Source organism: Danio rerio, chromosome 15 (assembly GCF_052040795.2).
Source record: "Danio rerio strain M-AB ecotype USA chromosome 15, GRCz13ab, whole genome shotgun sequence".
In the NCBI taxonomy this organism is placed as follows: domain Eukaryota; kingdom Metazoa; phylum Chordata; class Actinopteri; order Cypriniformes; family Danionidae; genus Danio; species Danio rerio.
Genome location: NC_141035.1, coordinates 30832319 through 30904407, shown reverse-complemented (window position 1 = coordinate 30904407; position 72089 = coordinate 30832319). Strand labels below are relative to the sequence as shown.

At 34.6% G+C, this 72089-nt stretch overlaps 3 protein-coding genes and 1 long non-coding RNA gene across 10 annotated transcripts in view; 2 read left to right on the top strand and 2 right to left on the bottom strand.

Annotated features, from left to right (window-relative positions):
* The first annotated feature begins 13213 nt into the window (after nt 1-13213).
* On the top strand, nt 13214-44886 carry foxn1 (forkhead box N1). 3 transcript variants are annotated; one of them, XM_087282377.1, is made up of 9 exons: nt 13214-13346; nt 26054-26203; nt 27521-27838; nt 29765-29872; nt 31212-31330; nt 34193-34289; nt 37298-37505; nt 39224-39679; nt 43570-44886. In XM_087282377.1, exons 2-9 carry the CDS (start codon nt 26072-26074, stop codon nt 43827-43829), a joined length of 1698 nt encoding a protein of 565 aa, XP_087138503.1. In that variant the 5' UTR covers nt 13214-13346; nt 26054-26071; the 3' UTR covers nt 43830-44886.
* Nucleotides 44887-46031: 1145 nt separating this feature from the next.
* Nucleotides 46032-67852, bottom strand: unc119a1 (unc-119 lipid binding chaperone a1). 2 transcript variants are annotated; one of them, XM_087284253.1, is made up of 6 exons: nt 67394-67852; nt 53840-53953; nt 53559-53658; nt 49582-49754; nt 48278-49496; nt 46032-47848 (listed from the first exon to the last, which is right to left on the bottom strand). In XM_087284253.1, exons 1-5 carry the CDS (start codon nt 67506-67508, stop codon nt 49384-49386), a joined length of 615 nt encoding a protein of 204 aa, XP_087140379.1. In that variant the 5' UTR covers nt 67509-67852; the 3' UTR covers nt 46032-47848; nt 48278-49383. The 2 variants fall into 2 exon arrangements, with proteins under 2 accessions (XP_087140379.1, XP_087140380.1); XM_087284254.1 differs by lacking the exons at nt 46032-47848; nt 48278-49496; nt 49582-49754 and adding an exon at nt 50593-51549 and having other exon boundaries at nt 52060-53658.
* Nucleotides 66828-72089, top strand: part of LOC147833697 (uncharacterized) — a 9147-nt gene continuing 3885 nt past the window's right edge. Inside the window, exons 1-4 of one of the 3 annotated variants that reach the window (XR_015509585.1) lie at nt 66839-66950; nt 70177-70295; nt 70527-70687; nt 71061-71294. This is a non-coding gene — a long non-coding RNA (uncharacterized LOC147833697). Of the gene's footprint in view, nt 66951-70176; nt 70296-70526; nt 70688-71060; nt 71295-72089 lie in introns of those variants that run through there. The other 2 variants (XR_015509586.1, XR_015509587.1) reach the window with 2 other exon arrangements.
* The window catches only part of crybb1l3 (crystallin, beta B1, like 3), an 8252-nt gene continuing 6145 nt past the window's right edge, over nt 69983-72089 (bottom strand). For both annotated transcript variants that reach the window (NM_001102390.1, XM_087283180.1), the window contains 1 exon segment: nt 69983-70730. In NM_001102390.1, the coding sequence (NP_001095860.1) occupies nt 70565-70730 (166 nt within the window). In that variant the 3' untranslated portion in view covers nt 69983-70564.

The window sequence follows — 72089 nt, the reverse complement described above, 5'->3', positions numbered from 1 at the left end:
ACTTGTGGGTTTAAGCCATTAAAACGTTAGCAGTAAAATTTATGTCACATTGTCCAAACATGGGAGTAGCATGAGAAAAAGCTTTGTTTTTTTTTCCGTGGGACCTTTAGCTCTTTTGATAATATCTATGAGATCATGTTGCAGTGACAGGTAGACAGGGAGAGAAAAATGACTTTTCCTCCTTTAAGTGCACTTTGGCATTTGATGAAACCAAGGTAATGACAGCTATTCAGTTTAGCTCCTCATTAAATTGTATGCACACATAGATACATACAGAAACGATTCTCTGCAAAGTATTTTCATAAATAGATAAATGACAAAAAAAAAGCTAAATATAGTAGGATAGACAAATAAACAGCAAAAATATAATTAACTTCCCCAAATTAGTAATTACTTTATTAAATATATAATGTGACAATTTGCATAACAATTTAGCTCAAACATCTGAAAATTTGATGAAGTCAGGTCTAAATTTCTTGTTTAATTATTTGTGATTTTATAGTAATTCTTGATTTTTGGTATCTCTTTTTATCAATAATTTGGAAAATGCTGCAAACAGCCAGAACTAATTTCTTCTTCTTTTTTCCCTGTAAAATACATGTAAAAACATACAGATATGAATAAAATGGTGAAGGTTTATGCAAGTGCTCCTGCTCAAGGAGATTTTTTTTTTCAATTCCATCAAACCCAAAATCTCAAAGGTTTTCACAGAAGTTTTCACCTTAATTATGAGCACTGGTGTGAAGTAACAAATTACAAATACTCAAATGACTGTAACTGAGTATTTTTCTCAGAAATTGTAATTTACCAAGTTACCAATTGTACTTTTACTTTCCATTAAGTACATTTTAATGCAGTATTGGTACTTTTACTCCACTATTTTCCTTCAACCTGCAGTCAATACTTTATTTTTTCAAGTCTATGGGGATTGGCTGGGTAAAAAAATCAGTTCTATGATTAATGTCCAATTAAACTCCACATAAAAATTAAAATGCAGCATACTGAACTATACCTGAAGACAAATACATGCAGAAAACTGTTTGGAAGGATTTTAAAGTGTCCAAGAAGATGTTCAAAATGGTTATACACAATGAGCCAGAGACTGGATGTCACTGATGAGAAGATGACGGATGTTTAATCGCCAAATGTCCTTTAACAGTCCCTAAATGCACTACAGAATATTACGTTTTCAAACACATGCACAAATAGCATGTAAACACATTGGCTTTTCACAGTGTAATACTTACTACTCTTGGGTACTCCTAAAATGGCTGCTTTTTACTCATACTTTGAGTAATATTTACAATAGATACTTTTAATTACTGTAAAACCCAAAAGTTAACTATATCAAATGAAATGAGTGTAGTTAACTCCAAATTGACTGAAAGTTGAATCTATTCATTTGTAAAAAATGTTTGAACTCAGAGTTTAAAGTAATGAGTTAATTAAATAGCTCATTAATTAAACTTAAATGAAGCAAGTTCACAGTACTCAGATTATTATTATTTATTTTTTTTACTCAAATGGTTTGTAGCAATCGGTTTCCTCAAATGATTTGAGTTGTCTTAACTTCTGGGTTTTACAGTACTCAGTTGGTTTGAGTTTTCTTCATTTATTGAGTTTAACTGTGCTCAAAATGCTTCTTTTACTCAAATGAATTTAAGTTCACAGTACTCATTAGGATTAGTTTTTAAACTTAAATAGTTTGTTGCAATCAGTTTCCTCGAATGATTTCAGTTACTTTAATTTATTGGGTTTTACAGTGTACTTTTTGGGTAATGGTACTTGAGCATGATTTTACAGGACTCTTTCCACTACTGATTATCATTAATTAACTATTTTAACTAGAATAACCATAACATAATACCCTGCCCTACAAGCTAAACCAGGTTTGTTTTGCAGCATTTGGGTGAATTAGGCAAATCATTAAAAGATTTGCCAATCATATTATGTCCTAATCCACCATTACCATAAAAAGCACTCACATGTTTTTTTAATAACAGTCCACTTACTAACTGAAAACATGAAAAAAACAACTCTTGATCTAATAATAAACACAAATCATTTTCAATAGTTCTATGCTTTCTCCATATTACTTCTGTCCTTCTGCCAGGTTGTGTTGTCAATAATATTTCTCCCCTTAGTTTACAGCTTTGCTCCACCCATGTGCTGTCAGTTTGTCACACAGTGGGAAAAGAGCACTGTCAGATTGCCAGAGGCGTTTGCATTTTAGCTGCTGTCTTTCATCTTTCTACATCCATAAATGTAAGCATTGTTTTAACCAAAAATCTGTCATTTCCTTATCGTTCACAGGACTAGGAGTTGCCAGTTATTTGGATGTAAGCCCAAAGCAGAGCAGCGGAAAATAATGATCAACAGATATATTATTACATTCTTTTTGCAATTTAAACAAACAAACAAACAAACAAACAAACAAACAAACAAACAAACAAACAAACAAACAAACAGACAGACAGACAGACAGACAGACAGACAGACAGACAGACAGACAGACAGACAGACAAAAAACAAACAAACAATTAAGAGTGGACGCAATTCATGAAATCGTTGGCTTTGTTTTACTTCCATTCATAACCTTTAATAACAGGTGGTTTTGGGTTAACTAATGAAATGGTGCAGATATTTTGATGGCCAATACAATGGTAAACATATAGCAGTCAATAAACAAATAAAATCAAAAGCAAAATTATAGCAAACTTTAAACAAGGAGTTTTCAATTATTTGAATGAAAGCTCAATACAGAGAAGAAGAAAATAATAATCAACACATAATCACAGAGTTTGTTGTAAATATTTTAAATATTCTAAATCTACAAGACGCTGGCTCAGTGGTTAGAATTTTTACCTCACAGTAACATGGTTGCTGGTTCAAGTCCCGGCTGGGTCAGTTACCATTTCTGTGTGAAGTTTGCATGTTCTGTCGGTTTGCGTGAGTTTTCTCCAGGTTCTTCGGTTTCCCCCACAGTCCACAGACATGTGCTATTAGTGAATTGGAAACTAAATTGGCCATAGTGTATAAGTGTGTGTGTGAATGTGAAAACGTGTTCCCCAGTACTGAGTTGTGGCTGGAATGGCATCCGCTGCGTAAAACATATGCTAGAATAGTTAGCGGTTCATTCCGCTACGGGAACCCCTGATAAAAAAGGGACTAAGCCGAAGGAAAATTAATGAATACATTTACAAGACATCCTTTAGGATTTCTGCAGGTTTCAGACTTTTACAGACATTTTTAAGACTATTATGAAATGAAATTTCAGACTTACACTGTTAACAACTTTTGTTAGTTACACAGTATTTAACTGTAATATCAAATATATTACACTGTAGGACAGTTATGCAGTAGGTTACTGTATTTTAAAGATGGATTGTGAAAATTTACTGTAAAATGTATTTTACAGTAAAAATACAATTCTACAAATACATACTGTTTACAACAAGATACATGGTGCTATAAATGTAAATACAGTATTTTTGCTGTACATGATTTACAGTAAGTTATAGAATACAGGGAGAACATGCAAACTCCACAAAGAAATGCCAACTGACCCAGCTGGGACTTGAACCAGTGACCATGTTGCTGTGAGGTGACAGTGCTAACCACTGAGCTGCTGTGTCATCGATTACCTACGCATGTCTTTGCTTAAGAAAAAATTGACAAGTTTTAAAAACTATAAAAAACTAAATGTATGCACAACAAGCTGTACAGGTCAGTGTCCTCACTGGGTAGTTATGATAGGTTGGATCACTTTTAAAAACAAATGTTATTGTAAGGAAGACAATTCGATTATAATTGTAAATGGAATTAATGAATAAAGTCTTTGCTAAAAGTTTTTTTGAGATGGATTGTTGGTGATTGAATAAGTGTTGGCCTGATTGAGTAAAAAATAACCTTAAAATAGCAGTTTTCCGTATTTTGTAATTCAGGTTTTTATTTATTTATGTTTCCCCATTTATTCATACGTTTGAATTACAATATGGCATCTTGATTTTTCTTCCAACAACTTTTTGTCTTGAAAAGTTTGAAAAGTGACGTTTTTAATAGTTTAAAGTGATATATTGTCTGAGTTATTGTTGTACTACAAAAACTAAATGCTACAAAAAAAAAACTTTGTAATAAACTGCCTGTACTTTTTTGTTACTTTACAGACTTATTTTCTCTAGAAATCTCTATAAAAGCCACTTTTTGTTAAATTGTAGAGTTTTGTTAAATTGTTTTGTTAAATTGCTTTGTCAACAAAGCAAAGATCAACGTTCCATCATACAATTCACAACCGTAAATAAACCGAAAACAATTATGAATCACAAAAGTGTAGCTTTACATGGACATTGAAAAATGAATAAGACCTATTGAAAATGACGTCCTACAACAGAATATTTCAGTGAATTTAATTCTTTTTAAGGCCTAAAATGTAGTTTTTAAAAATATAAAACATAAAGACTTTTTAAGACCCAGTGGACACTCTTTAGTACACACAAAGTTTTTGGCTCAGCCAAAATATTTCTTTGCGTGATTGACATTCATCTTTGCACCTTTTGACAAGAAACATCACTGAATTTTCCCCCTTAAGGTTTTTTTAAGTGAGTGACTGTGGTCATTCCAGTTCGACGCCTTTTTGCACTTTTACTTCACTTTCTGGTGCAGATCATACGTGATATGAGACACATACAAAAAAAGTTCTTTCAGAGGATCCTGCGGCTGTCTATAAGGATGAGCCTGAACGTGTGTTATTCTGCCATCACTGACGGCACAACTGCCCTTACCCACACACCCACCCGAGGGCCCGACTGATGAATGAGAGTAATATTAGGAATCCAAACGTGCCTTCACATCACTAAAAAGAATATATATGTGCTATATAACAGAGTGACAGGCTGTAATTTGAACAGAGTTTATTACGTTTAATGTGTCTATATCAGTGGGCTTGGGTTAATACCATTCAGACGTTTATTTGTAATGACCTTTAGCTATTGGTTGTCAGAGTTTATTGAACTCAGAATAGTGTGGATGTTCTGAATGTCCTACAGGTTAGATAAATTGACCTTATTTTTTAATGTAACAGCAAACTCGCTACTAGTTTGCTCGAGACAAGCAGAATTGTTCAGAGTTTCACTTCCATTGATTTTTAGCAACAAAAAGAGCTTGTTATTCTGCTTAATGTTGCAAACTAGTTGTCACAGTTTAGAATGGGGTATATGCCGAAGCATGCTAATAGGACTTTTAATTTGCCTGTAACCTGGGTTAAGCACTTCCGGCGAATTGAATGCCAATGCAAAATCCGGTGCGTTTAAGGTCTGTTTTCTTTAAAAATCAGTGATCTCCACTAGCTGAGTGATATCCGAATTAAAGTGGGTCTCAGTTTGTACAAGAAGCACTGCATTAAATTACATTTCCCCGCCATGTCTTTATTATATAAGCATTTATTTTACTTTATAGTATATTCAATAGAGCTTCTGCATTAGCCTGCCGATTCTGACGGGCGCGTGTGAGTAAACAGCTTTTTGCCTCGTTTTACACTTAAGCAACTAAATAAATGCTAAAGTTTATTTAACTGCATGTATTTTAATGACATTACAACATCGATGCTGTATAAGTAACCGTATAAAATGAGAAAAAGTTCACAATAACAGGTCACCGGAAGTGTATCAGCATGGGAACAGCACTAGCTTGGCATATACCCTATTGAGAAATTACACTGTGAACGTGGCATATACATATTACACCTATACTTAAAATACATACACTTCCAAACATGGTCCGATTGCTTGCAAATAAAATGTATGCATGGAGCTTTGTAGTGTTAACAGTGTATTGTGCATGTGTGTGTTTGTGTAATGTGAATTATTGTCTAAGGTTAACATTGTGTTTATGTCGGCACCAATAGCCTAGTGGTTAGTGCGTCGACATATAGCACGCAGGTGCCTGCAGCGACCTGAGTTTGATTTCCAACTTGAGGTCCTTTGCCAGTCCTTCCCCACTCTCTGTTACTTTCCTGTCTGTAAATCTCCACTGTCCTATCATTAAAGGTGAAAACCGCTATAAAAACAAAAAACAAAAAAATGTATGTTTATGTAAACATCTCAATTCAAAACTATGTCAAACAATAGCTCATATCATCTTCCCATGCACACTGAAATAACCTCAAACAAATTGTCACCTTAGATTTATAAGGTTCTATCTGACATTTTTGTCAAAATTGAGTTATTGACATATTCTTATTAAATGACAACTTATTTACATTATGGGATTTTTTTTTATAAGTTGTTTACATTTCAAGACTTTTTATTAAAAAAACAAAACAAATGTTAGACACATACTGTTTGCTACAGAATGCAAAAACTTTGAAGCTCAATATCCCAAAATCATTCAGAACACAGACAGAACCTTATAATTCCAAGATGACGAAATGTTCTTTGAAACATCATTTATTAACAAAACATACTGTAGAAAGATTACATACACTTACTGGTTTCCTTTCCTCAACACTAAACCTGTTCAGATTTCAAACAAAGACATTTATACAGTCTTTTCCTGCCTTCACTTTAGTGCGGCCATTTTAGATCACACCATTAGGGTCACGACCCTCTTGGCAATGATAGAAAAAATCACTGTTCTGTTGTTTATATTTGTATTGGTGGTTTGTTGTGTTGTAATTTGAGTTTAGTATGCAGATTTATTTACTTGCATTAATTTAAACTTTTGTTTAATGTCTTATGTATTTTATTTTGTCTACATGTTACCCTACAAACAGTAGAATGGCATAACCCATGGGCAGGGCCAATGATATAAAAGGGCCTCAAACCTTCACTCTGTGCTGATAGTTGTTGAAGTAGGTTGCATTGTATTATTGGCAGATTTACTTTAGATTTTTTTCTTGGTTCAGCTGAACAAGCCTCCCAGACAGCATAAAATTCTGGCCCAGGTTTGACATGAAGCTGGCACAGGAGGCAATCATCCAGCACTGGCAAATAGCATAATGGCCAAACATGGCCTGGGATTGGCAGAGGCAGCACACAAGATTTGGGCCAGATGTGAAAAATTAATATGTGGCCCACATAAGTTTGGCCTGTTTTGACCCACATTTAAAACATTTAAATTATTTTTGAGTAAAAAAAAAAAAAAAAAATCAACCAATCAGGTCGCTTTGAGAAAAAGCATGCCCACAATGTGCTTAAAGTGCAATGATTTGTGGGTTTATCAATTATCAGCCTATATCTGACCCAGTTCAGGTCCAGTTATGAGTTATTAACTTGGCTGAGACTTGACCCAGATATGGTCCATTTTCAGCCCTTGTCTGGAAGCCAGACTTGGTCCAGTCATGTATTGCAATTCACTGCAGCATGAGGGCCAAGCAAAACCTGATTGTGTGGGCCAGAGCTGGGCCAAAGAAAATTTTCTGTGTGGGCTGAAAATACTTTGTAAATATTGTATAGTTTATTTTTCTTTATTGTTATTTTGTCACTTTAACCTCTTTTCTGTATTTTTAATTCACTTTGTGTCAAATAAAATCTCTGCTCTTTCATAAGCTTTACTTTCATCAAACTTGAAACAAAACAAACAAATAAAACTAAACTTATAAACAAAATCAATGAAACCTACAAATACTACAACAAATGAAATGTTTAACATTCATGGATAGAGTTTGTTGTTTAACTTTTTTTGCTTTTTAGTTAAAAAATAAACCAAATAAAGCAAAACAAAATGTACTCTTCCACCAGGATTAATATAGACAATCTAATAACTAAAACACATGAAAACAACAAACTTCACAAGTTTAAATAAAACAATAAGCAAATAAAATGTTTTATGTACAGTATTTTGTTTTTTGTAACATTTTTGTTTGTTTAGTTTTTCTTGAATATATATATTTTTGTCTAATTTAACCAAAAACAAACCAAGCAATCAAAAGCCAAAAGGAAAACAAACAAACAAACAAACAAACAAACAAACAAACACAATGTTCATAGTCTTTCTTCCTCCATCAATGATTCAGATGGACAGAAAAACAACCAAACAAATATTTAGATAGTCTAATAGAAAATTATGGATATTAGTTACTGATTTTGGGGGCGTCACTTGCTAAGTGGTTAGCATGGTTGCCTCGAATCAAGAAATGTGACTTTATGTGAAGGGTTTGCATGTTTTTGCCCTGTTGAAGTGGGTTTTAAGATGAACTAAAAAAATGAAAAAAGGTTTGTTTCTGAATTGGTTTCTCAGCATTGAGGGTTATACTCTCACTGCTAGGTTACGACTAAAGGGCATCCATGTGTAAAACAATTGCCAGAGTAATTGTTGGTTTATTCCACTGTTACGCCCCTGATAAAGCAAACTGAAAGAAAGTAAGTGAGTTTCTGATTTTCATATTCTTGTACTTTGCTGGTCATCCATTTCCAGCTCCAGAGATCTTGATTGGTTTGACCCATGCTGAGAGGACAGAAGGCAAATCCTGTCATGTTCTGAGCTGAACCGGCGGATGAGTGGATGAGTGCAGTCACTGGATGAGATTGGCAAACATGGGTCGAGGTGGACGGTATAGCCTACGGGAGTGTAACCTCTGGATGTTAACCCTCATGATGCAATTTCATCTCATCGGTTTTCATTTAAAGCAGTTTTTATTAAAAGAAGAACAATGTGAAATAATACATAGAAAGATTTGACAAGACTTCTTACTTTTTTTGTCACATTTTTCCCCATGAACCCCCCCCCCATTCAAATAAATGAATAAGTAAATAAATAAAATAACATAAACAAAAAATAAAAATAAAATAAATAAATTAAAATAATAATAAATTAAATATTTATTAAATAGTCAGAGTTTTAATAGTACAGTGAGGAAGTATTTAACATCAATGTTTGCCCATTGAGTTTGCTTGCATTATTCTTTTAAGCATAGACCTTTTAATTTCCCTATTAGTTTTAGTTTGGGGGAAGTGTTACGTCTTTTTCAAAGTATGAAATGGATTCCATACTGTAAAATAACGTTTAGTAGATCCTCTAAGAGAGCATTTAATTGGGTCTATTATATATAGAATATTCTATTCTATTCTATTCTATTCTATTCCATGCAGGCTTTTGCTTTTTTACCATGGCAGAATGGTGCATGCAATTGATTTAAATGAATACACTCAACCTTTTAAATATGTACAACTGTCTGCTTTTTGAATTTGATTGGCTGATAGTTCTGCTATATTCTGCAAATAACAGCTCTCATCCAGCCTGTTAACCTTTCACCCTTTTGTATTAATCCCCCCCCCCCATTGCTCCGCCCACATACAGCGACAACAAGCAGAGAACTCTACAAATTGACAAATATTGCTGCTGTTGGAAAATATAATGTACTTTGCGGGCGTTTTTAGTCGAACATGTTGTTTAGATTGCAACTATGCAGTTAATTTAAAAGGATAGTGCCTATTTAAAAAAATTTATAAATTCTGAGAGAAATCGCGTCGGCGGCCATGTCTTTCAGCAAAGACGGTTGACGATGTTCATCCACAAGATGGCGACAGAGACAGCATAATAAGCCCTAAGAGAAAAAACGTAATTTCAAACTACAGCTGATCATTATTAAACTGGTAAGTGACTTTTTAAGTCGATGGCTGTTTCTCAATTCCAAGAACGCAGAGAACGGACTTGTGTTCTTGTGGAGACCGGTCTTGCCAGGTGTCCTCGGAAGAACGAACTCAGGAGAACGCGAGGGCAGAGAAGGCGTCTTTTGAGAATTGAAATGCTGCGTTCTTCCTGATGGTCACATGACCTTCACGTGTTTTAAATGGTAAAGTATTTAAACATTACAGCCTTCATACAACGATTTATTGTTTTTCCTCTTTTCAAAATATATACTTTGCATAAAAACATTATAAATATATGTAGCACAATATAAATAAAATAGATTTTAATACGAATTTCAGCAAACACACACCCTTAATGTAATTATTCCTTTATTAAGATGTCCATGGTAATGTTTACTTTCACCGTTTCATTGAGGGAAACTCCTGAGGTAAATAATTAATTTCTATAACCTTAAATAATAAATCTAGATAAAATGCAGCACTTCCCACCTTTAGTCGCAATGACTTCTGGGACTTCCAGAGCAAGTTCGGTGCTCAAGTCTGCATCGGTTCGTCCTCGATATCAAGAACACATCCGGGAAGTTTCACGCGTCCTCCGTACTTGCGGTCTTGAGTATTGGAACCGAACTTAGGCAGCTGATGATGACGTTTCACGAGAACACGAGGACGCAAGACCACTGAAGAACGCATATTGAGAAACAGCCGATCTCTTTTTTGTATGGTGTCGCGCTGCATTTATACCATAGTAATATTGTGATCTTCCATATGCAACACAGAAAAACTGGGAAATCTCTAGACTGATGGCATTTCATGTAACTTATAGGCTTTATAATAGCATTTGACAGGTGGGCACTTATAAACAGAGTTTATAAAATGTATTTGAGTAAGAAATATTTGTCCTCGTCTGCACATCTCAGGCAAAACTTCAGCAGGTATGTTCGTGATTCAAACTAAATTATATGACCATCATGTTCAGCCAAATGTGAATACCTAACTTCATTACTCTATGTGCGGCATGTGTCAATTCCAAGTCTTTTAAAGAGTTCTCTTCATAGTCATAAATCATCTTGCTAACACCCTCAATAAAACCAGAATTCAAAAACAGAAATTTTGAGTTATTAAAGACAATGTTTATGCAAGTTTAATATTTACGACTATCTGTTTGCTTTTTTTGAGAACAAGCTAGTGAGAATGTAATTTCTTAAAATTGCTTTATAACAATCTCAAAAGACAGACTTTCTTCCTTAATGTCATAATTAAATGTAGCGCAGCACAGAAAGGGTTTTCTGTTTTATGTATTGATTTTGCATGAGCTGATATGCCAGGCCAGCAGGAAAAGACTAGCAGAAATACTTCTGTCAAGTGGGCTTTGTTATGCCATGTGCTGGTGCCAAACTATTCACCGTAATCGGTTACACCATCACAGGGCTTAAGGCATGTTATTTCAAAGATGTCTTTGCAGATCACACAGAAATAAGACTAATCAAAGAGGGATAACTTGAAATATAATATAGCAATGTAGTGTATTGTAAGTAGGTGCTGCTGAAACATGCCATGGAATTAGTGCTATCTATCTATCTATCTATCTATCTATCTATCTATCTATCTATCTATCTATCTATCTATCTATCTATCTATCTATCTAGAGGGAGAACAAATTATTATTATTCATTCATTCATTCATTCATTCATTCATTCATTCATTCTCAGTCTCCACAACGGATTAAACTGCCAACTTATCCAGCATATGTTTCACGCAGCAGATATCTTAGAGATGCAATGTCAGACAGTTGTGGAAAGAGTACTGAAAAAATCTTACTTACTGTAAGTAAAAGTACCATTACTTTTACAGTACCATAGCCAGTGTCTAAGGACAACATTATTTTAATGCCAAATAACATCATAAAATGACATTGATATTTGGTTGATTTTAGGTTGTGTTAGAAAGTTACTAAAGTCCAACATCGGGCCAACATCTCTAACCAACATCATATTGATGTCAAATACTAACATTTATTTGTCAGGTGTGGCAACCAAAATCCAGCATCTTATAGACGTCATAGTAGTAATGTCTATCAGATGGAAATCATTAGACGTTGACTTTAGGTTGGATGTTTTCTAATATGCAGGTTAAAGAATAGTAGTGGAGTAAAAGTATCGATCCAGCACTAAAAATGTTTTCCAGGGAAAGTAAAAGTACACATTTTTTAAAACTACTTAAAAAACTGTTCAATTACATTAATTCAAGTATTTGTAATATGTTTTTACACCACTGAACACAGTGCACTCAATGGAGCCAGTGACATCAGGATAGGGTTAGGTGTGGGCATTAAAAATCATTGCATGCAGCTCAGATTGCAACTGCACCAAGTCTGCATGCAGACCTCTCTCCAAAAAAGGTGAAAAATACAAAAGGTGTGTAATGAAAACTTTAGGTGTAGATTTGCGGTCCTTATATCTGTATTTGGTGGATACTGTAGTTCAAAATGTCTGTTTCGTTTCATAGTGGCGTTTCACATTTCCACTCGTTACAACTCCCAGTTGTCTCATTACAAATCTATAGATATGTAAATATCTATCTTACAAATCAAGCAAAATGGCTTTGTGCTGGCTTGTGGCAAAATAAACGCATACTTATCTTTCCATTCAACTTGGAATGGAACCGGGTCCGGAGTCCGGACTATCGTCACCTGATAAGGTTTATTATAAGGTTCTATCTGACATTTTTGTCAAAATTTAGTTATTGACATATTCTTATTAAATAACAACCTATTTACATTATGAAATGTTTTTTTAAGTTGTTTATATTTTAAGACTTTTTTTGTTTAAAAAAAAAAAAAAAAACAAATGTTACACACATACTGTTTGCTATGGAATGCAAAAACTTTGAAGCTCAATATCTCAAAATCATTCAGAACACAGATAGAACCTTATAATTCCAAAGTGACGCTATGAGAAGCCTTGTAATATAATATAATATAATATAATATAATATAATATAATATAATATAATATAATATAATATAATATAATATAATATAATATAATAAGAATATTATAAGTCATTTTTACTGTTAAAAAATACATATATAAAATAATATAGAATGTTTGTAATATATAATAATGTTAATGCTTTAAAACTTATCACACGATCCTGTAAATGTGCAGTTTAAAATGTCATCATAACATCAAAAACAAACCAGATAACAAAAAAATAACTCGTATAAATCCTTATACAATGGAATTAAAGTAACACACATGCAATACAGTTTTAAAGAAAAGCTGCACGACTAAAAACACACAAAACGACAAATTCTACAATCAGTCATTCAGTTTCAATCCCTTTAGTTTTGATTACCTTACACAAACAAACCCAGGGGAGCAGCGTAACATAAGCACTTCACTGAGCGATTCCCTTTCACTGTCACTGTTTCCTTCTCTCCATCCATCAACCCATCCCTCGTTCACATTAGAATATGATTTTAATATAGCAGCGGTTGTGGTTCTGCCTCCCAGGTTCACTAGGAGGGTAGGGGAAGAATTCACCTGTGCTGACATTCATTTTCCCTCCCTCTCTCTCTCTCTCTCTTTCTCTATAGATATCAGTCTCAGTTGTTTTTCTTGTCAGTCAGTCAGTCACTATAAAAGCAGACTGGCAATTCAAGACAGAGATTTTTTGTAGCAGATCTTCAACTTCATCTGGACTCTGACTGACTTGCATTTATTTACAACCTGGGCCTGGAAGAGCCACACACAGCGGTAAGTGAAATTTAATTTTACTACTTTATTTAACTTACTATGCGCTACTCTGTTCACCATCCAGTGTTCCATTGTGAAGATGAGGATCAACTGATGGTATAGAACATCCAAATAAATCCCAGAAGAAAGTGCGAGTGTAAACTTCTTCACTTGAAAAATTGTGTCCTGTTTGGCACCAATAAATCAAGAAGTGTCCCTCGGGCTTGTTGTTAGGCTTGTCTCCACCTGGGTGAAATCTGCCCAAATACATCTAGGAAAGAGAAGAGAGGGATAGAGCAAAAGAGAGAGGGCATGGCAAAGCAGGTGCAGTCAGATTAAGTCAGCGGGGTCGTTTCCCTCTGGGTGCTGAAGTTTCGGCAGAAAGCCCATTCTCTCCAGGATACGATTATGGATGTGTCTGATAGAACATCTCAAAAATGTTCTCATTACCTTAGAGAGGCTCACAGCTGCCAGTGACCTGAGAGTGTGTGTAGCTGCGCGTACACGTGTGTGTTTGTGTGTATTGGCAAACCTGTTGCGGCAGGTATGGGGCTCCTGAAGGCTGACTGGGGGCCAAAGTTGAAATCGCTAAGCTGAGATTTATTTTAAAGAGGTTAGATAAATGCAACTCATTATTTAATGGGCGGCGCGGCAAATATAGTATTGCAGATTTGGTTTCAAGCTGTGATTTGGCAATATTGTCTTACATTTATAGAGTATTTTACTTTATTTATTACTGATGGCATATCTGCTAAATAGTGCTGATGGATTTATGTACTTGTTAAACTCTTGCCAAATGATAAAGTGAATTGAATTGTGAAAATAATAAATTTAACGATATAAAGTTTATACATATTCAGAAATAAAACTTAAATCAATTCAAAAGGCAAATCACACTACAAAATAATGACCAAGGTTTAACCTAAAATTAGAATGAAAACTACTTAATGTTTTAATGTTTATAAATATTTAAAATAAAAAAATGACAAATAACTAATTAAAGTATTGATTTAAATGTAAATAAAAAAAAAAACAAAAAAATATATAAAATAGTTAAGTAATAAAAGCTAAAACATCAATTGATAATTGTTTTCTGACATTTACAATACATAGTAGCATTAAACAGCTTTCCAGAAACCTTCATTAGCATTAGTATTGCTAGATTAGTGGAGCTTTGCAAGCAAAGTGCCAGCAGCGTTGCTAGCTTGTGAGAAATATTTATTTCATATTATTGGATTTCCATATATGATACCGTACATTATAAATTAAAATTCTGTCATTATTTACACACCCTCATGTCATTCAAAAGCTGAGTTACTGTAATACTTCTGTAGTCAGAATGATTGCACTGCTCTTTTTTCTATATAATGACAGTAAACGGTGAACAGAGGCTGGCAAAATTAGAAACTGGCCTCTCAAATCTAAATCCTGCAATTTAAATTTGTTTTAATTTGATGCTTTTTTTTTTATTCAGAAGTACTGTACGACTTCAGGCTTAATATACAGTTGTAATCAGGATTATTAAATCCTCTTTGAATTGTTTTTTTCTTCTTCAAATATTTTTCAAATGATGGTTGAAATTTTCCCAGTATTTCTGATAGTGTTTTTTCTTCTGTAGAAAGTTTTATTTGTTTTATTTCGGCTAGAATAAAAGCAGCTTTTTATTTTTTAAAAATCCTTTTAAGATCAAAATGATTAGTCCTTTTAAGCTATATTTTTTGATAGTCTACAGAACAAACTATCGTTATACAATAACTTGCCTAATTACTCTATCCTGCCTAGTTAACCTAATTAACTTAGTCAAGCATTTAAATGTTACTTTAAGCTGTATAAAAGTGCCTTGAAAAATATCTAGTCAAATATTATGTACTGTCATCATGGCAAAGATAAAATAAATCAGTCATTATAAATAAGTTATTAAAAATATTTTGTTTAGAAAAGTGTTTTTAAAAAAACACATCTGTTAAACAGAAATTGGAGAAAAAAATAAAAAGGGGGGCTAATAATTCTGACTTCAACTGTATATAGCTCAAAACCATGCAATGAAAAAAGCTAAGCAATTACTAGTATAGTCAACAAATAATTGCAAATATTGGCAAGAAAAACTTTGAAGCTAATATCAAAGTTAAAAGATCAAGATACAATTTTCTTGTAAAAATTTAGTGTTTTTGGGCTACTTTATCTGTCCTTTGAGTGTTAACAAAAATATTGAAACTAGTAAAATATTTGACATTATACATTGTTAATATCAAGTCCCGAAACTGTTATCAGCTGTGCTTTTTCTCTCCCAGCGAGTTTATACACATTACAGCTCTGCAGGTCCTCGTGTTTTGTTGTGGTGTTACGGACCACCACAGTTTCACTTTCAATTTCAGTTACGCAGTGTTTTAAGTGGCTCAGTGTGGCTCACTTCAAGTTTATGCCACAATGCTCATTTTTCTGTTTTGTCTATTTAAACACTCAAAAGCAAGATGCTAACAATCAGAACTCACATGTTTCTACTATACTATAATATGTGAAAAACAGAATGTGAGGTGTATATGAATTAATAATATTCAAAAACCAGTAAGTGAAGGTAAACAGTTCATATATAGATCAGATGTGTGTCAATATGTTAGATCCATGCACTTGGATACATGCTGATGCAGTCTGGTATTGATAAACAACAACAAAAATGTAGAGAAAATCCCTGCTAGATTTACAGGTCAGGATAACCTAAAAGAACAGCTTTCAAATCTATCTTTACTTTTGCATTTATTTATAAGTGTATTTATCAGATTGTCTTGCATTTAACTTTAAAATGTACAAACATTTCTTTATTGGATACAGTTCAGACTTTGTGCCTTGAATATTGTGGTAATATTTGCCTGTGGTATTAAAAAGGACATTTAAAATCAGTATTTTACTGTAAAAATATACCAATATTTTAAAGGTTAAGCGGTAGCAAACTATTTATATGGGCTGAATTTAAACAAACAAATTAAGATGAACATAACTAAATTTAATTTGTTTGTTTAAATTCAGGGTGAGGCAGTGGCGCAGTTGGTAGTGCTGTAGCCTCACAGCAAGAAGGTCACTGGTTCGAGTCTCAGCGGAGTTAATTATCGTTTCTGTGTGGAGTTTGCATGTTCTCCCTGTGTTCATGTGGGTTTCCTCCCGGTGCTCTGGTTTCCCCCATAGTCCAAGGACATGCAAGACAGGTAAATTGGGTAGACTAAATTGTCCGTATGTGTGTGAATGAGTGTCTATGGATGTTTCCCAGAGATGGGTTGCAGCTGGAAGGGTATCCGCTGCGCAAAACATGTGCTGGATAAGTTGGCGGTTCATTCCGCTGTGGCAACCCCTGATTAATAAAGGAACTAAGCCGAAAAGAAAATGAATGAATGAATGAATGTTTAAATTCAGCCCACACTGTAAAAATACTGGATTCCACACAATTCCTTTATGTTGTCCCTACACAAATCGATTAAGTGAACCTAATCGTTTTTACATATTTAAGTGGATTAAATTAGATTAAACAAGCGACAGATGTCTTTTTTTTTAGTTCATATTAGTTGTTTTCAACAATTTTGCAAAAGCATTTTTTTAATGTAGGTCATGTGATAATGAGTTGGTCTTGTAAATTACAATAATAATAAAAAAACAGATAATGAGCTGGCAGTATTTTTTTTTCTGTTTTGAACATATGTATTTCTCTATTGCTATTTTATCCAAAATGTAAATAAAAGTAAGTTTGTTTAAATGTCCTTTAGGTAAGTGTTTGACTCTTCTAAAGCATCAAAATACCATAACATGTTTGCAGATATTTAAGAAACATGCCAGTTTTGTTTATCTGAAAAACAATGCTGTAGTCAGATATTCTGCTTTGAAAATGTCTGTTACGACTTTGTTTTTGTTCATTTAACCCACCCAATGACTGTTTAGCCAAAAATATTTCAACACCTTGTGTTGCCTTGTTAGAAAACGCATATTTCATTCTTTCGTTCATTCAGAAAGGCTCTCAAAGTTTGTGTCAGCGACCTAAATACGACCTCCGGTGGACAGTAGCAAAAACTCCCAAATGAGTGGCAGATTCAGAGTTCCACATGAGCTTATTAATAAGCAAATAATAGGTGAGCAGCCAGGTTACATTGTAATCGCGTGTCCTAACAACATTTGATACATGATGAGATCTGCAGTGATAAGCAATTTGGCTGTTGCACCAGAAGAAACAAATCATAAATTTAAATACAGCCATTCAGAGGCACAGAATACGCACTAATGCACGAATGGTAAGGTTTATAATCTAATTAAGACATATTAAACATTTTTAACATTATTAAATGTATATACTGAATTACTATGTGTTGGTTTTGAGTCAGTTCTAAAGTTCAGTTTGAAAAGGTGAATTTTATTTTCAAGATCTGATGTGAACTATCTTCTGCTGCTTTTAGTAGTGTGGCAATAAATGTCATGTAATGGCATTCAAACTCGCATTGTTAGCATTTAATACTGAATAAAACACATGAGGTGTACCTAAGGTGATCAGCGTTTGTCCTGTTGTTCTTATATATCAATTCTAGGTGTTGGTTAGAACAAAAACTCATTTTAATATGGTAAACATTCCTTCTATCATGTGCCGTTGCTTTTATTTAGAACAGTTCAAATCACCTTTTAGGCTGATGAATAATCAGACTCGCTCATGTTGGTCTTCAATCTGGCAACCTGGGCTTGCGTTTGTTTTAATCCAGGAATGCAATATGGTTCAACTACTGGGTGTCAAACTTACATACAGCACCTTTAACTGTAAAAATACATTTTTAACTAAGAGCAAATACTGGTAGAATAGAGATCAAGGTCCCATAATGCCAAATGTTTGAAATTTGTGTAAATAAGCTTGCTATACCTCTGGGGTCCGTTCTTCGTACCTCGCTTAAATGATCTAAGATGATTTGTCAGATCCTGGATCTTTTAATCTTGATAACTGATCTCTCGCTAATTTGGTTCTTCAAACAAGTTCGCGAATCAGATTAGAATGTCTGGATGAACTGATCTGAGATCGCTGCGTTTGTTGTTAAGGACAGATCTATCGATCCTCGAAATCATGATCAGCAATGCAACGATTGGCTGACGGCACAGCAGCGTAATGACATCATCTGATTAATATTCAATTATCCATGTGAGCAAAATTACATCAAATTAGCAGTAAACGGCTTGTTAAATATGACACGCAGTAACTTCACATTTGTTGTGAGCTGCAGGCTTTACACTTTCATGTGTCAAGACAAGAGTATTCATCATGTATTTCAATGCAAATCAATGTATTTATTTCTTAATTTAGAAAAGATTTTCTTTATTATAGTAGCCGTTTTTTAAATCGGTGTAAAGAATAACTGGTTGTTTCCAAAAGCATTTTGATATTGGCAAAGGCGTCTGCAACTTTTGTGAAGCATCACTGGCATATTAACTGTCAAAACATGTTTATGACTGCATAAATGTATTATTGCTTTTAAAAAAAGTCACATATAGTGCATGTCTATTATACACAATTTGTACTAAAGCGATCTAAAAAGTTCATATCAATAAGTTTTCTCTTTGCACCACCAGGTGGCAGTCTTTGTATTTCATTTCGAGGGTGCAGATTGCATACGTTTTATTAATATGTATAACTTTATTTATTTTATTTATTACTATAACTTTTATATATATAGTTAAAAAATATTTACTATTTTCCCAAGTGTATATAACTACTACTGTAAGAAAATATCAGAACTCGGTACATACTTTCTGTATTATCTTTGCTTGAACTGAGCCGATCTAATCCTGTTTATATGATTTGAACCTGCTCCCGATCAGGTTTGACCTAGCAGATCTGTTGCCATGACAACAACTCTCGGATCAGCTTTGAAGAACGAAACGATCCTGGATCGTGTCAAATCGTCAATATCCAAATCCAGCTAACTGAGTAATCCACGTACGAAGAACGGACCCCTGGTCACTATTACTTTTATTGTGGGAGCATCAATATTCTGCAAAAAAAAAACAAAACAAAAAAACAATACTGACATGAGGTTGAATGAACGATGACTGAGTTTTCCTTTCTGGTTGATCCATTAAGTGAGGACTCTGCAATTTGACCATTAGGAAGTACTGAGTAATTGTTTTTTTTTTCTTTCCATGCTCAAATGTGTTTCCCGTGAAGCACAGTGAAAGTGCTTTTGTAGTCATACGGGAAGAAATCTGCCAATTACTTGATGGATGACGGTGTAAAGGAAGATGCACAGTCCATTTGAGATGCCACTCAAGTGTGGTGAGAGCACTTCTAGTGCATGGGTGGAGCTGCATAGACTTGCAGGAGACCTGATCAAAGAGAGATACATGCGATCATATGCTGGAAACTCTTGAAATCAAGCACTTTTACAATCAGACCTGTTTCAGCACTTTTATTCTTAACTGTATCTCACTTTCACACACACACAGACACACACTTTATTTTCATTTTATCTTGTATTAGAGGATTATAAAGCATATACTGGCCTCATTTACTATTCTGACCTCTGCTTGATGCTGATGAAAAAATTTTAACTTTTTATTATGTGGATATCTTGCACACACATTCTCTAATATGATTATTTGTAATATATCATATCAAATAAGTGTCAATGTTATACAAAAATACATTGAATCATTGTATTTTTATACATCAAATGTTAATTATTGAAAAACATCTTATTAATCTTAAAGCATGTTATTATTGGGCTAAAATTATTTGTAAAGCTTCTTATGCAGAATTACCTCAGTTCATTCTCCATGAAGAAAAGATTGAATTGATCCCTTTTTTAATATATCAAATAAAATTGTAGGTCTATTGCATGCTACAATTACATTACTTATACTATTGTTCCATTTTGGCTTGTGATTTTACTTCCTCGATTAAACTGACCTCAAATCAGTGATTAACTCAACATTTTAACTGGAATCCAATCATACAATAAGTACTTCCCATTGGATGAACACGCCTAAATGAGATTTAGTTTGACCAACAAAAATGTAAGACTATTTTAGAAATCGCATTGTTGCTACACAGATTTACAGTGTATGAGTTCCATTTGCATGCTATATTTCTAATTTACATGTATTTTATTTTATTTTTTTACATTTGTGGTCAGTTTCAGCATATACTGTATGGAAAATATTAGGATTTAAACTGTTAGTTGATTTAAGACAACAAATATTTTTATAAGACTTTAGCTTATTTTAACAAGTGATTCGGGTTTCATCAAAATAAGCTATACAAAGTTTAACTTAGTGTTTTTGTGTCAGTTTAACTGATGTAAGTTTAGATGACTATAAAAGAATAAATAAATAAATTATAATAAATTTAAGGCAGCAATAATATTTTTACAGTGTCTTTTTTTCGGGTTTTTTTTTTGGTGTCTTTCCAAATAAATAGTTTAAAATGCATATTTATTTAAGTTGTCAACATTTTCTCATCTATATATTGTCTTTACAAGCTGCATGCAAAACAATCTTTCTAACAAAAATACAAACACTTCCATTTACCAAGATGGTAGTGATAATAATAATAAATTAATAATAATAATAATAATAATAAATGATTAATAATAATAATATTAATAAATGATTAATAATCATAATAATAATAATAATAAATGATTAACAATAATAATAATAATAAAGGTGACATGGTAGGTTAGCACTGTTGCCTCACAGCAAGAAGGTCGCTAGTTCGAATCCCGGCATGGCCAGTTGGCATTTCTGTGTGGAGTTTGTATGTGTTTGTATGGGTTTCCTCTGGGTGCTTCGGTTTTCCCCACAGTCCAAAGAAATGGGGAATAGGTGAATTGAATAATCTAAATTGGCCAAAGTGTATGTGTGAAAATGAGTGTGTATGGATCTTTCCCGGTAATGGGTTGCAGCTGGAAGGGCATCCGCTGCGTAAAACATTCGCTGGATAAGTTGGCGGTTCATTCTGTTGTGGCGACCCCTGATGAATAAAGGGTCTAAGCCGAATGAATGAATCTAAGGAAAATGAATGAATTTATGGGATGCCATTTATTTTGAGCGCTACAAGTAATATTCATATATGTGTGTGCATTGTTGTATTGGAGAAGCAATGTAAAAAAAAAAATCTGAAAACGTTTTCTTTTTTCAAGTTGAAATTTTAAATAGATTGTCATATTATATTAAGATTAAGAAATTAGTTCAAATGACCTGTTTCTTTCCTTGTATTTCTCTATTAGGAAAGCTTTAGCTCATATTTGGCTTAGTTTTAAGTAAAGTAAGGTGGAGCATAAACAAATTGCATCATTACCTGAGAATAAAGGATAACAGTGAGATCAATAAATAGACTAAGCTGAAAAAATAAATGAATGAATAATAATAATAATAATAATAATAATAATAATAATAATGAAAACAATAATAAAAATAAAATAACAATACAGTAAACGTAATATAAAAAAGTAATAAAACATATTTAAAAATTCTTTGCAATAAAATAAATTGTAATTATCATGCCTCATTGCTTGCCCAATTCCCTTATCTGCCCAAGCACCTTTGTCTACTCAGCTGTTTTCTCTTAGGAGTGGAAAAGTCTTGTATGTCGACTAAAACAGGCCAGAGGATCAGTTTAAAAGTCAGTGATGGACCATAAAGGCCAGATCAACTTCCTGTTCAATACTGAATTACACTCTATGTTTCAGAGGGACCAAAACTCCCCCCATCTCCGTTTCATGTCACTAACACACTTCTGCTTCTCCTTCATGCTTTGTTGGTGATTTTAATGAGTTTTTGTTTCAAATAGCACAGTCTGCTGACGGTAACTGAAAGCAGCCTGAATTGCCAGGAATACTGGATACTTATGTGTCCTTATGTTTGGTTATGGTCATATAGCAGGGCCAGGATATATACAGTTGAATTTGATCAAGACAGTAGTATTCAGCTTAAGTTACAATTAAAGGCTTAGGTTAATTAGGTTAATTGCGCATTTTAGGGTAATTAAGCAAATCATTGTATAACAAAATTGGCTTCAGAGGGTTAATAATATTGATCGTTGTCAGAATCATCAGCAATCTAATCCTTGTAGATTGCTGGTAAACACGCAGATCGATATAAAACTACAAATCCGCCATTATATGAGATGGATCTGGCTGCAGACTCGGTGCAGTGCAATCTGAGCTGCATCCAATGCTTTTTAATGCGCTCCCCTAACCCCACCCCTAACCGTACCCGTCACAGTGATGTCACTCACTCCATTGAGTGCATTGAGTCTGACATTGCATCGCTGTGTGATGCAGTCTCAGCTTGCATCATAAAAACTGCATCCAAATACTATTGCATTATATGGACTCCAGATCCAGTTATGCATTGCTCACACTGATTGCTGCTGATTGCACGCACACACAGCCAGAGGATTGTCAAGGACTGATTACAAGGACTATTTATACAACACACACGCATTAGTGCTGAGTCTTGTTTATCTGTTCTGTGAACTTTACGACACGCCTTGCCCTGCTCTGTTAGACCCTTGCCTTGTTTTATTGTTGATTCCTGTTTGCTGCCTGTCTTTTGACCATCCACCTGTTCTCCTAATAAATGCTGCATTTGAATCTGTACGTCCTTGTCAGTGTCCCATCACATTACATTTGTAAAATGTTTCTAAAAAAATTAAAAACTGCTTTTATTCTAGCTGAAATAAAACAGATAAGACTTTCTCCAGAAGAAAAAATATAATAGCAAAAACTGTGAAAAAATTCCTTGTTCTGTTGTTTGAGAGATATAGCATAATAAATAACAGATCAGACCTCTATCACTACAAAATGTATTATCGCTCTTATGTAAAATGCTTAGCAAATAGTTAGAAAGGGATTTTCTTTACCAACGGTTGAACAGATACAGGCTTCAAAACTAGGTTTGCCCAGAAGCTAAACAGCTGGGAAGACAAATTGTTTAAAGACATGAAAAATACCATTATGACATAATGTTTAAGGAAAAAAATTGAGGTTGAACATTATTACAATGCATTGTGTGTATATATACACTCCTGATGAGATGAATTTGAAAAACATGCTGAGGCCATTGGACGAGATGTGCTCAAAGTGAATGTATGTATGGAAATATACTCCTATGCAGCATTTCATGAAACATGTATATGAAACCAGGCCTATGTCTGACCCCAATTTAACAGGGGTCAAGCTTACAAGCATAACAGCATTCCTATATGACACTAGAGTGTCAACTTGTTTGAAGGTATACAGTGATGCGTTTCTACACGCATGTACTTATGTAATAGCTTACAAGATCATATTTGCATTTTACATGACTCTCTGTAGTATTCAATTCTGATTGGTTAGTCAAATTATTCCCAGATGAAATAGCCATCGTCAATGGTTCCTTTGAAACATTTGCATAAAATTACAGTGATGCGAAATTTCATATGAGAGATCATGTGTTTTAGAAAACACAGAATTTATCATTAAAGTCAATCTGGTAATTTTACACCAGTTTGCTGGTATTTCCAACCAATCTCACCATAATTTGTAACTTTTTTTGATTTAGTGGTTATACTTCATATGAATATGTACTATCTCATTTGTACAATTTAGTACGATTTGGAGTTTAGTGGTAGGTCTACTTTTAAAAATCGTACAGTTTTGTAGCCACTAAACTGACAAATTGTAAAAAATAGTAACATTTTTTTGAGAGATCAGGCTGGTATTACTGTGTGAAAGGGGCTAATAATATCTCAGAATAACCTGCTGCTTCTAATCCGGGTGTGTGTTTTCTTTGTGAGCGCTTCAGTTTATTGTGCTAATAAAGTATTTCAACATAAATTGATATTTTATTTGCAACTATTTACTTGTGTGGGAAGTAGCTATGTAATAAGCAGGATAACATCCAACCCATTCTTATGGCAAAAAAGCCTTTGAGCCATGACTGAAGCCTTTATATTCTGTTAAAGCAACCATTTATATTCTGTTAAAGCCTATTGACTTGTGTCCTCAGTAGTGGACATTGCAATTTCATGAATTTTCTTTGAATTGTTTGAGCTACTCTGTCAAGTTGGCTGGCATGCTAGGAACCAGCTCTTACATTGCATCCAAAATGGCTAACATAAAAAAAAAAAAAAACATTTTATAGGAAGGAAAGAGGTATGTAAAATTTAGCTTTTTAAATGTTTTTTTTTTTTACTATTATTATTACATATATATTTGTTTATTAAAGTGTCAGGAACAATACATTTAGCTTTCAAACCTGTTAGCTTGTTTGTGTTTCAAAATATCATCCTTTTTTTAAATGTCCACTATAGTGGACACCAGGACCATCCTAATGTAATTAATGACTACATGTTGTAGGGGGCAAAACTGAAGCAGAGAGGATTCTTTATAAAATATTTGATTGAGACTCTGGAATTAGAGTCTGACAATCAGAGAATTAGAGACAATTAGAGAATGGAAGTCAGTTTTAAATCGCTTTTATGTTAAATTTGTTTTGGATTAACATCACTTTTGTTTTTTTTGTTTTTTTGAGTTCTCATTTACACTAAACTGTTTCAGGAATTTCAATACAAAAGGAAAAAATTGCTTTTGTTTTGTTTTTGTTTCATTAACATTGGATTAATATCCCTTTCCAGCCATAACCTGTACAGTTTTGTTGTCTGAGTTTGGCGGTCATTTCGAACTAAAATGGTCCTGTGGTCCACTAGAGTGGACATGATGTAAAATAAAAAAAATTAAAAATGTAAAAACTCTAAATTGTAGATTTTTTTTTTTAACTCAAAGGATGTAGGAAATCACAGAAAAAAATTAAAATAAAAATATCTTTGGGTCTCAGGAGGATAAAAAAAATAATATGATCAATCACCAATGTAGCAAAGAATTCTGGCCCAGATTTGGCATAAAGCTGGCACAGCAGGCATTGGCTAAGTGTCAAATGTAGTTTTTGGCCAGGATGTTAAAAAAACTGGGCTATGTAAGTTTGGTCCATCTTGACCCACATTTAAAATGCATTTTAATCATTTTTGAATAAAGAAAAAAAATTCTGCAAATCAGGTTGCTTCGAGAATTCACTCGGCCGAGACCTGGCCCAGATATGATCTAATGTTTAGCCCTTGTCTGGAAGCCAGACTTGGTCTAGTAATGTAGCATAATTCACTGCAGCATCTGGGCCAAGCAAAAGCTGATTTTGTGGGCCAGAGCTGGAGCAGAAAAATGTTGCTATGTGGGAATGACAGCATGTTTTAGTTAATTGTAACTTAAATTAATCACATTAATCATACAAGCTGTTTTAGGTCAGTTTAATATAATATGAGTTTAAATTACTCATAAGGCTAAATTAATATCCCCCTAAATTTAAGGCAACAAGCATTTTTTTACAGTGTGCTTATTACACGGTATCTTGCCACAATAAAAAAAAATTAGACACACAACATTGATAATATTTATTTTTTAATATTAATATTACATTTTTTTATTTTTATAAATTAATTCATTGTAAAGCTTACAGACAAAAAAAATGTCTGAATGCAGCCTGTATTATTAGTTTCAGCAGGTGTAACATGAGAACCATACAGTATGCTGTGATTGACCAATCAGATTCTAGTATTCCAGAGAACCATGTATTAAAAAATCTCATCACCCTGTCAGGGTTTATTCTATGTAAGTTATACTTTACTTTTTTTGTCTGTCTAAAAATGAGACCTCATAAAGTGTTGTGTTGTTTTGAAGAGGCAGGTTGTAGGGACGATGTCCTCTGAGCCCCAGGGACTGTCTTTCCTATCCATAAGTAGCAGTAGCAGCTCACCATCTCCTTCTGCAGGCCAACTTCAGTCCTTTGATTCCCTAGAGTCGCCCTGCTTTCAGATGCCAGAATCACAGGTAATAATCATTTGATGTTATAATATGTTTTCAATCAGGTATTGCATATAAAGTATTCTTTTTGATTATATATTTTTATTACAACACTATCAGGCAGTCGATAAATAAGAAATAATTTGATGTTATCATTTGTTTGAATCAGTTTAGCATGTATTGCATTTTAAGATGTCCTTTTATTTTGTATTTTTTATCACTGTCAGGCAATCAACGGATTAGTAAAGTGAATGATTGATTTAATGGATGAATGTATATATGGATAGATGGATGGATGAATAGATGGATGGTGGATGCATGGGTAAATGGATAAGTGAATGAATGAATGAATGAATGAATGAATGAATGAAAGCTGCAAAAAGTGATTAGTCAGGGTAAATGCATTGTGACTCAGCTGTAAAACCATGCTGTAAAAATTACAGTATTACTGGCTATTTTGATTATGAAACTACAGCACAATTGTAATTATTAATTTACAATAAATTATTAATTTATAATTTCAGTGCACTTTAACAAAAATTGCAATACTGTAAATTTTACAGTTGCTTTTTACAGTGTATGAATGGGTAAATTGATCAATGGAAGGAGCAGTACATTGATTGATGGTTGAAGAAGATGAATGGGTGAATGAACAAATAGATCAAAGATGGATCTATAGATGAATATATAGATGGATGAATGAAAGGAAAAATGGAAGGACTAATGCATAAATGAATAAATAAATCCATTTAAACATAGATGGGTGGATTAATTGTGGGGAGGATTGATGAATGAATAAAACGATGGATTTCTTTATGTTCAGTTCTGATTTAACTCTCAGATAAGGTTCTTTGGTTCTCTAACATCAGTCTAGAGACTTTTCTGTAGTTGCCGCTTCTTAAACGTGCTGCCCGGCAGCTGCTCTTATTACGACACAGTGTCATAATTATTACATTTTGATGAGGACGTGAACCCCAGCACAAGGCACTATTCAAGGACACCAGACCCTGGAGCAGAAATAGAAGTATTTCTTCCTGACTTTTCATCAAATCCGTCTGATTTAATATTAATTAATTATGGCCCCTAGGGGAGGCTGTATGTCACATTAAATGCTTTTATGGACTCTTTAGTAGATCAAAGATCTTTACGTGCTACTGCATTTCCACTTGGAAAACTGATTTATGTTAAAGAGTGCATTAATTAATGGTGAAAATGCAGCATTGGTTGAACTGCTTTGCCTGTACTGATACTGTGAAATTTAGGTTGTATAAATTTCACTGAACTGAAAAGAATGTGTTATTGATTTTTAATCTACTTGACATTTTATTGTTGTTCAATCTATAGTGTCACCAAAGCAATGGTGGAGAAGGGTTTGTGCCGTACTCCCAGAGAAAAAGCGATCCCTACAGCCAGAAGAGTGCGGAGCGCTTTCGTAGACACAGTGTAGATGGAAGTCCTGTTGGACGAGACTGTGACCTGACGGAGAACAGTCACTACCATCCATACCGGCGTCAGTGCAGTGAAGGGGCCATCAGTGAGGGTCAGCCCTTCAGCTGTGTCAGAAGAGCTGGACTGGCTAGGGAAATCGCCAGTGCTGATGGGTTGGAGGAACAATCCTCTTGGACTACATTAGGCACTGATGTGGAGACCACAAGTATAATGGTGAGAATGGGGGAAAGTTTGTTTATTTGTTTTCTGGAGATGGATTAAAAAATGGATTTGGACAGTCCTAACAAAAATGAATTTGGACAGTATCATAAGTTTTATTTATATATAGTAAAATGTGGATAATATGGGGAATAAAAAAATTGAGGAATAGAAAGTTCAAAAGAAAAGCACTTATATATTTGTATATTCAGAATTTTTGATTCATTTGATTTGATTATATATATATATATATATATATATATATATATATATATATATATATATATATATATATATATATATATATATATATATATATATATATATATACCGTCCTGAGTATAGGATGCATAAAATATGTTTACAAATTATTCACTTCACAATATTATAGCTGAAATGGTTAAAATAACCCCCTTTTAGAATCTGAAGATCAAGGTAAGTTGCACTTAATTTGTGTTGCAAGATGAGTCCAAGTATTTTCTGTTATTTCCAAAGAGCAGTGCTAAATGAAGAATCTTCATCCTGGATCATTTACCCCAGCTCTTATTGCCTTGTGTTCTCTTTTGTAGCATCAGTGAGGGTTTAAACATTTTTTAACAGTTGTGTTTAAATGCCTCTATCATCCTCTGTGTGAAAAGATGGATCTCACACTCTAACAGTCACTGCTGGAAAGGGTTCAAATCTGCAGATGCTTGAAATCAGAAGAATCTGCTGGACATGGAGGATTTTTCTGAAGAACAGCTGTCAGTTTAACTGTTCAGAACAAACAAAAGCCTCATAAAAAAACATCACAAAGCAAAAAAACACTGGTGGATCATTAGGAAAGCACACAGTATTGAAAACCAAAAGCACATACACATTTCAGGGGGTTATTTTAATAATTTCAGCTAGATTTTTGTTTAGTGAACCATGTGTAAACATATTTTATGTAAAATATCGTATTCGGGACAGTAATAAATAAAAATTAACATGATTACTCTTATTTTGTTCAAATTATTCACAACAACAAATTCTTTAAGGGGTATGTAAACTTTTGAGTACAACTATATATATATATATATATATATATATATATATATATATATATATATATATATAGATAAAGTCGGAATTATTACTCCCCTTTTGAATTTTTAAAATCTTTTTTAAACATTTAAATAATTTAATTACATTTTCACAGTATGTCTGATAATGTTTTTTCTTCTGGAGGAAGTCTTATTTGTTTTATTTCGGCTAGAATAAAAGCAGTTTTTCATTTTTTAAAAAACATTTTAAGGACAAAATTATTAGCCCCTTTAGGCCATTTCCCCCCCATAGTCTACAGAACAAACCATCGTTATACAATAACTAGCCTAATTACCCTATCTTGCCTAGTTATCCTAATTAAACTAGTTAAGCCTTTAAATGTCACTTTAAGCTGTATAGAAGTGTCTTAAAAATATCTAGTCAAATATAATGTACTGTCATCATGGCAAAGATAAAATAAATCAGTTATTAGAAATGAGTTATTAAAACAATTATGCAATATATACTGCTCTCCGGTAAATAGAAATCGGGGAAAAATAAACAACAGAGGGGCTGATAATTCATTATGCATTCATAGTGCATTTTCATTCTTTCTTATATTTTCATACTTATTCTCCATTCATCTGATCACAATTCCCTATTTCCATCCACTTTTTTGTCTGAACTTTGAGACATACTGTATGTATGGAATTATATATAAATCATTTATAATATACCTCCATCATTTATAATAATTTTTACGGCATGAAGGCTCTTTAAATTCTTGCCAGCACATTTAGCCCAGAGGCAAAAGACATGGAAACAAGAAGACCTGACAGGCAGATGTGCAAGCAGATGTCCTTATTACACTTTCTAAAGAGGCTTGAACATATGAAATTTTAGCACTAAGTAGATGTTGCTCTATATTGTGGGCAGGGAACTCGGCGACCTTACAGTGAGCCTCAGGAGAGCTCTGAAGAACCTCCTGGCTACACAACAGTAAACCATCAGGCATACAGTGCCATCAGTCCTCTACAACACCAGGTACAAACATTGTACACAATGACAGTGGAGAGTTTTTGTCATATACTGATTATACAAGATGCAGTTTAAATATCTGAGTGAATATCTTTAATGTTTTTTGAATGTCTCTTATTCAACATTCAACATTCAACTTTCTTTAACAAGGCTGCATTTACTGGGTCAAAAATCGCACAAAACAGTAAATAGTGAAATTATAAATTATATTATATATTTCTTTTTTAATATATTTCAAAGTTACAGTTAATCTGTCGTGTTTGTAAAACTGAATTTTCATGATCATTAATAAACAAAGAATTACAATTTCTGACAAGGGCTGATATATAAATTAATTTAAGTTTTAGTTTTGGTCATTTACACATGCGCACACACACACACACACACACACACACACACACACACACACACACACACACACACGATTTTTATACTGTACGTTCTATACCCCTACATCTAAACCCATCCCTCACAGGAAACAATCTGCATTGTTACATCTTTAGAATACTTCATTAGATCTGTTCACCTCTCTGTGATCATCAATCATCATCAAATGTGTGTGTGTGTGTGTGTGTATGTGTGTGTGTGTGAACTTTGTAACGACATTGTGTGTTACTCATTGTTGCAACTACACAACAAATACATCAAATAATCATTGGGAAAGGTCTTACTGTAGTATTTCACACAAACGTCACTGTGCTGTTTATCTGACGCAGCCAAGGCGGAGACACTCTGACAGGCCCATGGGAACGGTGGGCGGGGATAACCAGCATTAAAGGCACAGGCAACAATAACAACCACGTTGTGTTCAGAGCAGTAAATCCCAATATTCTGAATAATATAATAAATAATCTGATGGGTGTTTTGAGATTAAACTTTACTGACACATTCTGGAGACACAAAAGATTTATTTTACATTTTGAAAAAAGGGTAAAATAGGTGCCCTTTAAGAATTGTGTTGATTCAACTCATTTTAAATATATAGTCTGAACAAGCAGCAGGAAAAATATATTTTTAATGAATACTGTATTGCATTTGGTCCCCACGAGGTTCACACACCCACACACACAATTTTAACTGTATGCATAAAAACACTACAACACAACTACTGAAGGAAGCAAATATGACTTTAGGTTAATCCTGGCGAAAGATAGAAGGCAGAAATATAAGAAGACAGAACTGATAACAGATTTATAGCATGTTCATAGTCAAAACATTGGCAAGTATTAAATGAAGTCTAGCTCTTGTTGAACGTGTATTGTGTAATGTCTGTAACTTTTTGAAATGATTTATTTTGGCTATTAATATATATTTTTTTCTGTGTGTGTGTGTATACTGTGTCTAGTATTACCCTTCAAGAGGAATAGATACGGTTTCTCACTATTATAACCAAAGTCTCTCAACACAAACATCTCAAGACAGTTCTCCTCAACCACTGTACCCTAAACCAGTCTACTCCTACAGGTATGTATAGCACCTTAACTGATTTATTTTCTGAAGAATTATCTCAAATTTGTTTTAAATAGTCTCAAGGCTTGAGATATAGTATTTGACAGCAGTATATACAGTTGAATTTAGAATTATTAGCCCCCTTTAAATCTTTTTTCTTTTTTTAAATATTTCCAAAATGATGTTTAACAGAGCAAGGAAATTTTCACAGCATGTCTAATAATATTTTTTTTTCTGGAGAAAGTCTTGTTTTATTTTGGCTGGAATAAAAGCAATTTGTAACTTTAAAAAAATCTATTTTAAGGTTAAAATTATTAGCCACTTTCCTGGTATGAATGGGCCTTTTGTCGATTGAACTAAAAGTAAATGCTACCGTTGTGAACAAAACTAGACAATTGTTATTGTGTAGTACTGTGGAGTCATAAATAATAATTATGATAATGTAGGTTCTCAAACTTTTTTCACTGAGTACCCAAGTAAAATGATAAGCACAATGATAACCAGTATTGAAGTAGCATAGTGGGCCTAATTAGGCAGCTACAGCATTGCACAGTTCAAAACGTGGCAGAATAATTCTTCTTATTAAAAATATTTATTATTGTTCGAAACTTTAAACATTATAAATAGTTTGAATGACACTGTTCTGAAAAAGTAAAAAGACTGCTGTACTTAAATGTAAATTATTATATCATTAGTCATTATCACCTATTCATCAAAACCTGGAAACGTTCCTTGGTTTCACTGATCATATCGGTGTTATTTAAAGAAAGCCTGGTACCACTAGTGGTACACATACCACAGTTTAAGAACCGCTTATGCATGCTTTGTATGCATTTGTAAGCAAGGACGTCTGGGAGACGTAATCTGCATGAATAAAAAACTATAGTAATCCATAGTAAATAGTGTGCTATATGTTTTTGAAACAAACTATAGTAATATGTGTATAGTAACTAAGCGTATAATGTAGTACAACTCTTTGCTAATGAATACTACAGCATACTGTAGTAAAGTAAACTGATAAACTGTAATAAAAACTCTGTACTGCAAACTGTGGTGCATAATTATAAAGTAGAAAATTGTACAATATCAAGTTGGATAATTTGTTATCATGATAGTTGTTTTGTACCACAGAAACCATTTAATTACTGCAGCAGTTTAATTCAAGTAATTAACTATAGTATGGTTCAAAATCTGTATATTTACTGTGATGTTAGTATGTTTTATGTAAGTAGCTTACAGTATTTATCACCTCAATGGCAGGCAAATATGTTTTAGTTCATTAGAAAACTCATTTCTCTTCATAATATAAGGATCATGTCCAACATATGTGGTTACTTTCTATTTATATCACTTTTGAAATATGCTATAAATTGTAAAAATACGGATTTTCCTCAATGTTTTCCATTCAGTTTTTTTTTATACTTCCTGCCCTCCAACTAAATTTTGACACAAAATCAGAATTACGTGATTGAAAACAACCTATAATAAAAGCTGACGTAGGGAAGAGCGGGGCACAAAGTAACACTATTTGGTTTTGGCCAAATATCCAACAAAGTAATACGGTTAGACGAACCATTTTTTTTACCTACAATACACAAGCCTCTCCTACACTGTAAAATATTATATGATCAATTAGTCCTGCCAGCATATGTTTTTAGGTCATTGTAACTCATTAAACTAAGTTAATCATGTTCTAACTTAATTGTATAAGTCCTGCAAGCTGTTTTAAGTCAGTTTAACATAATATAAGTTTAACAGACTTATAAGGTTTATTCGACTCAACTTCACAATTTAAGGCCACCAGGATTTTTTTGCATTGCACAAATGAGCACCGATTACTGTTAAATACTGGTAAATTGTTACTATGCACCCCACCTGCAGTGCAAGTTGTAACAGACAGAGAGTTAGTTGTAACACATGCTTAAAAAGTCAGATTTCACACAATTCATTTAATTTCAGTTCACTTTAAATAGTAAATTTCCTCAGTACTTATTTTTTTCTCAGTTGTACATACTGTAGCACAGCATGTTTATTTATTTATCTGGTGGATGAACACATTTGGATTTATTTGCATTATTATCTGGGGCAGCACGGTGGTGCAGTGGGTAGCACAATCGCCTCACAGCAAGAAGGTTGCTGGTTTGAGCCCGGCTGTGTCAGTTAGCTTTTCTGTGTGGAGTTTGCATGTTCTCCCCGTGTTCACGTGGGCTTCTTCTGGGTGCTACAGTTTCTCCCACAAGTCCAAAAACATGTAGTATAGGTCAATTGGGTAGGCTGAATGTGTGTGAGTGGGTGAGTTTTTCCCAGTGATGGGTTGCAGCTGAAAGGGCAATGAATTTATTTGCATTATAGCAATAAAATGTAATTTCTTCTATTAAAAATATATATTTTTAATTTATTTAACTGGTGTTCAACAGTGTGTGGCTTATTTGTAACAACACACTGTTATGACTAACCCTGCTGTGCCGTGTTTTCCTCAAAGTGGGCTAGCAGTCTCTTTTTTACATCTTTCAAAATGGTTCCATCCCTTAGCCTAGAAGACAGTAGTCACAACAATATAAGATTTTGCGTTCATACTTTCACAGATTTTTTTAAATAGAAAAATATTGACAGTAATAGGAAATACTTTTATGCTTGAAAAATAGTTTCTCCTGTGTTTCTCATGCAAATTTTGCCAAACTTTTTCAATAATGGGCAGGAAGACCTCTGCTGACACTGTGGGGATAACTTTGGAAGCATGCCATGGTTAACCCTGAGCAAACACCTTAAAACTCCTTGTTACATTTTACCCTGCATTACTTTGTGCCATGTGCTCCCCTACCTTTGCATATAAGAACCTGCAGCATGCATAAAATGTGAATTGAAATACTTTTGCAGTATCCTTATCTTCCTGGCTTTGAGGAACAGCAAAACAGGGAGCCTTCCAGTGAGTGAAATCTACAGCTTCATGACAGAGCATTTCCCATACTTTAAGGTAAGTTGAATACCAGTTCTCAGAAAAGATTTATCTAATGCACACTTATGTAAGGAGAACAGTTAATAACTTTGAGGAGGATCCTGGCAAAGGCCTGTGTATGCTTAAGATAACAATGCAAACAGAGTTCTTTAACAGAGCAGGAGTCCCTTAGGCATTATGGAATGTGCCTGTAATGGCATGATCTTTATATGCCCTTGTCTTGGGGCTGTTTTGGTGAAAGATTATTTTGGCTTTTCAATTGGTAAATATGCGAACATAAGGGGTGTATGAATCCTCAGATAACTGACAGATGGGCTGTAAGAAATATATTTGTTTAAAGAGCTGTTGCAATCTCGGTTTAAGTTACTGCTTTTTTTCTGTGAACACTCCAAAACAATCATACTGTATATGCCACATTGTATTTTTGGGCATTCGTTTTATTATTGAACAACAACAGTTCTCTTGGTCAGTCTAAAATGTTAATAAACCTCAAACCTAGGTATTTAAGAAAATGATAATAAATTATTGAAAGTCAAATTATGACTTAACGTAATATTTGTGTGCACAATTATTGGACAGCTAAATGGAAAATGAAAACTTTTTCTTGCTTACTAAAAATATTTAAAATATATATTTTTGCTGCTTGTTCAAACAACTTATTAAAAATAGCTGAATTAACACAATTCTTAAGTTTTTTGTGTATTTGCAAATTTGCTGCAGGAGGATTTAACATAAAACAATTGAGTTGCCCCAAAAAACTCAAATAGCTTAATCTATTTGTGTTGGGACAACATTATTTTTTACAGAGTTGTTTATTTTACTCTGTTAAAGTAAAAGATAGCTCAGAATTTGCATTAAAAATATTTAAAAACCCAATAGTGAGCAGATACTAACAATAAGCTGACTTTTTTTAGAATTGGAGATTTAAAAGGCTCAAAATTTATTATCAAATTCTCAGATTATAGGAAATAAATTCTTCAAATAAGTAAATGCTGACATATCTGTCTCCAATGTGAAAGTTTAAAACTCTATTTTATGGCATTTTAGATTCTTATTAAGCAGGGATCACGATCAGGCAATCGTTAACCTTAAAATAAGTTTTAGAATCTGTTACCTTATACTTCTAATGACTCCAATAGCGTTAGTAATTCTGGAAAAATTCTGTCACTGGAGGTTGTCTTTTCTTCTCACCCTGTTTTTCCATCATCCTGCTGAACCAGTGAACATATGATGCCCAATGAGGTTTATTGCATCATTCTTATAGACATTTAATATTTTGCAACCTTTCAGTAAAAATCTCATGTTTGGGCTGTTTTACATGTAAAAGGAGTCCTTTTTGAATTCTGTGCTAAATTAATTGTAATTATTAAGATTTATGCAGTTAGGAATTGGAATATGCTTGTGAAAAATTTTTTAAAGTCTGCGTGAATTTATTTTGCTAGCGCACAATTTGTTTAGGTGAATAAATCATCCATGCAAGTTAATCCACTAAAAAAAATGTTTGTTTTGGTAATCTTAAATCAAAGTCTGACCATTTGCTTCCATGTTTGGAGTGGTATTTTCTGTTAATGTCAGTTAACGACTGTATTAACGACTTCAGCCTTATTCTAATGCTGAGCATAGCATTCAAATTACAGTATGTGCAAAAAGAAAACCCCACCCCCAAATCAATATTCCGTTTCAGTTGGAAGTACATTAAAATACTGACATAAATGTCTCAGCAACTTCCAGTTCACATGGACTTTGACGGGCCTTGAACCGTGCCCCCCTGTCTCAGCAGGGTGTTTTCACACATCTAGTTTGAAAAAAGTCAGGAAAGTGGGTGAGTCCAGCATTATTTAAGTGGGAGTGTCGAATGGCAAAAGAGGGAAGGGTTTGCATGAAAACGGGAATTTCAGTATGTGCATGCGCTGATTTTCACAGCGGCAACACAAATGCAGACACAGCGGAGATAGACAGGGATTCGAAGACTAGCATTTACAGCGGATCTGAGCGCTGTGTGGAAGTGGAGGATTTTCGTTCCATAATATTGTAGGGATATTACTGTAAACTTAGTAAGTAAATCATTTTGACTAAGGTATGTCTTTAAAAACTAAAATAGTACTGCTGACGATACTAACTTAGAAATCTGAATAAACATTAACAAAGAACACTGATCACACAGTTACCAATTTGTGAAGACAGCACAATCAACACTAACTGGAACTGCGTCTTTTTTTAAAAGAAAATACGCAGCAAATTCGGATTTCACCATTTTCAGATTTGAAAATATTCCTTACAAACGTATTTTTATCGCATGTTAGCAGACCACTGTAATCCAGCTGCTTGGATCCACACACGAGCTGTGCTCTCATTCCCTGGTAAATGAAAACCCATTGACAGTGACAAATGGAAACAAAACCTTCCTTGCGGCACATTTATAAATGCAACACTGACGACCCATGTCTCCGAACAATACTTCCTCTTCCACTTGTTTTAATTACGATTGGCGACACAACGTGGTATTTCTTTGATCACTGTAACAAGTAAAAAAAAAAAGAGTCTACAAAGCTATAACATGTTTATTAATGAAGTTGCATCTCATTCACAATAAAGTGCGCTGATTGGTTCAATCCAAGTCTTTCTCATGAATTAATGAACAGATGTGCTGAAAAGTCAATGACGTCACTTTGTATTGGCCAATACAGACAGCCAATCTGCACACTGGAATTTACACAAGGATCTCATGGCCGTGACGTTGAATTTACTGTAAAAAAATGATACTTTCCACACAATTACTTCATGTTGTCCTAACACAAATTATTTAAGTTCGAATTGTTTTTTATTAACTGAACATAAAACAATTAAGTTTCCCCCCAAAAAAACTCAAGAACTGTGTTGATTCAGCTCATTTTAAACAAGTAGTTCAACAAGAACAAGAAGCAAAAAAACATTTTTTTTGAGTGTTGGCTTGTGTAGTACCCTTGCACGCACTGTCCATTGTATGACTGTGAATGAGCCTCATACTTCATTTTTAATTTACTTAGACAGCACCTGACGGCTGGAAGAATTCGGTCCGACACAACCTCTCTCTGAACAAATGCTTTGAGAAGGTGGAGAACAAGAATGGCAACTCCTCTCGGAAGGGCTGCCTGTGGGCCCTGAACCCAGCGAAGGTGGAGAAGATGCAGGAGGAGCTTCATAAGTGGAGACGCAAAGATCCTCTGACTGTACGGAGGAGCATGGCCCGACCAGGTGCACTGCTGTTTCAACATATATTCTGTCATTTTAGGACTGTGTTCATTAACACTTTGAGCACATAAACAGACCAGTTTTTTAGTGCTAGGCCAGAGAACTTGTAGTAGATCACATATCAACCTTGGATTCGGATTCAGGGATTTAAATAAATATAAGTACTGTAGCGAAACATAAAATTAGGATTGCACAGGATAGGACATTGGATGCACTGTTAGGTTACTAGAAATCAAAATACCCATCAGATTATTTTTTTTAGTCATCAGAATCTGCCATTTTTTTTCTTTAAATGCAAATGAGTTGCTTTTCCCCGCCCATCATTGCAATGTGCATGTCTGCTTCTCATGCATTATGTCAGATAAACAGCCATCAGTGATAGAGACAGATACAGATGAAGCTGAAATAAGGTTGCGAGTCAAAAATATATAAAAATAAGTATGTTTATTTGATGTATTTGTCGTATAGAATATTCAAGCCTTTTTGGAATGATTCGAACTCTCGATTCAGATGCCCTGACGTGCTACTGCACCATATGCCTGCGCGCAAACCAATAGGCTATTGCGTTGACTTAATGGTGTAATTTAAAGTACTTATTTTTATGTTTTATTTATACATTGTAAAATAAAAAAAAAATACCTTACAAAAGTATAAAAAGGACAACATGAAAATGTAACAAAAAGCAAATACACTGAAGAGTACTTTGAGCAAAAAATAAATAAATATAAAAATAAAAAACTAATAAAAAACAAACAAACAAATAAATAAAAACACTAGTGCTATCTTACATACTGAAAAAACAAGTCTACAATGTGCTGACCAGAACTAGTATCCAGTACCAAGCTGGGAGTTGGGGGATGGGGACTCAATCAGAAGGAGCAGGGTCAAGCTAATTTAATTTAATGAAACTAGTGCTAGGTCGGTGAAGAGAGTACCGAATTTTCTGTAATTTCTTAAAATAAAAAACATTTTTTATTCAACAAGTGTGAGAAAAAGGAAGAACTCATCCCGGTTAAATTGAACTTATTTTAAATTTATACTGCACAACTATCCTTCTTAAGGTAAATAAATCATGGTAAATAAATGGAAAATAAATCGTAAAACATGGTAAATAAAATCCTGATCATAAATCTAAATAAATCAACATTTTATATGACTATCAGTCAATCTAGGTAATAAATCCATTTCAAATAATGATTCATTCATGGGTTCAATAAAATAAAATAAATACTACCAAGATGGTTCATGCTCAACAACGCTGCATTAAAAAATACATTCATTCATTTATTTTCTTGTCGGCTTAGTCCCTTTATTATTCCGGGATCCGGGTTCGCCACAGCAGAATGAACCGCCAACTTATCCAGCACGTTTTTACGCAGCGGATGCCCTTCCAGCCGCAACCCATTTCTGGGAAACATCCACACACACATTCACACACACACACTCATACACTACGGACAGTTTAGCCCACCCAATTCACCTGTACCACGTGTCTTTGGACTGTGGGGGAAAACAGAGCACTCGGAGAAAACCCAGGCGAACGCAAGGAGAACATGTACACTCCACACAGAAACACCAACTGAGCCAAGGTTCGAACCAGCGACCTTCTTGCTTTGAGGCGACAGCACTACCTGCTGCGCCACTGCGTTGCCTTAAAAAAAAATACAATCAAAAGTAATATATTTATTTGTTCATACTCTCCATTATGCTGATTGTTTTAGAGGAGCTGGAACGTCTTCTTGGTGAGAGACCTGAAAAATTGAAGAGTCACTTCAGTCTGCCCAGCAGCCACACACATTCCCAGCCCTTCAGAGTTAACATGCATCCTGCCTACGGACACCAGCCTGTCCACGAGAATAGGATCCTGAATCAGAAGGCTCTCTACAACCCTTTAACATCTCAAAATGCTGTCCTGCCTCCTCCTTACATTTCTCCAGACCCTTTAGCCTTCCAATACTACTCTCCAGCCACTCATCAGCCCAGCGTCGGCCATCCCTCCAGTCCCAGGACAGGCAGTTTGGATTCACCTCTACCAGCACACACTCCACCAAGCTACAGCACCGCCCTGCAGGCTGGTCACAGCGGGACAGCGAGCATGCAGGAGCTTCTGCTGGATGGAGAAATCAACAATGATGTTGATGCTTTAAATCCCAGCCTTACAGATCTGCAACTACATGGTAAGACATTATTATTTAATTATATTATCATATAGTTATTATATTAATTTCAGATGTATTACTGAAAAATATAAAAATGTTTATATGATTTATTCACAATACAGTTTGTAAAGTAATATTTTCTGTTATGTGGTTGATATATTATATGAGAGACTTGCTACGTTTACCAAATATTAATTCATTTTCCTTTGGTTAGTTCCTTTATTAATCAGGGGTCGCCACAGCGGAATGAACCGCCAACTTGTTAAGCACATGTTTTACACAGTGGATGCCCTTCCAGCCACATCCCAGCACTGGGAAACATCCATACACACTTATTCACACACACTCATACACTACAGTTAATTTCATTTCTTCGATTCATCTATGGCGCATGTCTTTGGACTGTGCGGGAAGTCGGAGCACCCAGAGGAAACCTCACATGAACACGGGGAAAACATGCAAACTCCATTTACCAAACAAGTGAATCTAATTGGATTTGCATTAAAAACCTTAATTGTAAAAGTTATTTATTTTTTGTTCCATGTTTTAAGTTTTTGTTTACTATTCTCCCAAAATCATTCCGCATAGATCTACAGATTTATTTTTTTCATTTATTTATTTATTTGTATTTTTTTTTTTTTTACAAAATTCTGTGCAGAAATAGCATGAAAAATGCCTGTAGATTCTGTTCGGGCCCAGACATTAGTCATGATATCTAGAATAATAAATCAAATCTAAATATTTGTTACTATTATGCGTAATTTACAGTCTGATGCACTGCAAAAAATTCATGGTTGACCTAAATTTTTAAGTTAAATCGAAATAATCTTTTGTGTTATTTTAACTTAAATTACATAATTCATTCATTTTTCTTCAGCTTAGTCCCTTACTCATCAGGTGTCGCCACAGCAGAATGAACCATCAACTATTCCAACATATGTTTTATGCTGCTCTTCCAGCCACAACTCAGTACTGGGAAACACCTACACACTCATATACTCATATTTAATTACATTAAACTGACTAGTTGTTAATATTATTTTTAAAAAAAAAGTTATAGTTCAATTGCAAAAACATATGATCACAGTTTTTAGAATTTTTCAGAAATCAAGTTTTTTTTTCACTGCAATTGTACTCTTTAGTAAACACACACACACACACACACACACACACACACACACACACACACACACACACACACACACACATATGTGTGTGTGTGTGTGTGTATACTAAAGAGTACAATTGCTGTGAAAAAAAACTTGATTTCTGAAAAATTATGTTAATTTCTGTAATATTATGAAATAATAAGTTATTTAATCTTTCTTGCTGTCTTAAAAAAATATTCTTCAAAGAAATAGCAAAGAAATCTGCAAAACCTGTCCAAACATAAGTCATAAGTTAATTCTTTTATGTAAAAAAAAATCAAAAAGGTCATTTTGACTTTTTAGAAATTGATTTTACATCTTACAATTTTTTCAGTTATTACTTTGTCATAGTGGGTAGTGCTGTAGTAGCCTCACAACAAGAAGGTCAGTGGTTCGAGCCTCGGCTGGGTCAGTTGGCATTTCTGTGTGGAGTTTGTATGTTCTCCTCATGTTGGCATGAGTTTTCTCCAAAAGACATGCGCTATAGGGGAATTGAGTAAGCTTAAATGTCTGTAGTGCATGTGTTTGAATGAGTGTATGGGTGTTTCTCAGTTATGGGTTGCAGTTGGAAGGGCATCCACTGTGTAAAACATATGCTGGATAAGTTGGTGGTTCATTCCGCTGTGGTGAACTTGGATTGAAAAAGGGACTGAGCCGAAGGAAAATGAATGAACAAATGAAGTAATGGTTTGTCCTATTTCTGAGTTTATAGATGTCTTGAATGGTGTCTCTAAATTGTAAGTTGTCAAGATTGTAATTTACTAACAGAATTGTAAGATGGAAACTCCAAAACAAAGTCAGAATGTATTATTTTCTTAGTTAACTTTATTATTCATTGTTTTATAGCAGAAAGAATCTTCTATTGGACTGCTGTATTATGGTGCAGTGGCAGAAACCTACAATAGGTGTCAGGCATGAGTAGCTTTACTCTGTGCTGCTATCTTCAACTGTCTAAAACAGGGGTGTCCAAACTTTTTGGGCCGAGGGCCAGATGCAAAAAAACAAACGTTGTCGCGGGCCAAATTTTACATACATCACACAGACACGTGTATGTATATATATGCATATATATATATATATATATATATATATATATATATATATATATATATATATATATATATATATATATATATATATATATATATATATATATATATATATAAATAAATACAGTTGAAGTCAGAATTGTTAGCCCCCGTAAATTATTAGCCCCCTTTTATTTTTTCCCCAATTTCTGTTTAACGGAGAGAAGATTTTTTTCCACACATTTCTAAACATATTAGTTTTAGTAACTTATTTCTAATAACTGATTTATTTTATCTTTGCCATGATGACAGTAAATAATATTTGACTAGATATTTTTAAGACACTTCAATACAGCTTAAAGTGACATTTAAAGGCTTAACTAGGTTAATCAAGTTAACTAGTTAAGTTAAGGTATTTAGGCAAGTTATTTTATAACAATGGTTTGTTCTGAAGACTAAAAGGGCTAATAATTTTGACCTTAAAATGGTTCATAAAAAAATTTAAACCGCTTTTTATTCAAGCCGAAATAAAACAAAAGTCTTTCTCCAAAAGAAAAAATATTATCAGACATACGGTAAAAATGTCCTTGCTCTGTTAAACGAGGGGCTAATAATTCAGGCTTCAACTGTGTATAGATAGATAGATAGATAGATAGATAGATAGATAGATAGATAGATAGATAGATAGATAGATAGATAGATAGATAGATAGATAGATAGATCATAACAAGAACTGCTGCTTAATTGAATGCATGTAATAGCGACACCCGGTGGTTATTTATTGAATTACGTTCATTTTTGTATAGCGGGCCAGATTCTATTGATATTTATAAAAAGCCTCGCGGGCCGCCACAAAACTGATTGCGTGCCGCAGATGGCCCGCGGGCCGTAGTTTGGACACGCCTGGTCTAAAACATTCAAAAAACGAGAACAGAGCAGGGATTAATAGGGTATATGCGGTAGGACTTTTAATTTGTCAGTAACCTGGGTTAAGTTCTTCGGTGAACTGTATGCCATTACAAAATCGGCACGTTTAAGGTCTGTTTTCAACATCAATGCTCTAAAAAAGTCACATTAACCATTCACCGGAAGTTCATCAGTATGGAAAAAAACACTAGCTCCGCATATACCCTATTTCCCCTCAATCTGTAGGCTACTACACTGCGCTGACTTTCTCAAAATGGCGTCTGACATGTTCACGTTTTCATGCTTTCATTAACATTCAACATTAGGTTAACATTTGCTCAGTGCTGAAACAGATTTTCAGAAATGTCGTTTTATTTGAACTTCTGAAAACCCACTGTAGCTTGAACATGTATTTCCCCTGTTCACACTTGTAAAATATTGTGATTTTGGACTGATGTGGGTGACACGGAGGCTCAGTGACGGCGCTCTCGCCTCACAGCAAGAAGGTCTCTGGTTTGAGTCCCGGCTAGGTCAGTTGGCATTTCTGTGTGGAGTTTGCATGTTCTTCCCGGAAGGAAACCTGGGTGCTTCAGGTGCTTCAAATTACAGGTGCTGAGAAAACTAAATTTGCCGTAGTGTGTGTGTGTGTGTGAAAGAGTGAGTTTTAATGTTTCCCAGTACTGGGTTGCAGCTAGAAGGGTATCTGCTGTGTACAACATATGCTGGATAAGTTGGCAGTTCATTACACTGTGGAGTAAAGGGGCTAAGCTAAAGGAAAATGAATGAGTGAATGGAGTGATGTGTTTCATGCTCTCTGTTTTTAAAGGCAGTCTTTGGGAGGAGCTCAGGAACGACAGCCTCGCTCCAGATTCATTGATTGTTATGGACTCGGCCTCTTCTCTAGCCCAGCTCAGCCCACCTCCAGCACGAGACAGTGCGGGGGTCTGCGCGGAGACTGAAGATGGGGTGCAAGGAAGCATTTCTGAGCTTTATCTCAGCAGCTTCTACACAACGGCTTTCACCAGCGCAGAAAACATGCCAGGGCTCATTTCTTCTTCGGCAAACACTGCTATTCCTCTGCTATGAGAAAGACTCCTCTTTACCACTAGAGTGGCGTGTATGTAAGCTAGACATCTTTTTTTTTATCCAGGTATACTTTTGAATATTTAAATAGCGTGAATTCTATGCTGAATGGTCCACTTGTGTTATAAAAATGACATTTGATTTAGGCCCAATCCCAATTTCACCCCTTAGCCCTTCTCCTTACCCCTAACCCTTGTTTTGCTCGTTCATGTGAAGCGGTAGGAGAGTCCCAATTCTCTTTAGCTGGAAGGCGCAGCACTAAGGGGAAGAGCTAGATAGCCCTCAAAATGAAGATTTATCAGGACCACACTTAAAACCAAGGGGTAAGAAAATTTGACAGAATACACCCGCCGCAACGACAGGATCGCTGCACACGGAGGTAAGGAGATCCACAAACTAGTATTTTTTGTCATTATTACTACTTTATATATAAAAAAGAAAAGCTAAAATAAGCTAAGCTAAAAAGAAGCTACAATCTTTTTATTATTATCTACAATCCATAATAATAACACCTGTATATCAGTCCCACAACATTATATAGTTATGACAACATGATATCATTGCCTTCAGTGATTTCCTAAAGATAAGTAGAAGTAGAATTGGGATTGGGCCTAACAGTGCTTAATGAGTGTGCTAAAGAGCTCTGAAAATCCGTTGCTCGATATGACTCTCCGATTGGTGGATTTTTGAAGAGCATCTTGGGTAATGGTCTTTTTCTGCACAAATTCCATTCTTAAAAAGAACTGAATTACAAATAAGTTGAATAAATGAAGATGGATCTACACAGGCACAATCAATCAACCTTATTTTAAATAATTGAGTTTATACTAAAAACTTTTACTCAGAATCTACCTAATAAAACATCAGGAACTAAAGAGCTTGCAATCATTTTATTTTTATACATTTATAAAATTAATACATCTACAAGAGTTGAGATTTGATCACTTTACACAATTCAGAAAATCTAAAAAGTGTACCTAATAAAGCAACCTCATAGTGTAAATCCAAGATGGTGGACATTAAAAAACACACTTCTTTGTTGACACTTCAAAAAATAAAATAGAGTTTGAATTAAAATATGATATATATGTGTGTATATATATATATATATATATATATATATATATATATATATATATATATATATATATAAGCTTTTGCTTATTTTGATTTTGTCTCATTTTTAATAATTGCATGTCTTTTTCAAGCCCCAGGTTCAGAACCGATGCACATTACATGCTTAATTCTGTGAGCATTTAATGCTCATCATCACTTGAATGTGATTCAACAGTGCTGTTTGTTGAAGCTCAACAATTATATAAATGTTTGCATTTGTGCAAGTATTATTTTTTCAAGTCTATGAAAGTGTTTTAACCACTGGGGGGTGTGGTTGCTTCTTCTTTCCCAGTCAAAGCACTATAGCAATTTAAAACAGATCACAGCATTATTTTTATAACATGCATGCATTGTCAAAATTCATATATTTTTTCAACTTATTTTTTTCTCAATACTCCTAATGGCTTACGCCAGAGTCCATCAAGTGGACCTGTCTGATTTATTGCACTAGCAGAACTAAAGATTTTTCTTCCTTTATGAATTATAATCATTTTGAATAATAATAATACACTGTATACAACAGACATGTGCATTTGTACTGTAATAGAACGGTTTTGAAAATATAGTGAATGTGTTTTGCTATAAATTATTATTTTTGCTCTTGATAGCAATGTCTTTGAATTATTTACTATTGTTCTGTAAGATTTAGAAAATCTGTATTTTTATTCAGTAAGGACACATTTAACTGATCAAAAGACGTATATTTTTATTTAAAATAAATGCTGGTTTTGAATAAAATAAAAAAGTGTTACAAATAGTAATTAAATCACCATATTCAAATCATTTCAGAAGGATCACGTGGCTCCCGAAGACTGGAGAAATGGCTGCTGAAAAAAATGTTGTTTATATAACAGGAATAATAATTGAATTAATAATTAACAATTACATTTTAAATTAAATTAAAACAAGAATCCTCCTCCCACACAAATCATTTTAGTTTTAATAAATGCAGCCTCTATGAGTAAAAGTGACCAAAAATCTTACTGATTCTCTACTTTTGTATGGTAGTGTGCAATACAAGCATCGTTTTTGCAATAATATCACTATGCAGGACTTTTATAAATAAAACAATGAATTAAATCAACAATATGATGATCTCAAGTACTCTTTTTTTTATTTTTCCTCTTTTTTTCAAATCACATGAAACAATTGACAACAAATTTTGACCACTATTTGCTATTAAAAATATTGTGACATTGTATATCAATATAAATAAGAGCATATTAATATAAATAACAGATTTACAATATCACTGCCCAAATTTTAAGCTTATAAGTGAAAAAAAAGAAGAAGGGAAACCAGGCCTTTTCATTGAGGCCAAAAGGAAGTGGGTGCAAAGTCAGGGCAAAACACACATTTCCTGACAATATCCTTTCCTTTAACACTACAATTCTTAAGACTCATTTTATGCATTCGAAAACCACTGTATGATTAGTTACAAATCAAACAGGGTAGTTTACAATCATTTGGCTCAGGGGTTTGAACAAATACATGAAAAAAGAGCATGCAGTTAAAGGTGCAGTATGTAGGATTGAACTAGAAAGTGGTTGAACTAAGTATTGCAGCTCAAATTTAAAGAGCCCCTATTATTGGTTTTTGAATATGACTTTTCATGCAGTGTGTAACACAGCTCTAATTGAAGTGAACTACTCATAGTAGTACAAATTAATTGTCGGCGTAACGAATCTTGCGTGACGTTGATACGGAACTCAAGTCCTACCCATTTGTTGCGCGTGCAGACCCAGGAAAATTTAAACCTCCGGCCACAAACACTGCAAAAAGAAAAAGAAGACAAACACTGTAGCAGATCCCAGTTGAATCATGTCACGAAGACACTGTGCTCTGAAGTGTGAGAGAAAGTTAAGAGTTATTTTCCCCACCTAAAGTTGAGGCTGTGAAGAGTCAGTGGTTCAAGTTTATTTTTGCAAAAATACCTCAGCATTATAGCCCCAGCCTTGTGCTGTGTTCCTGTCATTTTTCTGACAAGTGCTTCAGCAATCAACACGCTTACAATGAGGGATTCATCGGCCGTTGAAGAAAGGATTAAAAAAGACTATTGATGTATAAGACTTTGTCAGTACAGTACACAGTTCATGGATCAGTTTCTTCCTCCATTTTACAAGTGTAAGTAACTTAATTGCGATTAAAATGGTCACCTCTTTGTTTTCTCTAGCTCTCAAATTATGTTTTTAATTATGTTTTGTTACTTGTAACCTCTCCACGCGGCTTTTACTGTATCTAGTTAACTTTTCATATTGCATCTAAAGATACGTTGAAAACGTGAGGCGTGCTGCTTTGTTTACGGATTTAAATCCGTTTGTGAGCTCGTGATCCATTGCTGTTTGATATTGCTATGGCCACCGTCAGCTGTTCCTACATGTACGGCGGTCAAGTTTCAAAATAGTTCAACTTTTGCTACAGAGTGGATTAATGCTGAATGTGAGTCGCTGTTTATACTAATGGTTAAGAATAGAGCAATATGCTGGTGTATAACTGCATTGCCTTAATGCACGCCTGCATTGGGCTCACACATACACTCTGCACTCTGACTACTTCAAAATTATTGATAAGCTGTGGTGGGCATTTCTCTCTCACACTGAATGCAGTTAACCAATCAGAAACAGACTAGTTCATCGAACCAATCAGCGCAGATTAGCATTGTGCTAAGGATAGGTTTGGGAACAAATGAATCACTGAATGAATCATATGGGAGTCGCTGGGACAATTAGGTAAAATAAAATGCATATTAAGAGACAATAAAAGTGTTTTTTTTACCTTGCATGTATATCAGCCTGTTGTTGGAGACATCAAAACCAAAATATGATCTTTTATAATGCAAAATAGGGGCTCTTTAAAAGTGTTTTTTCACCAAGCCCCTCCTACTCTGATGACTCCATATTTGCGTTCTGTGAATGAACGTCGCCTCGTGGTTCCATCCCAAAGAGGGAAAAAATCACTTTCGCGAACGCTCACGCTCAATCTGCCCAGTTGGTGGAATGAACTCCCTAACTGCATCAGAACAGCAGAGTCACTCGCTATTTTCAAGAAACGACTAAAAACTCAACTATTTAGTCTCCACTTCACTTCCTAAGCTGCAATTGCCTCTTTGAATATCACACTAATTGTACAAAAAAAAAAAAAAAAAAAAAAAAAAAAAAAAAAAAAAACTACTAACACTTCCCTTCTTAGACTTTACAGACCTGAAACTTGCCTTTAGTACTTATTCATTGTTGCTCTTGGTTGTGTAAATTGCTTCCTTGTCCTCATTTGTAAGTCGCTTTGGATAAAAGCGTCTGCTAAATGACTAAATGTAAATGTATGTAAATGTAAAACGCAGGTTGACACGACATTAACAGGAGCAAGTTTATCTGATCGAGCCGTACAATGTAAATAGCTTGGTTAATGTTTACATTTGTCAAATTGATATTATCTGCTAGCCACCTCCTGTGGATTTTTATAACTCTTAATCTGTGTCTCATTTTGGAGGCTTTTTTAAGGCAGCCTTCAAGGCTGAAATGAAATACGCAGTATTTTACACAAAGGCAACCCGGGGTGCTTGAATATAATTGGTTAAACTGGCAGTGGGTGGAGTTAGACAGAGCAAAACAAAGCCAGAAGCTGCGTTCCAAATGGCACAGTATGCTCTATGTAGCCTACTTATGCACTTACACACTCAACAGCATAGTATATGAATGTATTGTGGTCCCAAATAGAACACTAATGGAGCGGCCGTTGAGTGTGTGAAGTGTCCAACATTCCACACTTCATATACGGTTTGAATAAGTGCATCATCAGGGTATTTAAAGTGCACATTATTTTTTAGAGATTTCAGTGTGAATGCACTATTTACATTATATATACTACAAAATGGCGCAGAATAGTGCATAAGTATGCGATTTGGGACGCACCTAGATATTCCTACACAGATTTTCCACGGAGAATAACTGACTTTAGTGTTATTTTTCAGATAAACAAGTATGTTCACCTAGCATTTTTTTTTAAATATCTGTAAACATACTTTCAAAAATGTACATACAGCACCTTTAATGCACAGACACACTCACATACTCCAAAAGAGACACAATTGTCACATACTCTACATGATTGTAATGGGGAAAAAAAGCAGGCCCTTTTTGAAAGTATTGTTTCCTCTGCCTCACACATACACAAAAATCCTGAGTTTGCACTCTTAAAAATAAAGGTTCTGTACTGGCATCTATGGTTCCACGAAGAACTTTATTATCTAAAGAACATTTCCATCATTCTTTATGGACAACAGTTGCTAAGTAAAGAGCTGTTCACTAATTCTACTATTGATAAAACACATCTTTGGAACCTTTATTTTGAAGAGCATTGGGTGTTGAATAAGTGCCACTTCCAGTAGATGTTTCTGTGCCAGTCCACAGCAAATCATTGCAGATTTCATGATGTCATATATCCCCTACGGTCCTCCATTGTAAGAATAATCGGCCTTATTGTGCATTACAAGCTTGTTGTCCACAAAATAAAAGCTGTCGGATTGTGTCTCATAGGGGTGAAGAATCATTTCACGCACTGTGGGGAAAAAAAAAAACACATTTGTACATCAACACATCAGCATAATAAGATTCTGAGTTGCTAATAAATGTCTGCGACGTACTTATGTCTTCAGACAGCGGTGGGAACTCGTAGATGTGTTCGCAGGTGTTCTTGCTGCTCGGGATGCAGAAACCAAACTCAAAGTCGAAGCTCTTTAGCAACTGCCCACGGAAATAATGCCTCTCGATCATGCGGAAGTTGTTGATGGGAGAATCGCCTACGGTGAACTCGACCCTGTGGAGGAGGCATGGGACATTTTTCAGCAGATTCTCATATGTTCAGGATAAGACACATAACATGCATTTCTTGTGAGGTCTTGGTAGTCTCTTCTGATCATAAAGGGTTTAAACTATGCAGCTCTGCACAGTTTAGTTTCAACTACGGCTGTGCGATGAATTAAAATTGAATCGCAATCACGATTTTAAATGTTGCGATGAGCAAGAGGCTGTGATATGAAAAAATATATTATTTAACTTCCCCCACCCAGAACAAATGTGTGAACTTCGTCTGACTAGCCAATTAAGTAAGCACACTTTTGTACTGCCCAATAAGAAATCCTAACTATGCGAAACACCCACAATAACAAATAAATAAACAGCAAAGCGCAGACAAGTGGGATGATGGCATCTGCCACTTCAGAAGCAATTATAGACTAATTAAAATAAAAGAAATCAACGCTAAAATTGGAATGACTTGGTATCAAAGTCCCAGATCCCCTTTGTCATCTTAGTATTCTTATTCTTTACTGTCATCTTCTTGGCCTTTTGGTCTTAGTTGTCATCTTTGTTTTCATCTTTGTCTTGGTTGTCATATTCTTTGTCTGGTCTTAGTCCTTGTCTTTTTTCTCTTTATCTGGTCTTAGTCTTTATATTTGTCACCATCTTCTTTGTCCTCATCTATATCTTCTTCATCATCTTCTTGTCTTGGTCTTAGTCTTCATCTTCCTTACCATCTTGGGTTTGGACTTCTCGTCATCTTTTTTGTCTTGGTCTTATTCTTCATCTACATTTGCTTATCTTCTTCTTGGGCTTGGTCTTTTCGTCATCTTTTTTGTCTTGTTTTCTTTGTCTTTATCATCCTCTCCTTCGTCTTGGTCTTCTTTGTCATCCTCTTCATTTTCTTTGCCTTTATCTTTTGAGTCCTCTTCTTTGTCTTTATCATGCTCTTCTTTGTGGTCTTCTTGGTCTTTGTCGTCAACTCCTTTGTCTTTGTCATCCTCTTCTTCGTCTTCTTGGCCTTTCTCATCATCTTGGTCTTCTGCATCTGTCAGAGTCGGGGATAGAACCCGGGTCTCTGGTGTGAGAGGTGAGTCACATTACCACTGAGCTACTGGGAGTTGATGAACCTGATCAACAAAAGGCAACTTGCTTCCTTGTGGATATTCATTCATAACAGAAAAATCTTCAATAAGAGATGAAGTTAGGTAAGGCCAAAACAGAGAGTCTTCCAATAAGCAACAGCAAAGTACAATTTCAGAGATGTTTGCTAATATAAGTTAATATCTTTTAAGTGCTTTTTTTTAATTAACACTCAGTGCATTTTAGTAAGAAGCTACATTCCAGATTATTGAGCTAACCGTACAGCTGCAGGCGCCACTGCATACGTACACAAATGAGTCAGACCAGAAACACAAGCTTGTGCAACAAGTTTCACAGTTCGCTGCATTGGAAAGTTCAAGCTTGGTGAACTCTGACCTGTGAAATTGCATCACTTGACTGCGCGAGACCAATCAGGGATTAAAACATGACCTCTCTAGACTGAAATTAAAAACATGGACCAATCGCTCCCTTTTTTAAATATCTAATCATCTTGTTTAATTTCGCAGCGCTATACTACAGAACTTCACACGCACAAACTAACGGTTTAACTTATTTGTTTAAAACTGCAGCAGAAACAGTATTATTTTGAAATAATAAAAGTTTTTCATATATTTTTTATATATTTTAAGATGTAATTTAATCTTGTGTTGGCAAAACTACATTTACAGTATCATGATCCCATTATACCTTATTGATATTATTGTTGCAAGCTGTTGTGCTGCTTAATGTTTTTATGGAAACTATAAAACATTTTTTTTCCTAAACTTTCCTTACTTTGAGAAATATAAAGTCAAAATTCAAACTAAATCATGCATTCGAAATACAAAGTTTGATTCTTCTGGAATTAAACTAATAGGGCAGTGTTGGGAAATTTACAGCCTCTAGTATTACAATGAAAAACATTATATAATGATTAAATTATTAAGAATGAACTCCAACCAGTATTTAAAATTTTATGTCACACCAATACATGACTTTAAAGGGTTTGAAAACGTTTTGAATAACTTGTGAAAATAAAATGTTTTTATTGGCCTTTATTAAGTTGATAGGATAGTATTTCAGACAGGAAGCAAAATGGGAGAGAGAGAGGATAGGAACAGGAAATGTCCTCAAGCCGGGATTTGAACTCAGGACACCCTGAAGTGCTACTGCACCATATGTCAGCGTGCTAACCACTATGCTATTGCGCCAACATAAAATGTGTTTAAAATAAAATAGGCAAAAAATAATGTTTCATCACCCTTCAGCATAACATATTAATGTGAAGATAAAAAGACATATTTAATCTGATCTGTTCTTACTAAAATACATAAAACATCAAATTTTATTATATTACAAATGATAAAAAAAACAACAAAAAAGAACAGCAGCGAAATAAGAAATAAGATTCTGCAAATTATAATATGTTTAATAATCATAATCAAAAAATAAACATGACCCATTCTAAATGTAAGGGGATAAACAAACACATTTTTATCAACTATGTTAGGAGTACCTTTACTACGAGCAATACAATGCTTGTGTTTTGCGCTGCTGCCTCTACTATCATAGCTTCAAAGTTTTTATCTCTTAACCCAGTGGTTCTCAAACTGTGGTACGTGTACCACTAGTGGTATGCAGTCTTCCTTCTAGTGCAGGGGTCACCAATCTCGGTCCTTGAGGGCCGGTGTCCCAGCAGGGTTTAGCTCCAACTTGCCTCAACACACCTGCCTGGATGTTTCAAGTATACCTAGTAAGACCTTGATTAGCTTGTTCAGGTGTGTTTGATTAGAGTTGGAGCTAAAATCTGCAGGACACCGGCCCTCCAGGAACAAGTTTGGTGACCACTGTTCAAGTGGTACGCGGAGGAAGGAAATATGTCATGTACATGCTACACACATTTCAAAATTTACCAAAAATGCTGTATATAATATGCCATATATGACATATAGCCTATATTTCTGAGGTAATCGGCCATGTTTTTTTAACTGTGCTGCTTTACTGGGCCTACTTCGCTACTGTATTTCAATACTGCTCATTTTGGTGGTACTTGGAGAGACAATTTTTTTCTGAGGTGGTACTTAATGAAAAAAGTTTGAGAACCACTGCCTTAACCTATTTATAAGTTTAAGCCAAACAGATTTAAGAATGAATTCAGACTAAAGGTGCGTCCTAAATCGCATACTTATGTACTATTCTACTTCATTTTTGTAGTATAAATAGTGTAAGTAGTGCGTTCACACTGAAATCTCTAAAAATAATAAGTGCACTTTAAATACCTGCATGATGCACTAACTCAACCGTTCAAAAGGAGTGTGGAATGTTGGACATTTCACACACTCAACCGCCACTGATTTGCTCACGTAGTCTAGTGGAAGGGGTGGAGCTATCAGGCGCTCATGTTGAATTACATTATTTATTTTGGATTATGAAAGCTAAATTCTCCTATAAGAGTGATTATACCGTCTCCCTATGGTGAATGTGGTTAGACTTATGACAGGAATTATGTGGTAGTTTATTCTTTCATTTCGCTAATTCGGCAACCATCAAACATCATCAGGGAAACGGTTTGAACTTCCGCTTAGTAAAAAAAAAAAAAAAAATGTTCAATTTGAAACGACACTACATTCATATGCCATGCTGTTGAGGATGTAAGTGTATAAATACATAGTGCAGAAGTGGATAGTGTGCCATTTGGGATGCAGCTTAAGTTTAGGTTACTGCCACTGATTTGACTTACGTGGCTCCAACCTGCCGCAGTCTGAGGAAGGCCGGGGTGAACTGGTAACGCACAAATCTTCCAGCGTTCTGCTCAAAGTCCATTCTGTCCTCCCCAGTCTCTGTGAATCACAAAGGGGACTGCATTACCCAATGAGCCTTTGAAGGGCTCTTGTGTAGCACACTGCATCTAAATGGAAATCAGGGCTTTATTTGGGGAAAAAAAAAAAATCAAGACGGGTCTTGCATTTAAATGTGCAGTCTGTGTAGGTGGAGCGAGGAAGTGGATTCGAGAGGTCTTACCAGAGGTTGGTGGTTTGGTGATCTCAAAGAGAACCGTGCCGGTCTCCATGTCTCGGATTTTAAACCTAGTGAAGTCGATCTTGTGGACGTTCTGCTCTGGACCGCAGAGGTAATCTATGGAAACAAAACCAGATTGTGACTTGGTCATGAAAATGTTGTCATTATTTATTCTTTTTCAGACTAATGTCATACAATCTTTGTTCATATTCCCTCCTTCACAAGACAATACACCCAAACATTTGTAAAGAAAATTTATAAAATGAATCAATCAGTTTAACTCAAGTCTTCAGAGTAGGCATTCACATTGCCTTAGAGTAGAAGCCTAAGAGCATATTCAACCAAGTACATCTTGTTATTATTAATAAATCAACAGAAATACTGTTCAGACTGTTCAACAGTGTCTGTCTGACTGTAAAAGTCTTTTCTTAACAGTTTTTCTAAACAGAATCAATCTCTACCGGCACAGAATGAATGGAGGAGGTGGTGTATGGTCATCATCAGTGTCATTTCCATACAGCTTCATAGAGAACAGAAATAGCTTGTTTTGTGCCTGCAGTTTATATCACACAAGGTTAACGCTCTCAGCATTGCTGCTCAGCCCTCAGGCAGGTCTCTGATAGCCCACTTGATGTATGTTGTTAGTTTTATGCTGTGAAACGTTGCTATAAGTCTCACATCCACCTTAATGTTCCATTCATACTTCATAACCTTTCGGATGTCGATGTGATGAAGGTTTTCAAAAAAGGGTCTGGGTCATTCTGAACTCCAGATATACAGTATCGGAATCTTGCTTCACAATGCTCTTCTTTTATCTGAATGTGACATGCTAGGTATTCATACATTGATGTTTTGCAAGCCTTAAACCTGGGTTATCATTGAAAATTTGCAGATTGAACAATGCAACACACAACCTAATGGCTCTAACTTTGCATACTTAAATCATCAAATTTAATGTTAATTAAAAGTTACACTTTAAAGTTTTTGTAGGTACTGGAATATGATTTGTGGTACATTCACAAGTAAACATTTGTCTTATCTTACCGGTTCCTTATAACACAGAATGTTATATAAGAAAATGTGTCTGTTGCATATGAGGTATGAGTGTGTTTCCTACAACTTTCAAACTGCTATCTTTTTTTCCTGAATTAAAAACACACCATCACCGGCCACTTTATTAGGTACACCTGTCCAACTGCTCGTTAGCACAAAATTATAATCAGCCAATGACATGGCAGCAACTCTGCATTTAGGAATTTAGACATGGTTAAGACAATCGGCTGAAGTATAAACTGAGCATAGAATGGCAAATAGTGATTTAAGTGACTTTAAATGTGGCATGGTTGTTGGTGACATATGGGCTGGTCTGAGTATTTCAGAAACTGCTGACCTACTAGGATTTTTTACACACAATCATCTTTTGGGTTACAGAGAAAGGTCTGAAAAAGAGAAAATATCCAGTGAGCAGCAGTTCTGTGAGCGCAAATGCCTTGTTGATGCCAGAGGTCAGAGGAGAACAGCCAGATTGGTTTGAGCTGATAGAAAGGCAACAGTAACTCAATGAACCACTCCGTGGTATGCAGGAGAGCATCTCTGAACAAACAACACGTCGAACCTTAAGGCGGATGGGCTACAGCAGCAGAAGACCATACTAGGTGCTAATAAGGCTACAATTGGTACATGTTCACCAAAATTGGACGATTGAAGATTTTAAAACGTTGCTTGGTCTGATAAGTCTTGATTTCTGCTACGACACTCGGAGGGTAGAGTCAGAATTTGGCCACAGCCTACCTAAGTATTGTTGCGGACCATGTCCATCCCTTTATTACTACAGTGTATCCATCTTGTCATAAAGCGTGAACTATCTCAGCCTGGTTTCTTGAACATGACAATGAGTTCACTGTACTCAAATGGCCTCCACTGTCACCAGATGTCAATCTAAATGAGCATCTTTGGGATGTGGTGGAACGGGAGATTAGCATGGATGTGCAGCCAACAAATCTGCAGCAACTGTGTGATGTTATCATGTCAATATGGACAAAAATCTTTGAGGAATATTTCCAGTATCTTGTTGAATCTATGCCACAAAGGATTAAGGCAATTCTGAAGGCAAAAGGGGGTCCAACCTGGTACTAGTAAGGTGTACCTAATAAAGTGGTGAGTGAATATTGTTCTTAATGATTTTGTGTTTCCCCTTAAATGCTGATGTGAATGTATGAGAAACCTGACATTGCACTTGTTACTCATGTGATATTGCAAAACTAGATACTAAACTTTTATTTAACATTAACATTATTTAACATTATTTATTTTTTAACATTAAGTGACACAAGTGTCAGGTGCATTAGTTGCATTAAAAAATGTCCCACTTTATAAAAATAAACATTAATAACGTTAAACTGCCAGCTCCTAATTTTAAGTCATCTTTGGTTCACAGTTTGCACAATATAGTTTCATTGTGACTTAGTTGCCCAAATCATTTTTGTGTAAGAAATATAAAAAAATTGGCCAAGTCCACTTCCCCTCATGCTAGACTCCCAGAGGAGGCATATGAGGTGCGAGGAGCAGCTGTGTCAGCCCTCTTCTGCCTGGATGGATTATACTTAAGAAGCTTACATTGTTCACCATCACATGGCACAGATTGGGAGATGCTAAGGGGATTTAGGGCAAATCTAACTTTTGAGAGGTCCGTCTCTGCTAGGATGAGCTAAACATTACACCTGAGTTTATTACTTTCCTCAGATGGGACAGCAGACCACAACCTTATTGCCCTACAGGGCAGATGTCCCTGTTAGAAGCTTCCTGTTAGTTAACAGATGGGCAACACTGGCTTTAGCCACTTAAGATATGCCTATTTATAACTCATCTGCTGAGTACATGTGCCAGGGAGAAAAAAAGGAGGCAAAACGCAAACATCTGCCTGTGTTTTAAGAGTGGGAGAATTTATGCTATTTTTAATGATGCTAATTTTGTTTTGGAGGTCTACTAAAACAGGTGAACATCTATCTTACTTTCAAAAAACAATATTTTGTTATGATATATACAGTTAAAGTCAGAATGTCCCTCAATTTCTGTTTAACAGAAAGGAGATTTATTTCAACACATTTCTAAACAAAAGTTTCAATAACTAATTTCTAATAGCTGAATTCTTTTATCTCCACCATGATGACAGTAAATAATATTTTACTAGATATTTTTCAAGATTCTAGTAGTCAGCTTAAAGTGCAATTTAAAGGCTAAACTAGATTAATTATGCAACAGGTTTTCTGCAGGTTTCTCCAAGTTATATTTACTGTAAGACTTTTTAAGACATTTTTAAGACCATTGTGAAAGCAGACTTAAACAGGATTAAATGCTATGAATGTTTTTTCGGATATTCCAGTTAGAACAGATTTTCACTAGCCCTATCAAAAATGATTAAAATTGAATACATTTATTAATAATACAATAATTACAATAATTTTGTTTGAATATTTTTTAAATTAATTTTCAAATATATTCATTCACAAACTCTACAACCCTTACCAAGAATAAAACAAAACATAGCCGTCAATTACTTCAGTCTACAATAATAATAATTTAATAATAAAAATTATAGGTTAGTATCCTCAGCAGTAAATAAATGAAGAACCTTTAAGCTAATGTTACTATCTGTGATGTAAAGTAATTAAATGCTTTTTTTTTTAAAGATAAAGTTTTATTGAGATGGTCTGCTGGAGATTGTATGGATGTTAATGTCCAAACTTGTTAGCTCTACATGAACAATGAAAAATTAAGTCCTGATGAAAAAAGATTTAAGACCTACAACACAACATTTCAGTAGATTTAAGATTTTTAAGGCCTAAAATTTAGCTTTTGAGATTTAAAACATTTAAAGACTTTTTAAGACCCTGCAGACACTCTGTGCAAGTTAGGGTAATTAGACAAGTAATTGAATAACAGTGGTTTGTTTTGTAGACAATCGAGAAAAAGAAATGCTTAAAGGGACTAAAAATATTGAACTTAAATGGTTTTAAAAAATATACTGCTTTTATTCTAGCCAAAATAAAACAAATAAGACTTTTTCCACAAGAAAAAAAAATATTATAGGAAATACTGTGAAAAACTCCTTGCTCTGTTAAACATCATTCGAGAAATATTTGAAAAAAAAAAAAAAAAAAAAAAAACAACACAGGAGGGCTAATCATTTTTACTTCAACTGTATATTGCAGCATCACCTCTGTTCTCACAGTGCTCAAGGATCCGCTCATTCTGAGAGTCTGCTCTGCTCTGATTGGTCAGATAAGGCAGTCTGTTGTGACAGTTTAAAGAATTGCAGCTACTCAGCGCTTGTGTACAGATACAAACAGTAACAATGGCGTTGGTTTAACCTCATCAATTAGAGACTCAGCCCTCATCAATTGGAAATGCTTGTCGTCCATGTTTACATTTGCAGCACAGCAACACAGTGTCTTTTTAACATGTCGACAACATAAACCAAACTCTTTCAGAATTCAGATATACAGTTGAATTTAGAATTATTAGCCCCCCTGGTTATTTTTCCCCCCCATTTCTGTATTGCAGAGAGAAGATTTTCTTTAACACATTTCTAAACATAATAGTGTGAAACCATTATGATAATTTCATAAGTCTGAAAAATCGTTTCAGTCCTCAAAACTCTCATAAATCACATATTCATTGGTCAAAATGACAGGCATAAAGCATAAATCAATATGAACGTGTCCTGCGGTTATTGACACATTCACACTGAGTAAAACACTGAAACTTCAAAACACAATGCAATTACTTAACACGTATCCCTTCTTTCAATACCACACAATTGCACCTTATGAACTGGAACACAGAGGGACAATCTAAAGGCAACAACGCTTTGTGTAAATGCCAGAAAACAAAGAGTCATAAATGAGAGGTGAAGAAAGGGTACATGTGAACAGTAACAGTAAACAAACACAACAGCGTGTAGAATAAGTAAATACTGAAAAATAAATAAATAAAAGAATAAATGCATTAGTGTAAATATTAAATAACATCATAATTAAATTTATAATGTAATATATTATAATATAATATAACATTATTTAACATAACACAACATAATATAACACAACATAATATAACAAAACATAATATAACTTAACATAAAAGGCGAGACAGAGGCGCAGTAGTGCTGTCGCCTCACAGCAAGAAGGTTGCTGGGTCGCTGGTTCGAACCTCAGCTCAGTTGACGTTTCTGTGTGGAGTTTGCATGTTCTCCCTGCCTTCGCGTGGGTTTCCTCTAGGTGCTCCGGTTTACCCCACAGTCCAAAGACATGTGGTACAGGTGAATTGGGTAGGCTAAATTGTCCGTAGTGTGTGGGCACACGCTGCGTAAAAACTTGCTGGATAAGTTGGTGGTTCATTACGCTGTGGCGACCCCGGATTAATAAAGGGACTAAGCCGACAAGAAAATGAATGAATGAATGAACTTAATATAAAAATATAACATAACATAACATAACATAAATCATTCGTTCATTCATTCATTTTTTCCCGTCTTAGTCCCTTTATTAATCAGGGTTCGACACAGCAGAATGAACCGCCAACTTATCCAGCACATGTTTATCCAGCACAATCACCTCAAAGAAAGAAAGTCGCTGGTTTTAGCCTCGGCATGTTCTCCTTGTCTTGGCGTGAATTGGGTAAATTAGGTGAATTGGGTAAGCTGAATTGTTTGTAGTGTATGGGTGTTTCCCAGTGATGGGTGGCAGCTGGAAGGGCATCCGCTGCATAAAACATATGCTGTATGTTGCATATAAGTTGGCGATTCATTCCGCTGTGGCGATCCCTGATTAACAAAGGCACCAAGCCGAAAAATATAATATAATATAATATAATATAATATAATATAATATAATATAATATAATATAATATAATATAATATAATATTAATCATTTTCTTGTCGGCTTAGTCCCTTTATTAATCCGGGGTCGCCACAGCGGAATGAACTGCCAACTTATCCAGCAAGTTTTTACACAGCGGATGCCCTTCAAGCCGCAACCCATCTCTGGGAAACATCCACACACACATTCACACACACTCATACACTACGGACAATTTTGCCTACCCAATTCACCTGTACCGCATGTCTTTGGACTGTGGGGGAAACCAGAGCACCCGGAGGAAACCCACGCAAAGGCAGGTAGAACATGCAAACTCCACACAGAAACGCCAACTGAGCCGAGGTTCGAATCAGCGACCTTCTTGCTGTGAAGCAACAGCACTACCTACTGCGCCACTGCCTTGCCCCTATAATATAATATAATATAATATAATATAATATAATATAATATAATATAATATAATACTTTTATCTATTTTCCATAACAAAATTGTCATAATTGTAACCCAATTAAAACGATATATATAACACAACAGAACATAATAGAAGATAATGTATTAACTCGGTTTCATAAGCCCATTTTCATGGTAGAAGCCTTATAAATATAGTCAAATAAAAAGACTATTATCTATTCAATTATCTATTAACTAGTTCTCCCCATTTGCAGACATCATTGTAAAGCTTGTCAAATGCTTATAATCCAGTGTAACAACAACAACAACAACAACATCATGCTTATTTATCTGCATACTGCTGATTATTAATAGCAACCTGTACATATATTCATATATTGTAACATATACACTTGTAATCATGTTCATCTATCCCTGTACATATATTCATATATTGTAACATATACACTTGTAATCATGTTTATTTATCTGCACACTACTGATTATTAATAGCAACCTGCACATATATTCATATATTGTAAATCTGCTCATAGCTTATCCAACCTGTATATAATGTTGATAGTACATCCATCTGTAAATATCACCATAGTTTTTCTATAACTGCACTTTATAACTTATTCCTGTATCCTGCACTTGCTGCTATTGCACTCCTGGTTAGTTATAAACTGCATTTCGTTGCATTGTACTTGTACATGTGTAATGACAATAAAGTTGAATCTAATCTAATCTAATCAACAACAACATCAACAACAACAACAACAACAAAACAACAACAACAACAACAACAACAACAACAACAACAAAATCAACGACAACAACCATTATAAAATAATAAAACAATAAAATAACAATAAAAATCTAATATAATGCTGTTATATAGTTTTATAAGCCCATTTCCCTAGAGATGGCTTTTGCTTGTGTAACCCAAACAAAGCCATTTCAACCGTCTGATGCAAAATCAAGTATGTGCAATTCATTATCAAGACAGAAATGTAGTAATCAGTGCTTTGTGACAGTCAAATGTCAGTGTAGCTTTCCAAATCACCAAGGAGCAGCGCTTCACTGCTTCCCATGCTGTCACCTAGCAACATATTCTTCTGATAGCAATCCAAGATAACTACCACCTGTTATTTTAAGGTAAACAAAAGGAAATGCTTGCTGGATATTTCAAAAACAGATTATGATTGATCCGGCATCCATTAACCACACGGGTTCATTTAGATTCATGAGGCATAATGTGCATATCTAAACATCATAATTCATCCTTTATGAAATAATGTTTACAAACACTCTAAGCTAAGCGAAGCACCAAATTCAGGAGTTAATCCAGAGATTATAGGAGGATATCATGTAAACATTTGCTAAAAAAGGCAGTACACTTGCATAATACGATTGAAGTGGTATACTTATACTATGTTTATCGCTTCAATTATGTAATATCACTGAAAAAATTATTTAAAGATGATTCATTAGATTTACTAACATTTTAAGGTTGAGTGGTGGTAAACAATTTATTTGTACTAAATTTAAACAAAGTTGAACAGCACTAAATTTATTTGTTTGTTTAGTCCAACCCATATAATTGCAATTCCATGTCAACCTTTCCATTAAAAAAAATTTAATTTCCACCTAAATAATAATGAAACCCTTTCAAATTTTTTTGTATAGACTTGTATTTTACAGTACTGTAAAAATACTCAAAAATGTCTTTGTCAATGTTTTCAAACAATTACATTTGATTTACCAAACTCACACAATGGCACTTCTGTCAAATCCATAACTAGCTCCCACCTATCTCTGCAACATGCTTGTCCCTTACACTCCAACTCGTTCATCACAGTACGCTGACTCTGGCCTTCTCGCTGTCCCTCAGTACCGCCTCTCTTCAATGGGGGGCAGATCATTTAGTGTTATTGCACCCAAACTCTGAACCTCTCTACCACGCTCACTCCGCTCTGCTAATAATATCTCTGAATTCAAATCCTTACTTAAGACTCACTTATTTTCTGAATGCTTCGCTTCTGATCTGCCAAACTGACAACTTTATCTGATCCACCTCCACTCTGCTCATTGTCTCCTAGGTCTTGTTTGTGTAATTCTAGTTTGTTATATTTGACTTTATGTATGTTTGTTTATCTTTTTGTCTCATTCCTTGTAAAATGTCCTTGAGCTCTGGAAATGTGCTATATAAATAAAAATTATTATTATTATTAACCCAGGCTCATTCTGAAAACACAAATCCACTAGAGGCCGCTGTGTATGCGCGAGACCTCAAATTTCTCTCGCGAGTGACATTTGCGCCTGCTGTTCTCGCGTAATCCATCAGAAGCTGCTGTTGACTGACTGTTTGACTGACCCACACTCCTCATTCCCTAAACCCTACCAATAGTATTTTAACAAGCACTGATTGACCCGCCCACCCACTTTCCTAAACCCATCTGACATTTTTAAAAAGCCATTCAGAATCCGTTCTTCACCGAACTCAAACCCCATCGTCGTGGTCATCTCCTCTCTGCTTCTCAAGACCGCCGACAAACATGGCAAGCTAAATGGACTACTGACAGTGGGAAAGGCGTCCATAAGGAGGTAAGCGGTCAGCTGGTAAGCTCAAAAAGGTATGGCGTCATACCGCCCCATAGTGTTCGTTTTAAAAACTAAATGCAGCCATACGTACTTCTGGCTACATAATTCGTGATCTCCAGAAACGTATATAGGGTTACGTTCTCAGGATGCGCCTATGTTGCATAAAATAGAGGTGTCACATCCATAACAAAGCTTTTTCCTTATAAATACAAAAATGAAAAATAAAATAAAATCAATCATTTTTGTTCAATAGTGAGCTGACTCTTATCCTTCTGATGATCACTATTTCTTTTGGTTTGTGCAGTTTAATTCACAGAATTTCTACAAAGCATATTGTTTACTGTAAACTCGCTAACTTTTTAGTCACATTCATAACCCATGTGTATTTCCCTCAGTTAAAATATGAAAAATGTTTACAGATGGATATTTTTCTGATCCCCTAACTCTGTGGTTAGTTGTATTGGAAAATATAACCAGAAGTTTTAATATAATTTTTACATTACATTTACATTTATTCTTACTTTATGAATTAATGTTTATAATTTTTGCTGCAAATGTCACATCCATAACGCTGGAATTGATTATAAATATTTTTTTTTCTTGTTTATGACTAGGGCTGTGCGATTAATCCAATTCGAATTACAATCGCGATTTAAAACATTGCGATTAGCTGCGATATGAAATATATTATTTAACTTCCCCCACCCAGAGCATACAAGTGACTGCCGTCTGTGTGTGACAGTCTTACTAGCCAATTGAGTGAGCCCACTTTTGTTCTGCCCAATCAGAATCGCTACCAAACAATGCGGAACATCCACAATAAAAACAAACAGGAAATCGCGAACGAGTGGGATGGTGGCATCTGCCGCTTCAGAAGCATTAACAGACAAACTAATATACTGTAAAAGAAAAAAAGCACTAATATGGGAATACAGTATATTGCTTTCAAAGTCACAGACACCAAACAAAACCAGGTCATTTATAAGAACTATTGCAAGCTGTTGCTCGTTTCCACCAAAGAAAACAAAAATTATAAAAGTTACAAATGTGTTTATATCTCACATTCAGACTTTCTTTCTCAGAACTTCTGATATATAGGCGCACAATTTTACAATCATGTTTTTTTTTCTTATAATTATCAGTTATGAGAGGTTTGAGTATCTGGCAATGCTGAGATAATCTTCCAGTTTTGAGAATAAAAATAAGAACTGCAAGATTTACATTCTGACTTACAAAAAAAGAACAAATAAACAGATTTGATCACATCAGATTTGTGAGACATTAACTCACAATTCAAAAAGAAAGCCAGTAAACTCAAGAGTTGTGATTTAAAACGTGATACTTGTAGTTATGTTTTTGCGGATTAATTTGTATAAAACTTTTCACAAAGTGTTGTTTTTTTATGCAGCGGATGCCCTCCCAGCTGCAACCCATACACCCTCATTCACAGACTTACACTACGGACAATTAAGCTAACCCAAATCACCTATAGCACATGTCTTCAAACTTATAGGAGAAATCAAAACACCCAGAAGAAACCTCTGCAAACATTGGGAGAACATGTAAACTCCACATAGAAATGCCAACTTAGGTCGAGACTCGAACCAGCCACCTTCTTGCTGTGAGACGACACTGCTAACCACTGAGCCACCATGCAGACCAAGATTATACCACACAATTGTAAAATATATCTCAATACTGTAAGTACAAATGATGAATTGTGATTAAAAATGTGATGAAAAGTTGACCAAAAAAGAGAAAAATTGCATGAATGAACGATAAATTCCCAGCAAGCATACAGATGTCCACCTTCTTTAGAATACCAGCCTGTATTCTTAAACAAGAGCAGCTTCTATTTTTAGAGCACTAATCCAAGTGATTAGCCAGACACCAGATTTTCTTCCATTTAAATAACGTACACTCTTAGAAATAAAGGTACGGGAGCTGTCAAAAGTGTGGTACCTTTTCAAAAGGTACACATTTGTATTTTAATGGTCCATATTGGTTCCTCAAAAGTATATATTAGTGGCTACAAATTTTAAGAGGAACACTTTTGTACTTATTAGGTACCAATATGTACCCTTGAGGTATTAACATGGACCTTTTAGGTACAAATTTGTATCTTTTGAAAAGGCACCACCCCAGTGACAGCTCGCATACCTTTATTTCTGAGAGTGTAGAGTGTTATTTAAATGTAATTTCTCAGCACTTCCTTGAGGCTTTTGCCAAAATATTTATTCAAATAGGCGTTTAATATGAATGCATAGTTGGTTTATCAACCACAAAATCACTTGTATTTCATTTGAACAAGTGGTGGCAAACACAAAACAACGTAGCCATTATTTCCCAAGCAAAATATTCTTTATAGACTCTGATATGTTATGTGATAAAGAGTAATGCAAATGTATTTCAGTCAGCTGTGACAGCGCCAGTTCTGTTAAACTGCCATACTGATGATCGGTAGCATTTGCATTCCACAGAGCTGATTTGTTCAGATATCTTTGTTTTAGTGCCAGATAACATGCAAGAGCACGGAGATAAGGCAGGAAAATAACTGCCAAAACACATCACAACAAATTTTGAGTCCTCCAGTCATACTAAAGTTTATCACTTGAGATCCTGTTGAGGTGATGAATGTACAAGGTAATAAAATGCTGGGTTCCACACAATCAGTTTGTGTTGGGACAACATGAAGGAATTAAGTTAACTTAGTTTTTACACATTTAAGTGGATTGAACATAAAACAATTAAGTTGCCTCAAAGCAAACTCAAAGAATTGTGTTTTCAGCTCATTTTAAATCAGTAGTTTTAACAAACAAACTTTTGAGTATATGTCAAATAAAGAAATATTCAGTCCCACCAACAATCCCATTTCAGCATTATATTTCATTTTTAAATTCCAGAATGCCATATGAATGATATAAATATCCTATAAATTATCCTCAAGTCAATTATCAATTTGTCGTTTACTCATTTATGCACATCAGTTCTTAATTTTTTAATCTTTAGTCATATAAAGTGCTGTTTCATTAACCTTCACTGTTGTTATAGCATTGAGATAATATTAATGTTTCTATCAGTATAGATAGTTACAGTATAGTTTTGTCTGATCTGTTTTCATTTTATTTTTAATTATAATTATTTAATAAAGCGTTTATCATGTAAGTTTTAATTAATCTACATTGGTTTATATTACTTTTTATTTATTTATGACTTCATTTAACATTTAAGTAGTGAAATGTTTTATAGTTATGAACTCCACTGTAATAATCCTGCCATTTCAGTATGTGCCACTTACATAAAACATGCCTTTTCTTGTAGGTTGCATCAGTAAGCAAGCATCTGGCAACATTACTGGATTTAACAACTAATGTGCATTTATCTGTCTGTGTGGTCAAAGAAAGACATGGGGTAGCCTAATTAAAGTACATGCTGAAGCCTGTTTTGAGTAAAATAGGCTTCACACATAATTCCACAATAAATACTAACTGAAAACTGTTCATTATTTAGCATCGTATAGGCTATTAAATATTTAATGTTAAATATCACAAAATACAACAAAACATAAAATATGTACACAACCGGTCAAAAATTCGGTGTGAGTTTTATGTGTGCTTTTTTTTTCAAGAAAATTCATCAAGGCAGCATTTATTAAATGTAAAAAAAATAATCAACTATTTTATTAACATTTTAAATAAATGCTTTCTCATTGTATATAGTTTCAAATGAAATTATTACTCCAGTCAATATTGCTTTTATTACTATCACCATTATATTTAATAATAATAATAATAATAATAATTATTATTATTATTATTATTATTATCATTATTAATATTAGAGGAATTTCTGAAGGATCATGTCACTCTGAAGACAGGAGTAATGTACAATAACATTTCCCAATTTTATAATTTGTACTGTATTTTTTGATAAAATAAATGCAGCCTTGGTGAGAAGGATAAGCTTAAAACAGTGTTTTATTGTCATTACAACAGACTAAAAATCTCACGGGTCAGTTTGTTAAAAATGTATTCACAACAATTTTTAATTCACAGAAATGAACTTGTTCATTAGAGTCATTTGTTCGAGAAGCGTAGATATGCTGTATCCGGGGCGGGATAATTTTGACTCACCAAAAGAACCGATTCAAATGAGTCATTCGTTCGATGATCGCTCTAGTACACTTCGCTGTGTTTAGACTGTCGTTGACGAATGTGTGTGCAGGAAACATGATTTTGGTACGTCTTCTTCAATGAGCGCTGTAAATATCGTATTCCGTTTCATTATTTTTGTTTAAATAATAATAATAATAATAATAATAATAATAATAATAATAATAATAATAAAGCCTATTTATTTCCCTATTCTCATTACGGCGTCGTTGTCAGTAACTTGAATTGCGTTTGTTTATCAAGGAAAGATCCGTTTGAACCGCATCACTGACACGGGTGTATAAACCATTTTACTGCGTCTCTCACAAAAACATACGCGCGGAATAAAAACGTTACATCGACGTCACATTTGAAACCGAGACGTGCCGTTCTAAACGAAGTTTCGTACCTAGAACATAACGGCGCGAAAAACGAACCGACATCATATATGCAACAGTGTAAGTTAGCAGAGAAGCTCGATTGTTTTCGAAAGCTTCCTGTTTGAGTGACATTGACATTACTGAACTTACTGTCTGTGATCTTCTGCAGCCCGAGTACATCCTCCGGCGTTATTTCTGGGCTATTTAACAAATCCTCCTCAGTCGTGTACGGGACTCCCGCGTCGCAGCCTTGCTTCACTTTCATCTCTGAACGCGATATATTTACGACGCACGAGTTGCAGTCTCCTCTCTGGCAAGGGCCGTTTGTTTGCCTCACCTCTGCTGTCTGCGTTCTGCGTCCTGGTTATTTAACGCAGGCTCTTTACTGATACAAGAATAGCGCATTCACCTCCCCCAGTCAGTCAGTCTGTCAGCCTGTCTACTAAAGATATTGAGTTATTTTACTCCGTCTTTTCTAAGGCCAGTGGTTGTGGCTCTAGCTCCGTAATTTGCATGTCTGTCTGCTGCTTACAGTAGTCGCTGAAGGTATTAGAGCAAGCACTTCATGTAATCGAGCAATACCCGAGAGATGAACAACAGTATTAACTTAGAGCGGAAGTGGGCAGACGGTTCTTTTAAGTCGCAGCTGTTCTCAACTAAATGTCTGTCAGATATCTATTTTTATGCTCATTATAAAACAAGTTGCATTTATTTATTTGCAAATTAAATAGCAACGCAAAATACAAAATTAGGATTTTGTTTCGAAATCATTTGTTTTTATAGAAGGTTAATTGTTAAAGATGAAAATAGGGTGCAAGATAACAAAATAAAACAGCTTTGAATTTCTTTTTTAAAACTTGTTAAAATAGATTTTTAGTGGATTACAATGCATCCCCAATTTTCACCCAAAAATGAAGATTCGGTTATTTATTCACACTTTGCTTACTTTTTTACTTATAGGCTATTTATTTACTTAGGCTCAGGGGCAAAGCAACTGGGGGATATGCCCTCTTACTTTTAGACACAGACAATTTAGGAACAGGTGATTAATAATTAAGTAACACTTTATTTTGATGGTCCATTTGAGTATTAGTAGACTGTCTGCTTAATATCTGCTGATACTGCTCCTTCAACAGACATTTAACTGACTAAGAAACTTTGCAAGTACATGTCATCTCAAGCTAACCCTGACACTAACCATAACCCCAACCTAACAGTCTACTTATGGTCTAATGAGAATTAGTTGCAATGTAACTTAAATTTAACAAAAGGACCATCAAAATAAAGTGTGACTAATAATCATATGATTGTAAACTTTTGGATTTCATGCTGCTGCCCCCCCCCCTCCCCAATTTGTAAAATGTGAGCTATGCCCTGCTTAGGCTTTATTAGTTTCTTTCTTGTGTTAAACACAATAGAAGATAATTTGAACATTTTGCAAACCAGTAACAGCGGCTGACTTCTATAGTAGGAAAAACAAATGATAGGGATTTTCAAAATTTTTTCTTTAACCCAAACTTTTTTACTTAGATTACTTAAGTTTTTGACAAGTAGAAGCCTACAGTAACAGCCCTATGTATATTCATCTTGGGCTTAGGTGGTTTAGGACAACTGTTTTTCAGCAAAGTCAAGTAGTTTGGGTTAGGCTTCGACCATGTGTTGATAATTCACTTTTTAATTAAACCTAAAAATCAGTTTGATCAATTACTCCTTTATTGTTTAAAATTATTAATGCACAATTTTAATATTACAACTTTAAATGGTGCACAGATTGAACAAGTGGCCTCTTATAAATATTTAGGTGTCTGGCTTGATGATAAGTTGACTTATAGTTGGCATATCAATAGCCTTAAAAAAAAAAAAAAACTCAAACCAACATTAGGTTTTTATTTTCGTTTAAAAAAATGTTTCCCCATTCGCAGCACGAAAACATTTAGTTGCGAGTATCAATGCTGGATTACAGTGATATACTTTATCTGCACGCACCTCTGAATGTTTTAAAAATCACTGGATATTGTTTATCACAGTTCCTTGGGATTTGTCACTAGTTTAAGTGAAATCACACATCACTGTGATTTATATAAATTGACAGAAGTAAGGAGCAACATATTTTAGTAATAATTTTTAAAGCTTTAGTTGGTAAATTACCACAGTATATATCTAATTTATTGAAGTACTGTTCAAATACTTACAATACCAGATCAGCAGATATTATCTAAGTATGCTCCAAATGTATGGAATGAGCTTTAAATGCTACATATAAAATCTGGACCATCTATCGCTATTTTTAAAAATATTTTAAAGACTGTCAATATAGAACAGTGCAATTGATAGTGGTTTATGCTATTTTTGTGTGTGTGTATGCATTGTGGCATGTATTTTTATTATTTATTTTTAATTTTTTGTATTTTGTTACTTTGTCCTATGATGCCTGTCTTGACCAGGACTTCCTATTAGAAGAGATATTGTATCTCAATGGATTATTCCTGGTTAAATAATAAAATAAATTAAATTAAAATAAAAAGAGGCCTACAGGACAGAATAATAATTACTCTGAATGAGTGTTATACATTTTTTACAAAATGCATACATTTATACAAAAATGCCAATTGACCCAGCCGGGGCTCGAACCAGCAATCTTCTTGCTATGAGGCGACAACGCTACCTATTGCACCACCATGCTGCTCTTTTTGATATGATACAGATCAAAAATTCACATTCAATCATTATGTACCTCAGTGGTTGTTCTCGTCTCATTTATTATGCACTTTAAATAACAACACATAAAATATTAAAGATTTATTTTAATAACAACATGTCCGGAATTCTAAGCTCTCAAGCTGAGCTTTTGATCAGTGAATTAAGGACATTGTAAAACTGGGCTTTGAAGTCCTTTATTTTTGTTGATTTATTTTCTTGGAAATGTCTTTTAGATGCCAGCCTGATCCATCCCTGAGAAAGATGAAGAGTAAAATGTAGCAGGATCTCCTCAATTTCATAAATAATTTCATCTACTTCCTAGCCGATTCGCCCTGATCATCACATAATACAAGTGAGCTTCATCAAGAAGCAGCTGAGTATATAATGAACTGCATCCCTTCTGGTTCAGATCAGCTTCAGTTCGTTATTCATGTTCATATGGTATTCTTATATAAACTAATGGCTTAAATAGGAGATTAAAGCAAAGCAACACATAAAGTCACTTGATAGTTCATCCCTTATTGGTAATATCTATTCCGTGCAGCATTTTTGACTATGATGGATTTTTTTTTACACTCTGCAGGTTCTTGTTATGTCCATCTGTCCATGGTATTTCTTTCCTTATGCCAGCTCGAAGCAGCCTCTGTGATGCGTCTGCATGTCTCTCACTCTGCGAACAGACTGGATCTGAGGGTGATTGGCACCCCATTCGTTCCAGTGTTTGTAGGATCCAAATTCAAACAGGTACTGATATCCACGGTAGCCTGGGTACTGATATCCAACCCACCTGGTAAAACATGAATGAAGCATATCATCGCAATTTAAATTATAAGGTTCTATCTTATGTCAAAATTTATTTTATTTTTTAGATGTTCTTACTCTCTGATGACTTATTTACATATGTGAGGTTATGTATATATTGGGACTTTCTACAAAAGACAAATTCTAACTTTATAAATGTTGTATTTATGAACCAGTCAACACATTTAAGACACACAAAAGTACCAATGTTAAATGCCAAGATGAGTGATATTAGGATGATTCACTGAATTATTTACTCACAATTTACTCTCATTTAAATGATTATAAACCTTTCAGTTTCTTTCTTCTGTTACAGACAAAAGAAGTTCATCTGAAGAAAGCTGGAACCATTGACTTTCATAGTAGGAAAAAAAATGAGCCAATGGTTACAAGTTTCCAGCTTTCTCCAAAATATGTTTTGGGTGATAAAGAGTGCTGTAGATTTTAAATTGTATACTATCCCTTTAAGTCCATGAAAATTAGCCTTTTTGTAAAGAATTAAATCCAGACAAAGAAATGCTTTGATTAAATTTATATTGATTTCATGACATTTTTCAAACTGTGGCTGAAAACAAAAATACTGTAAAACACACACACACACGCACGCACGCACGCAGGCACACACACACACACACACACACACACACAAGTAATAAAATACTGTAAATATTAGAGAAAACACATGTAAACCAATATACAGTCAAATCTATTGGGAGTATAGGACACTATTGGGAGTATGCACAGAACAACACAGACCTTCCACCATTTTTAATGTATGCAGACTGATTGCTAATTGAAGATTTTTCACTTCAGTGAATTCATACTGATCTTGGTAGTTTCTAATGGTTAGGAATAGATGATTTCTGTTTAGTTACCATAGCTAAAACAATGGAGTTTACACATTTGCAAGACCTGTCTTCTACTCTGCTGGGATAGTGATAATGGAAATTAAGTGGAACCTAGTTTCTTTAACCAGGTCAAAGCAAACAAGAAAAACTGTATTTGCAACATAATATAAATGCATAGTTAGAATATTTAGCAATAAGCAAGAATGCCAAATGCTTTAAAGTTCTTAAGCCAAAACTGCTCAGAATGCTGAAAAATCCTTATAATTCCATAAAAGTTGGTGATATGTGTTTTAAAAATCACTGATATGCTTATTCAATGTTTTGTTACAGTTTTTCTCAGTGGCTTTGGTGCATTTCTCACAACACTATTTACATTTGCACAACAGTTAATGTATTTCTCAAAACAATTAGTACCAACTGCAAAACCTAGTTGAAAACCTGCAAGTGTCTCTTTCTCAAAGTGGATAGCTCATTTCTCAAAAGCAAGTAGTCATGTC

Coding starts and splice junctions, on each gene's coding strand:
- foxn1 (XM_087282377.1), top strand. CDS start 26,072: ATGTCCTCTGAGCCCCAGGGACTGTCTTTCCTATCCATAAGTAGCAGT. Junction 27,839..29,764: donor TGGAGACCACAAGTATAATG/GTGAGAATGGGG, acceptor TATTGTGGGCAG/GGAACTCGGCGACCTTACAG. Junction 39,680..43,569: donor TACAGATCTGCAACTACATG/GTAAGACATTAT, acceptor CTGTTTTTAAAG/GCAGTCTTTGGGAGGAGCTC.
- unc119a1 (XM_087284253.1), bottom strand. CDS start 67,508: ATGAAAGTGAAGCAAGGCTGCGACGCGGGAGTCCCGTACACGACTGAG. Junction 53,659..53,839: donor CACCAAACCACCAACCTCTG/GTAAGACCTCTC, acceptor TGTGATTCACAG/AGACTGGGGAGGACAGAATG. Junction 49,755..53,558: donor CTGCGGCAGGTTGGAGCCAC/GTAAGTCAAATC, acceptor CCTCCTCCACAG/GGTCGAGTTCACCGTAGGCG.